Genomic DNA, 71,046 nt, shown 5'->3' with positions numbered 1-71,046 from the left:
TCGGACTAGGAGCTGTGATTTCTTTTGTTGTCCAATTGCTGCAGTTTCCCATTCTGTAGTTGTCGCTTTATATCGAGAAGCTTCCGATTCCGTATCTGATATGTTCTGATATGTTGTTTATCATCCGATATAGCTAGATAGCCACCTCTTTCTCCACATATAGCTCCACTGGAGATAATAATTTTACAGATAAACAGATGGAAAATGATATTTTTAACGTATTAGGGAAAATATCCTGGAAGGACTGCTTTTAGTTTTTCAAATAATACCTGAACTGTTGTCTCACTTTAATTCAGGCCTGCATTAAGTGAAAGTGGATGAACTAAATGACTTCTTCCTTCCTAGTTAGGCAGTTTCAGGAAACCTTCTGTCTGATTAGTCTATTTATTTTTTCCATTTCTTGGATTTATGACATTAGGTAACCAAAGTAAAACTAACAGGATAATGTCCATTATTCAAAAATTAATATCTGTAGATGTTTAATTCATATTCTGGACTGGAAGTCTATGGGGAGATTCGTCTTCTCGGGTGGTTTTTTCTGGTTCATGAATTTAAGAATGGCAAGTTGAGCATCAAGATCGTCCCCTAATAGTTTTCTTGTGTACCTAGAGCATCAAGAATTGGTAAAACATAATTGTACTACTCTGGATTATACTTAAATTGAAAAGAACGAATCAGTTATCACATCTCATCGAGACTTTAGAATGTTGATCATTTTTTGAAATGCGCATTCTAGCTTGACCTTCATATCTTTCCCTTCTCTTTTCTTTATAAGTTGGTCGTCACATCACTTTAGTTGATATAATTTGCACACTATTGAGCTGATATATATATTTCTTATGTTCATGGACTGTTTTTCTTAATTGGCATTTCACACTATTTGAGGCGTTCTACTTTTATCGATAAAGACCTGATAGACTATGATCAACTTTTCTCAGATCAGTTTACTACTTTACCTCTGCAGGTAGTCCATCTCAATCAAATGGATTGGATAAGTTCAAATCTATTTTCCAAATGTCGAGAAACACATTCGACTATATATGTTCCCTGGTAAAAGATCACATGATGGCCAAAACACATTTTTCTTTTTCAAATGGAAAGCCATTGTCATTATGTGACCAGGTAGCTTTAGCTTTGAGAAGGCTATCTTCAGGAAATTCACTAATTTCAATTGGTGACTCGTTTGGGGCACATCATTCAACCGTCTCTCAAGTGACATGGCGTTTTATCGAGGCCATTGAAGAAAATGGACTTCACCATCTCCGCTGGCCTTCTGCTGAACAAGAAATGACCAAGATTAAAACCAAGTTCGAAAAGATCCAAGGCCTTCCAAATTGTTGTGGGGCAATTGATACCACACACATAAAGATGATGTTAACGTCGTCTGATCAGGGAGCTGACATGTGGCTTGATCGCAAGGAGAATCACAGCATGATCCTGCAGGTGGTTGTGGACTCTGATTTCAGGTTCCGGGACATAGTCACAGGCTGGCCGGGAAAGATGAATGAGTACTCAGTTCTCCAGAGTTCGAATTTTTTCAAACTATGTGAGAAAGGAGAGAGGATGAACGGGGATAAACTAACTTTGTCAGAACAAACTGAAGTTGGGGAATATATAATTGGTGATACCGGATATCCGTTGCTGCCTTGGCTCATGACTCCTTACCAAGGTAAAGAACTTTCAGAATCCAAAGTCGAGTTCAATAAGAGACTTATCGCAACTCATATTGTTGCAAAGAGGGCATTGGCAAGGCTGAAGGAAAGATGGAAAATGATTCAAGGAGATATGTGGAGACCCGACAAGCACAAGTTACCAAGATTTATTTTCGCATGCTGCATTCTCCACAATATTGTTATAGACATGGAAGATGAGGATTCAGATGAGGGGCCCTCGTCTCACCACCACGATCCTGGATATAGGAACGAGGTTTGTGAATTTGTTGATGAGTCCGCTTCGAATTTGAGGGACAAGCTATCTATGCATTTATCTGGGAGTCTTAATTCTCATGTCAATCTTACATTTGATGGAGTTACTGCCTAGCTGCCACTCATCATACAGTTAAATAAGATAGGAGAATCCAAGGAGAAAAAGAAAGTGATTTTTAATTTTCATTCAGGAATTCACCTTTTTTTTAATTAATTAATAAATTTCAGAGGTTAGTACTTGATTTTTCAATTTCTAGACGTTGGAGATAGTTTTGTGTATTTCAATTTGTTATATTTCACGCGAGTATTGCTGTCAGCATATGATGCCACAGTAGATAAGTTGCCCGGTCTGCTCTCGACCCTGCTCCACTACCGCACCCTCACAACCTTCCCTTGCTCCTCCGGCCCCTGCCTGACTACCACATCCTGGTAACTCTCCATTATTGACCAATTCCGAAGCACGACCAGCCCATATTTTAGCTATTCTTGCCAGCCTTCTTGATGTGATCGAGACATGGTCTATTTTCCAATATGCTTGCTTTACTATAGGGAGTTATTTGCTTATGCTTCTCTTCCCAAAGAGGGTATTCACCATTTTATGTAGATATAAGATGTTAAAAGTTATTACATGGGGGTGGGGGGGGGGGGGGTTCTGTTGGGACCGATTGACTAATAATGCACGAATTGAGATTTGATGAATTCCACTTGTTGTAATTGAAGTATTGAATAAGATTACAAATAACCACGAACAAGATTAAAGTAAAGAAATAAAAGAATTGGCAGAGGAACGATGTTATTTTATTCAATCAATGAAATGAGAAAATTACAGCAATAAAGGCTTACAAATACTAAAAGAGGAGCCTTGTATTTATAATATAAAATCTAGCCTTAAAAGAGTCCAAAAAAAGGTAAGAAATCTAATGCAATTTAGACTCCTATTTGAGTCACACTTCTAACAATCTCCACCTTGACTCAAATTTCGGTGCAACCAACAAAATTCCAAAATTTCTCCACCTTAAGAAATAATCCGTCTGCATTAGAATGAACTGACCAATCTTCTCAAAGCAATAACCAAACTCTCCACGATAACACATTCCCCCGCCCAGCGTCCACAAGCAACACCCGAATCCAAACTCGGGTTTCCAAAATTCCTCTTGAAATTAATAATCATTGGACAGGGTCGAAGCACACCCTGTAGCAGAAACCACACCAAATGCACAATCAGAAGGTCCCTTGCTAATATTGTCACCTTCAATGATTTCTAAAGCATTACAGACATCTCCAAAACTGTATCTACGCTCCATGAATCCATTGGCATTACAAGAACGTAGTGTACTTGCTAAAATTGGTGGCAAAGCAGACTCACCAACACTTCCTTGAGCAAAGTTCTTAATTGACCCAGAGCCAAACCCGAGAAGTACTGTACCAAATTGAATGTCCACCACGGTACTGAACTTGTCCAAATGTCTCTGAATTGGTTCTGCGCTCCCCTGCAAGATGTACAACTGAGATTTCCTCCATCATTTCAGTACAACCCGGACACCCCTTCGAACCTCCAAGACTCCACCTCCACCAGAAAATTTGTACCCTTTTTCATCCAAGGTACTCAGTGATATGAGATTCTTTGTCAAGTCTAGAACATGATGAACCTGATCAAGTGTCCTCACTATTCCATCCAATAGCCTCAATCTGACCCGACCGATTTCTGCAACCTGGCAAGATTGGTTGTTTCCTATGACAACTCCATGTTATTTCACCGTCTCATATGTTTGAAACAAAGCCCTATTGGGACACATATAATACGAACAAGCAAAATCCAAAATCCACTCCTCAGGTTTGGATTCCCCTTCAGATACAGCCAACATCACATCTCCATCATCACAAAAATTTTCAGCAATATTAGTCTCGTTCGAATTACGTGATTGCCCGGCATGATTTGCATGTAAATCACCTTTACCTTGCAACTTGTCGCAATCTTTCTTGATGTGTCCTTTCCTTTTGCAGTAATAACAATACACATTGCTGTACTTCACCTTCGATCTACCCCTTCGTTGATCACCATGAGTAACAAGAGCATCCCCACTCCTAGATGCAGGATCTCCAACCAATAATTCCATCTTCTCTTTTGAGAACAGGGCGTCGTATACCTCCTCAATGGATAACGTGTCACGATTATACAGAATAGTATCACGAAATGACGAAAAAGAATTGGGTAGCGAACACAACAGGACCAAGGTTAGATCCTCTTCATCATATTTTACCTTAGACGTCTCCAAATCTGCAACGATCTCCTTGAACACAGTAAGGTGGTCCTGCAGTGACCCTCCTTCCGCCATGCGATGAGAATACAACCTCTGCTTTAAAGTCAGTTTGCTCGTCAAACTCTTTGTCATGCACAACTGCTCTAACTTGAGCCACAAAGCAGCCGCTGTCTTTTCTTTCAAAACATCTTGCAGCAAATTGTTGGATAAATGAAGTTGGATTTGCGCTAAAGCCTTCCAATCCTTCCTTTGTTTCTCCTCCATAGACAAGTTTGCTGGCATCTTATCAAAACCCAGCAAAACATCATCAAGATCTATCTGTGTCAACGCAGCTCTCACCTTTACTTGCCACAGTGAAAATCTTGTATTGCGATCTAATAGCGAAATTTCATACTTCAACGAATTCATCTCTGAAAAATCTCAATCAAGTCACGAAGAATTTGCAACACCCAAAATTGAAAATTACCGAACGTGCAAGAGGCAAAATAGTCCAGAACCTTAATTTTCCCAAAACTGAAATTGGACACCACCACAAGATCCGTTTCGTAGTCCGGAGAAAACTACCTGAAGACACCGTCGCCGGAAATAGCCGCACGCGCCGCCACTCTCCTCGCCGAAGTTTCACCGTCGGCGACTGGCCGGACCCTTTCTGGACCATCTCTGCCTGCTGAGTCCACTGGTGGTGTTCGTTTCTCCAAACTCTTTTTGGTTTGACTAGAAAACGCAAAAAAAGATCCGGCAGAAAATCGAAAAATTGGACAGATTCGTTTTTTGATTGTCTGATAATTTTCAGACGATTTTCCGATCAGTTTCAGGCCAAAAATCCACCAATAACCCAGCTCTGATACCACTTGTTGGGACCGATTGACCAATAATGCAGGAATTGAGATTTAATGAATTTCATTTGTTGTAATTGAAGTATTGAATAAGATCACAAATAACCACGAACAAGATTAAAGTAAAGAAATAAAAGAACTGGCAGAGAAATGATGTTATTTTATTCAATCAATGAAAGGAGAGAATTACAACAATAAATGCTTACAAATACTAAAAGAGGAGCCTTGTATTTATAACATAAAATTTAGCACTAAAAGAGTCCAAAAAAATGGTAAAAAATCTAATGCAATTTAGACTCCTATTTAAGTTACACTTCTAACAAGTTCCTTGATTTAAACGATCAATATGGTTACGATACAACTGATATTATAACTGTCATTACAAAGTCAATCCCTCAGTACATTGGAGAGTTGCTATTATACAAGGTTAGGGAGGGCCAGTTTCTACTGTACAAAAGACGAGGTAGTACGTAGTAAATACCGCAGCAGCGAAGCCATTCAAGTGTTCTTCCAGTGTACTGCAAAATGAAGATAACAAAGAGAAACTAAGTATTACGTTGGAGTTTAGAAGACAAATAGAGCCTTCACAGGACAAAAATGCTTGTAATTGACTGATTTGAATCTATAAGGCAGTATCATATTGATCTTCACTGTGATCATCATACACATGATGCTATATTTCCATTTTTAATACAGTTTATGAAAGAAAACTATGTAAAGCCCGGGAGATATAGGTCGATATAAAGTCAATGAGAGAAGTGTACGAGAGAGACGTAAATTCATCGTGCATCAACATAAATATACCGTAATACATAAATATATGTTTGAAAAGGAGAAAGGAAGAAATCATGATGGAGGACTATAGGCGTATTAATTTATACCTTTTCTTGAAGCAATTTCAGCATTTTCTTTCTGAAGCTGCAACATTTTTGGATGACATCCAAAAGCAATATATTTAATCATACAAAAGTATTTTACACCAAAAGTATTCTTAATTCCCTTCCCTGATTTTCTTAAGAAATAATCCATCTTTTGTGTAAATAATCACCTTCGTTCATGTAAAAGTCCAGTGATAACAGCTAAATAAATGCAACTACTCAAGCCAAAAAAATGTTGAAAAACAACATTGTAACAAGTGAAGAAAATATCGTGCTTAAACGACAAGGAAAATAGAGGATGTTTTATGAAAAGGATTAAGCAATAGGAATAATGCCTATCTCATGCTAGAAAAACTTGACATGACACGATGTGACTCTTCAATCCACTTCCTGTACTCTAACCACATATTTGTAAAATGATTCCTAGTATGCCCTATGGAATATCATTTCTTTGTTGTTCTTTTAGTTGTTTGTAACTCTATGGAGTGTTAATCTTATCTATATCATCACTTTGTAAACAAATTTGTACACAATTATTTACAAATAGCATTACTCCTTGAGATAAGTAGCCTAAAAACACTTATCTCGGCTGAATTCTTTTGCCACTCCCACCCCCAGAGGAAAAAAATAAAAAAATCTGGAGCCATTTACCTTATTTTCCCAAATACTTAAGTGTTCTACAGGAAGCAAAGTAAATGCCATCATTTAAACTAGCATTTAGCAATTAGCAGGTGTAGGATATATCAAGTGAATGTGAAAAGCAATACAACCTTCAATCTCATCTCACAATAACAGAACGTTCGAAAACTTCAGACTTGAACATGTATTTACCCTCTATGCACATATTGGACATGGATATTTCAACCATCCAACAACTGTAGATAGCACAACAATGCAAAGCTTGAAGGTATAATTATAAATATACAGGTAATTTCTAAATTAAGGGCGCATTTGTTTCTTATTTTTGCAAAAATGAGCATGAAAAATATAGTTGTTATAAGCCCCACACAAGAGATAGAAATTCAAATTCGATGATTTGATGTGATGGATAACAGTTATATTTTTCATTTTAATGAAAAAATAATGAGAAATAAACAAGGGTTAAATAATTTTGTTGGTTGGTCAAACTTATAAATAAGTTACTTGTTTTGACAGTATTATAAAATTCACATTCTATATTGGTAAATTCTAAACATGCTAACAGTCAAGCAAGTGAAAGCGGTCTACCAGATCACTGGGGGAATACCTGGCCATCAGTTTCTTCAAGGCTTTGCTTGCTGCAATCTCCTCGGCATAGTGTACAAATACATTTCCTTCTGATTTGCCACTAACATGGTCACATACAATGTTTACAGCAAAATACATCGCGTCACTTTCCTGCTAAATAATGTCACATTCAGAAACTAACACAAAAAGTTCATTATCTACCTTAAATTACTTCGCCATACTTCTCGAAAGCATTCTAGAGAAGAGGTTCATTGGTATCATAAGAAAGTCCTGAAATTCATAATTTTTTATAGAAATGAAATACCTTTGTTAACATTTTCAGAATTGAAAACAACCGAATAATGGCATGATCTATGCGTTTTTTTAGGATTTCTCCTAGCGCTTTAAGGATTCCAAACACTAGTGCTTGCACATACCCATACAACCGTGCGTGTGATTCCATGGAGAGAGAGAAGAGACCTCCAACGAACAATTTTGCAGAACACCGGCCTGGCCAAGGAATAACGAGATCTTTTCCTGTGCTTACTATCCCACTCAGGTGACAGAATAAGCTGACGAGAAGCAACAAGCAGTCGCAGTCAAAGCTTGGCTACAGCTAAGCACTTACCAAGCACGAAAGAAAGGGCTTTCGCCACTTGACCCGTACACGAGGAAACTCACAAGTCAGTTCTCTTTTTTGGGTTGGGAGGGGGTTGGGGTGTTGGAGGGAGGGCTAGTAGGAGCCATCCCATCAAAAAAAAAAGAAAAAAGAAAAACACTTTCAACGGAAAAACTAATTGAGTCAATATAATTGTAGCATCTACATCATCAAATCAACCAAAAGAAACATGAAAAAAATGAAATGGAAAGAAAAAATCAAGAACTGAAACAAGGGTTTTCACTTTTCATTCATGGATTCAAAGAGAAAGGGGTCTAACAACATAACTACACATTACAATCTTCATCCTCTCCTACCCAATTATTCTAAAAACTCATTCTAAGCTAAACTAAGCTGCAGCCTTCTTGGGGGATTTGGTAGCCTTTGAGGGTGATTTTGGTTCTTTAGTGGCCTTATCTCCACCAGCCTTCTTTGGCAACAATACTGGATTAATGTTCGGAAGCACTCCACCATAAGCAATGGTTACTCCTTGCAGCAATTTTCCAAGCTCCTCATCGTTCCTGATAGCCAATAACACATGCCTCGGGATAATTCTGTTCTTCTTGTTGTCCCGAGCTGCATTTCCAGCCAACTCCAAAACCTGGAACAATTAATCAAATTGGGATTGATCAATTTATTGGCCAAAACGAGATCGCATTCAAATCATTATGAATAAGAAACAAAGTGCTTGAAAATTGGACGTCAGTTAAAGATCCAATTTTTGTGTATAAAATGTACATATAATTGGTTATATATTTTCAACATTAATCCAAGGGAATGCAAAAATATTAAAAATCAAAACAAAAACCCAGATTACAATAACATTAGTTCAAATGATTTTTGAACACAAAAATACAGATCTGAACAGAGAAATGTTACCTCAGCAGCAAGATACTCAAGAACAGCTGCCATGTAAACCGGGGCTCCAGTGCCGACCCGCTGGGCGTAGCGACCCTTTTTCAAGTAACGGCCAATTCTACCGACCGGGAATTGCAGACCGGCTTTGACTGAACGGGACACCGGCTTCTTCTTCGGGCCGCCGCCCTTCCTTCCTCCAGCACCCTTCTTCACCTTTGTTGCAGCAGCCTCCATGAAATTAGGGTTAAAATTCAGCAATTAAGAATGTTCAAATGTGAATTTAGGGCAAAATGGGCAATCAGCGAAGGGATCAGGCGATTGAATCAGGGATAGAGAGTGGATAAATGGAGTTCGATTATATATATAGTGGTGCCGCTAAATTTGGATTGCAAGGATGGAGTGATGAGTACCGTCGGATTTTAATGTATTCGATTGTGTACGATTATTTAGTCTGGATCCGCGCATTCTGAATTGGACCAATGGAAAGATAGTTAAGAATTTGAATATTTTGTGCCCTAAATTTCATTTTGGACTTTTAGAAATCTTTCCTAGGAATGACAATGGGACGGTTATGGGATGAGTAGGCCATTTCCACCCCCGTTCAGTCTGGTGTTTTTGTTGTCTTATCTCATATTCACACTCAATTAAAGCAGAACGAAGCAGGTTCGGTGTGGGATCGGGGCGGGGCGTTGCCCCCCTGACCCCATTTATCGCCCAATTTATTTTTTCTTTTTCTTTATTGTTTATTATTTTTATTTTTTGCTTTTATTTTTTATGTCCTTAATTAGTAAATGTTATTTCTTTTTTACTAATTAGTTAAAAACAACTTATATTATCTTTAAAAATGATGATAAATTTATTATTTTTATTTGATAAAAATTTAAATTCGAAATCAACTTTAAATGTGACGAGTAGCGGGGCGGGGACTATATTTCCCGTACCCATCCCATACCCACTTCGGGACAATAACCCTCGCCCCATACCCCTCCCATTTACCCAGTTAGGTGGGTAATCCACGCCCATTCGTTTACTTATGAGTTTTATTAGTTATTAATTTAATTAAACATATATTTGAATTACAAATTTGTTGTCACTATTGCGAATTTACAATTATTTGGATTATGACGTAGTAGATGCAATAAATGGAACGGCCTCAATTGTGGTTTAATTAAATATCATTGCTAGGAAGAGGACAAAAAAATTCGTTAAACTCAATACCTATGGGACCTTGATCCAAAATGAGACGAAGATTCTCCGCCTAATAGGGTGGAGGTAAGGGCAAAAAACATGGTGCTTATTCGTTTAAAATTTATTTTAAGATATGAGTTTTCAATCTTACAAAAAGAATAGAATTATTATCCTCTCCAAAAGGAACATAAGTTGTTCTACATATTAAAAAGATAAAAAATAGTGATTCACAACAACTAAAAACCTAAAAAAAATAAGAGCAAGAAAAAGATGGTAAATCAAACAGGGACCTGTCCAATTCCCAATCCCACCCTAATAGAGCATGCGGCATGATAGGAGAAAAAAATACTTGACAGGGACAGGAAACGGGTATACCTATCTCGACTAGTCTCCTTGTCATCCCTAGGGACAATTAAGATTTTTTGTTGTAAATAATCATTTCTGTGGTTCATCATTGCTTTGTTGTTGTACGCATGATATAGAAGAAAGTTGGGAGATTTTCAATTCTTTTAAACTAGGTTAGCATTTTACAGAACGCAACATTAACATTATTACCAACAAGATCTAATATTAGTTGAATGTCGGATATTAAAACTGTCATATTGTATTGAGAACACTTCTTATTTTGCTTACGTGACAAATTTTTTTAGTGAGCTCTGGATGGTGTATTGTATGATAGTCCACGTTAAGAGCAATATTATATTAAAGGCTTGACAAATATACACTACTCATAAATGAACAATAATGAGACGATTTCAAGACTTATGCCTAATCTGATATGAAGTTGAACATGAATCACCTGATAAATATGCACAAGCAGGTGAATTTCGATACATAAATTTGATTTATTAGTAAACAAAGACGATTATATTCACAAAGAATCTCGAAAAATTCAAACAATGGATATCCCAAAAGAAACATGAAACAAATTTTCCTCATTTAACCTCAAGTTGAAAGAAAAAAAAAGAACGCAACTAGTAGAGCCTAAAAAGTGTCGATAAACAACAGTGAAAATCTTCGACGAACGAAAATACTGTACTTAAAAGACAAGGAAAATGGAGCATGCTTCAAATGCCCATTTCATGCTAGAAGAACCTGACAGTGCACAATGTGACTCTTCAACCCACTTCGTCCGGCTATACTCGACCATAAATTTGTGAAAAGATTCCGAGCATGCCCTTTAGCGAAAATATTTTCCCAAATATCCGGATTACTCTCCGTTCGTTTATCAGGTTTTGTGACGTTAACCATACTGATGCTTAAATTGTTACGCATGATGCAAAGCTTACCATTAAGAGGAACAAGAGCAGCAGCCTCCAAAGCACGCGAGTTGCCAAGGTGGAGCTTGCTATCTATAAATCTATTCCAAGACTTTGTTGCTTCGTCATATACTCGAAGCTTACACCCGTCCCGGCAGTCAAGAGCATAAAGCTTCCCATTCAAAGAGATACTCGGGTTGCGCCACCCAGCAATCATCCCATCATTGATCGGAGTCCATATATTGGCTTCTGGAATATAGGCTTCGCTCAATACCTCCCGGTGAGCTCCGAGTCCTTTTAAATACCATTTTCCGTCGTACACAACGCCAATAAATGGCACCATTCCTGTACTCATGTCAGCTACAAAACTCCAGCGATTTCTATTGGGATCGTAAACTTCAGCTGAACGAAGAGTTCTATGGATCCCATCACATTCTCCCCCGGCTACATAAAGACAGTTATTAATGACACAAGAACCAGAGAAATGCCGTTTACGAAGCATGTCCGGTGCCCTGTGCCATTTATTTGTTCGAGCGCTGTAAAATATTACCCGTCTCATAGATCCCTTTAATGGATCTTTTCCTCCAAATAAGTAGAGGAGGCAACCGCTAAGGACAGCACAACCAAATCCAATGGCTGAACTGTATTCCGCGGGAACAGGTGGGAGTGGCTGCCACAGTTGGTATATTGGGTCAAAGGCATGCCATGAAATCCGTCCATCGCGATCTCTTTTTACAACATACACCCACTCTTCGGCCATACTGAGACTCTTTCGGAGAGAATAAAAAAAGTTCCCAGAAAGCAAGTTGTACCATCTCTTGCAAACTAGACGAAGCTTATTATGTTCGACACGAGGGACACGGATTAGACAAGCAATTGCAAGATCGTCAGGAAGTCCAGGCAGGAGAGGTGGCTGCACTCTCCTCTCCCTACAGGAACTTCTTGTTTTATGTGCTCGAGGATTAATATCTGGTTGGATACAAAGCTTTGCTCCTGGGACAAATTTTCTTGCTCCAGCAACTGTTTTCAGACCTGATTCAACCTTGCAATAGCATGATACAGAATCAACCTGTAAAATATCCCAGGTTATGATATAAAGTTATACATACCCAGACTTTATGGAAGATTAATGACACGAAATACAGAGGCTACAAGCAACTAGACGATTCATCCATCGTTTTACTTCCTCTTACTCTATATAATTCCAGATCTTCGTATACCATGCTGTACACAGTTTTGGCCCGTAATTTATATCAAAAAGTTTAGGCAAAGCAGGAATCGTTTTATTATTAGTTGTTCATCATAATCAGTTAATGTCCTTGAGTAATTGAGTTGAAGATGGGATGTCAATCACATGCTGCCTACACGTCTGCTGCTAATAAAAATTTTCACCCAGCAATAAGCACAATAACCAATTTGGAGTTCATTCAAGAATTGTGCAATAATTAGTTCAAGAATTGCCAACACCTATTATTTGCTGTATGTTTCTCATTAACTTCAAACTCCACAACATAATTCTAGCAGGAAAATCAGGGTAATTCTAATGAATTCAATCAAACGGCACTAGGGAATTTCTTTTTGTAATCCAAGATCTGTTCTTTTGTCATGCATTTGGAACTTAGATCATAGAGTTTGCCTAATTAACACTTGTGGTCTCACCTAGTTTGTGTGCAAAACCTATATTCCTACTGAGTAACTGTGACATATAAGTTCATTCTTTTCTCTGTTTTCTTTCTTATTTTTAAGTTTTTAGTTCTATTTAGCTTAGTGCCTTTTTTCCTCCAAAAATATTAGCTATTAATCTTGTAACAACACCTATATTAGAACCCATGGCCTAACCGTGAGTAAAATGGCACTTCCTGTGCAAGAAAGTAGGCAGGGAGCCAGAACTTCACTATGTTATGGACTAAATCCTAATCCCTATTCTCGAGAGAAATAATAATTATTAAGCAATCACTTAACGAGCAAGCACACACAAGTTTATAATGTTTCACTCTTAAAATGAGAGCCAATTCCATTTGCTGCTACAGGTTTTCACTATATTGGAGAAGAAGTAAACGAATTTTCTTCACCCCTCTGTCAGTCAAAAATAGCCCCTCTTATTAGTCCTTTGTGCAGTAGGAATACTAAAGTGATCTAACGCGTATAGGAATGCCAATAGACTATATTAATAGAAATCACCTCGCATGTTACCATCCCCGTCCACCTTACTGCACGAAGGTTAGTCTTGGATCTAGGAAGTGTACATAGTATGATTAAGCTCCTCACAATCTGTCATGATGGGCATGAGGTAATTCAAATTTTGCAAAGAATAATTCAAGATGTGAAGTTCTCAAGAAACAGCCACACTTTGTTTAACACGATGTGTTGAAAAGAGAAGAATAAAGGAGCACATTTGGAGGGGCTGAAGTAGAAGCAAATAGAAAGAAACCAGAACTTATCGAAAGATTTAGAAAGAGAGTAAAAACTAAAACATGCCCATTAAAATAAACTGAGGTATCTACCGATGACTAATTTTTGTACAAAAAGGATGTGTTGACTAAATCTTAACACTTTAACAAGCAGAAACCAGGCCCATAGAAAATATCCAGTTAAACCAGACACACAACTGCGATTAGCGTCTTGCGCTTAAGCCTTACTAACAACGACAACTACTATACCTTATTTCAATAAATTTGGGGTCGAGTACATGATTCCCCATCTACTACTTCGTTCAATCCATAACTATATCTACTAGAAAATTCAATAGACTCTTTTTTCCATTGGTATCTTATCATTCATGTAAATGGTAGTTTTTTAAAGCTTACGCAAGATATGCTCCATTGAATGAGGCAAGTATAACCAATCAATAAAACTCAAATAAGGGACTGTCAAATTTTTAATTGGCTCTAAAAAGCCTACTGCATTCAATTTGAGTCGAAATAGTTTTGAAACACCGATGATGACCTCCCACCATCCCCATTCTCACTCCGCCACGACCTCACTTTGCTAATGTTAAGTGGCAGCCTACGCTACATATACAAGTTAACAATCGAAATAATTGCACTCATAACATTGTCCACAAAATCAAACCTACATCAAAGGAGGAATAGTAAATCCTTACGTCCCATTATAGACATATAGTATATGTTTGGCATTGGAAAAAACTGGACAATTTAATGAATAAGATTGTAGTGTCCTCTCTTCTTTAACACTGTCTAGTGGAATCTAATAATTCTTACCAAGTATGCTAATAATATCTTCCTATGGTAAATATACTGTATTTTATTCATCCAAAACAGATAAGAAAGAGACCATGTATGAAGACTCATCTCAACTAATAAAATTGCTTTGACAAGAGTAATGATATTGAGAGTTCAAACTTCAAAGTCAAAAAACAAAACAAAAACAAAATGATTACCATTAAAGATTGTACCTTCAACAGAACATTTACCCAGTATCTTCAAAAACTATGAAAATAGAAACCATAATTCAGAATTCAAGAAAAAATATGCAAAATAAATGCTCCTAAAACACCAAGAAATATTGCACAAAAACTGCACATTTATCAAAAAAAAAAATCATTTGGGCATCTCCAAAAGCTCATGAATTGAAGAAATTAACCGCTGAAAAAGGTCAAAGATCAGGCAAAACTCACTAGTGGAGCTTGAACTCTGAAACCCCTGTTTGCATATGAAGACCTCTCAATATTTTGCTCCATAAATATCAAGAATGTCTTATCATATACATATAAATCAAATTTGCACCTTTTCTTGAAACTCAGATCAAGAAACTCAAGCTAAAAATCTTGAAATCTAAAGGAAAAGAATAATTGGTTTAAATAAAAATATTTGAGTTCAAATATAGGGCAAAGTAAATTTTCAAGCCCCCATATGGAAACAAGAAACAGGTAGCAAAATTTTTTGTTACTGACATGTATATATACACACAGATACCAACAGTAGATTTGTTTGATTGTTTCTCTAATATAAATTTAAGGCTAAATGGCTATCACAAATTAGGGGTGTTTGATAGTCATTTTTATGTAAAAATATATTTTATAATAGTAAATTTATGTAAAATATGTGATTGAAAAATAAGGAAAATTTTTTGATTTACGTGTAATATTATTTTAATAAAAAATGTGTAGTTAAAAAAAAGAAAAAGAAAAATATATTTTGAAAAAAATGGCTACCAAACGGTATCTAGATAATTAATGCATTAAATTGTTTAATATAATTATGTAATCTGCGAAAAAGACAATTTCGAGTCTAGTTGCAGACAAGAAACCTCAATTTTTTCAATGTTTGCATTGATTAACTGGGCCCAGATGCGTGTGAAAGAGATAGAAGGGTATTCTTTTTTCATTTTATTTTTTTTGGGTCTAAAATTAATTAAATCTTTTTTAATATTGTGATTGTTATGAAATATGTTACAGTTAAATGTTTCTAGAATAACAATTATATTTATTGTAGAAGTTATAAATATTTTGTAAATCCATTTCTAAGTATTATGCATGTAAGTCGTAAATTATTCCTATTTCTTGTGTTTGTTGCTTCTAGGCCGTTAGTGTTTTAATGTTTGTTGTAACGGTATTATCGAACTTTCTACTAAATTATCATTAGCTTATTTTTTAATTATTTAAAAAATATTACTCAGCCCTGTTTGTCATCGATTTTCTCTCATTCTTTTCCATTATTTTTTCCATAATATTCATTTTTAACCACATATTCTTCATTAAAATAATTTTACACGTAAACAAAAAAAATTTCCTTTTTTTTTAACCGCATATTTTAACATTAATCACTATTTCATAATACATTCTTTCCAAATAATGGGTGACAAAAACTCCCTCGTATTGCAATATTTGTAATAAGATATTAGGTTGATATGTCAAATCAAACGGGGTAAAAGAATAGTATTTAGATTTATAATGGGGGATAGTGTTTTTTGGAAAAATGAATGGTTATAAAAGAATGAAAAGTTTTTGATTTACGTGAAATATTATTTTATTATAGATTGTGTAATTGAAAATATGAAAAATAAAATTTTAAATTAAATTGATGGATTTTAAAGGAGGCCAAACGGGGGTTGTCCATTGGAAAACCTTTTTGTTTGCACAACAGTATTGTAGGGACCAATTTACATATCTTAATAAATAATTATGCCGGCAAATAATCTTTGTTTTGTTATTTAATTACTTTATTATGAAAATCATTACACTTAATTTAAATATAAATTTATTATATTTTAGTTGCTTACATAAAAAAAAAAAAAAAATGCTACATTACATCATTGTAATTATTGATATCAATTACACATTTTTGGTCAATCTCGTCCATCCGCATAAGGGATAATTGTTTACAAATAGATCATAATTTATGTACCAAAACTAGAGTACAATACACATAGTCATACATTTTTTTTGTCGATAGCCTTGACCAATTAATTGAATATTGATAATACGTATTTGATAAACACTTTTCAATAACATCACAACGTATTAACAGTACCAACGAGACCCGGGAAGGAAATTGGATTATGAATTAGAAAAATTTGCAGCCTCTTGAATTGACTATCATCTTCTCGATATATCAAATTTTGTGATAAGATGAGTCTACTTCAAAATAAAGGTGAATAAAGTACATGCAACTAATGAAAGTTGCAGATTATAAAGAGAAAAAAAATAGAATGCATATTGAGAGTAAACATATTTTGTACTTTTCATATAGTGATATTACAAATACCATTTTTGTTTAATGGAAACTATTCATTAGTGAAAAAAAAGGTTAAACCCTAACCTTAAGGGTCCCCCATCACCCTTACCCTGGAGAATCGTGAGGGAGGTAAATCGCAGGTTATGCCTCCAAGGGTACAGGGTGGAAGGCTGCTTGTACACTTGCATTTAGCCAAGAGCCAAATCCATATTTCAGGATTCGAACCCTTGACGCAGCAGCCTCAAGCAAAATTGAATTTCTCCACCCTCCCCTTTTACCACTTGGAGATGTGCCCTGGGGGCAAACTATTCATTAGTGATTAATATAGTAGAAGGTCAAAGAAATCCTTTGCTTTCATAGTATTATGTGGTGTGTTAAGAAAATATTGTACCCATGGTCCCTAATTTAATCTTAAATTTGTATTTAGGTCAATTTAGTTTTTTTCGACAAACAATCTTTTAACTTTAAGCTTTTGTACCAAGTAGATCACCATAGATAACTCCATCCAATATTGCCATGACAAGTTCCATCAAAGACAATATGCAAATAACTAAATATCTCGTTTCTATATCAATTCACACTTTTAGGCAAAATGATTTAATATGATACTGGAGCTCCTAAAAAGACGAGTTCAAGTATGTTACTACACATTTATATAAAAAACTATGGTGTTAGCCCGTAAACGAATTTAGTTTGTTTGTCAAGGGGACATATTAAAAACATATACATAAAGTAATAAAAATGACATAATTATAACATATTCAAGATAAAAATAAAAATAAAAATAGAAATAACTAGAACATTGCTCCGCTGTACTCTTCTTTTCAAGTCAAATATGCATGCAATATAAAATATTTCGTATCAACAAAACACATAAAATATAAATCAATAATGTTAAAATCACGTGCAATACACGCATTTCGAACTAGTTTATTAAAAGTACAATCAATTATAGTTAACTGAAGTAGATTAGCAGCTGATTTAAGACATGACATCAAGTTTTAGGACTCTTATAATTATATGATGTGAGTTCTTGTACCCACGACATAAATTATTGCATCTTAACAATTTTCTTCCCTTATCTTCTTTTGGAGTCAATTATTATTTTATTTAAAAAACTAAATTATATAGTATACACCACACAAAATGACCCCCCTTTTTGGGGAAATCAAAATGATTTTAATTATAAATCCTAGAAGATGCATATAATTTCAAAGACACTATACAATCCCGTAAAAGTATTGACTATCGACTAATAGATCAAAATGAAGAAAATAGATTTAAGTAGTTAAACCAATGCTCATTTGCTAGGCTTTTACTTACTATACAAGAATTGTACGAAAAAAGCTCTTTTAATCCAGCAAAGCACTTATAAAAAATTATCCAAGCAAGTTCAAAAACTTCTTAACATCAAAAACAACTTTTGACTTTTCAAAAACTTTGCCAAAACAGACCCTTCAATCTCATTAAAAATAAAACTTAATCTGATGTTGATACCTACACCTCAAATTCATGGGTCAAAAAGATAACAATATAATTGCAAGATTTTCCACAACTGAACATTCATACTCAGCAAACTTAAACAGATTCTCTGTAACTAATCCACTGGAAAATTGTTAATTGTATACTGAAATGACCTATTGCAAAATAACAATTAAGTTAAGATAGAAAATAGGCAATTACACATGTACAAGTCAAGATGATATATTATAAATATTGTACGATTTGGATCCATTCAACTGGGGATAAACTAAGCTCTTGACTTTTCATCCATCTCCAAAATATAAGAAAAAAAAAATTAAGGAGAAAATGAATACCATGAAGAATCTTTACCCTAATTCTAGAATATCACAATTTACAACAGCACCACAAGATAACAATCTGCAAAAGAAATTACATCCAAAAACCAGTGAGATGTACAACTAGAATGCCCTTCAATACATTCCACAAAGACAAAGGTTATTTCGCCTACGCTCGTCAGCATTTTCACATCTCAAATCATATAACCACTGCAATATCTAACCCCCACCAAACCCACCTCAGATTGAATGACTTTTTCAAGTACAGCCGAACAACTTCAATACGAATAAAGGAATTGGAAAGGTTTGATTACCTCGAGCTAAAAAACGACAAGTTTGCTAACATGACCAATATTTGCAGTAGTCAGGTATGAAAATGTAAGGTTGTTAGTCCCATGCACTAGTCATGACAGGGCCATAAGCTTCACCATATGCATTGGAAACATCATTAAAAGTTACACAATTCAACCCAAACTACACCTGAAGGGGGGGGGGGGGGGTTGAATAGGTGTTTGCACGGAATTTAAGCAAATTCAATAAACAATTGCAACAAGTTACAATTATTAATTAGTCCAATCCAATTCACATGCAATCTACCCTATGTTTATTACCATAGTATAATAAGTTGTTGGAAGTAAAGAACACAGAAAATTTTATGACAGAGAAACCCCAACTGGGTAAAATCTCTGATCATAAGCCAGTATGCATCCACTATAAACGGACACAACTTATACAGTATAGCCAAGCTCGAACAACACAAGTACTTTCCGACCTCATGTACTACAATTCCCAAAGTCCTCTTGGATTGCGTGCACCTGCACCAACTATAGACTTTTGATCTCGTCTATCTCCTATGGATTCTTCGAGAACTCTTTGGTCTCCAACAACCAGAACTCCGTTCCCCTTCTTTGATCTTTCACCTCTGCCAGATTCTCTAAAAGTTTTTGGTTTTGGTGTTTGAATTTCCAGTATTAATGTTTTTCTATCACCAAAATCAATGGAGGATGGATTGTATGTTTTTGAAGAGTGCAAGTGTGTTTTTACAATGAGTAATCCCAGTTTTTTTGTGAAACGACGCAGGTATTTTATGTGAGGGACGTTTTGGGTAGTTTGGACTTGTTAAAACTCTTGAAAATCGCAAAGTAGGTTTTACGAGAAACACTAGCACTCGAGCGACCGTCCAACGAATAGCTAGCAATGGCCTTTCGCTCGAGCGAGGCCTTGGCAAAAAGCTAGAGACATCCATTCTGTTTTTGCTGCTCGAGTAGTGTATTGGCGAGAAGCAGGCAAAAATGTTGCGATTCTTCTTTCCTTGTTTCGAAGTTTAACCCTAACCTACCAACCACTTTTACAGAATTGCACCAAACTCCTCAACTTTTACACTTTTTCACTTTGACCCTTTTTGTTCACGGAATTGCTAATTACAATTAAACCTAACAGTCATAACTATAGTTGACATTGCGGTTACCATAGTAGTTTCATACCGCCTTTATTCAAAGATTCATCTCTTCGAAAATCACGACCGCCATATCGTCTTCCCCTATGACGAATTTTCCGATAGGAAGATTGATTTGAGCTACAAATTGAGATAGCCAAGCAAGTCCTGATTTGCTTCTTGCATCGAATCGGCTAATGCCCTAGCTAACGAGGCATTACTCTCTTTAAAGAAGGCAGTTGCCAATAGGGGTGGCGTGGGGGACGGTTCAGTTCGGTTATCTTTAGAACCGAACCGAACCAAAATTTTCGGGTATTTAGTAAATGGAACCGTCGGGTCCAAATATAATTATAGAACCGTTCGGGTTCGGTTCTATACTATAATTAAATTTTTTAACATTTATAACAACATTATATAAATACAACTAATGATACATTCAATGATTTTGGAATGTCATAGACTAATAGACTACCTTATTCAAATGATCGCTACGGTCAAAGTTTCGGTCGGCAGAGGTCGCAGCTTCAATCGGAGGTCACAGCATTAGCCGACGATTGTATAGGTTTTGGAATGTCAGCGAGACTAGGAGAGTGAGTGCGAGAGTCGAGACAACGTTATGCACTTTAGTGTAGGTGTTTAGAGTTATTTAGTGGATTGGATCTTGTTGAGTTAAGAAATGAAACAATAAAATGGGTAATGTGGCCAAAAATTAAAAAATTAGAAATGAAACAAATTATTGGGCCAAAAATTTAGATTTAGAAATTGTTAATTTATTAATTTGTTTAGAAAAAATTAAAATTAAAATATTTTGATTTTTCAATATAAAAAAAATTAGAAAGATTCGATTCTTATTCGATTTTTCGGTTATTGGTCTAGAACCGAGAACCGAACCGTACCCGTCAATTCTCAATTCAGATACTCGTTCGGGTATTTAATTTGACAAGAATCCTCGGGTTCGGGTTCGGGTTCGGGTTCGGTCGGTTCGGATCGGAAGATTTGCCCAGCCCTAATTGCCAACCTTGTTTTACCAGCACGACCAGTGCGTTTTATACAATGGATGTAATTGTCAATGTCATTAGGAAGATCAAACTTCACAACGGGTGCAACATGGGGATATCAAGACCGTGAGCTGCCACATCTGTTGCGACCAAAATTGGAGTTTTCCACTTCCGAATGATCTCAAAACATGTTCTCGCTCCTACATCCATTCCATGTAAACCAAAAGACTTGTATTAAAAATTGTAGTGTGAAATCACTTATAAAACAGGAAAAAATAATTTGAATATACTCGATGTACTAGGGAACCAAAAAAATGGAGGCGAAAGAACTAGGAAAAGGAAGCAAGAGAAAGGAGGAGGAAGTAACCTTAAAAGCTCACAGCATAAAACCCCAAGGAAAAACTGTTAAATAAGCTTTGCTATGGGAGACATGCGACAATTTGGCCAAAAATTATTTAATAATTTAAAATAATACCTATCAAACATCTAAAATAAATTTATAGGAATTTTATACATTTTTTCAAACTTTCAAATAAAAGGATAAGTTTCAAATGTAAATACTAAATGAAAAAATAGATAGAAATTTTTGAAAGTTTTCCTTTGCTCAAAGCTTCAGGCGGTCGTTTTGAATCTAAGACATATGAAGGAAGGAATCAGCCTTTAAGCTTTAACTTGAAAGAATTGTTAAAAAAAATAATAATAATAAAATAAAAATAATGATAATAAAATTAAAGATAATAATGTGGCGTTTCTGTGGCGATGCCTTGGCGCCGCCTACACTTTTTAGAACATTGCTCCCATATGCAAATTTATTTTTAGACTTTAATTTAAAATCCTATTTTAAAATTGAGAAAAAAATTCAATTAAAAGATATTAATTACAATAGTTCAAGTTTGAAAAGTGTATATAAATGAATTTTAAATTATAATTAGATAAAAAATAAGTGTTCAATAAGTGAATAATACTTGTAAGATCTCTCAAAATGTATGAATAAAAAGTAACATGAATGTTTAAAAATTGAAGCCAAACGTCTTAATATCATAAGATATTTCTCAACAAATCTATTTAGGTATGGAGTAATTCACATCACTTTAATATGGGAGAGACTGACTTTCCAGCATCCAATGTGCCCATTTAGTACAATTAATGTTTTCGTAAAATCACAATAGTATTACATTTAGCACTCAACATCACGTTGTAATAAGCAAGAAAAATTATAAATTCTGTGTCTATTCTTTGATCCTTGTAAAAAAGTGTAGACGGTTCAATGATCGTGGTAGGCTTCATACTGAATGAATAGCATTGCATCATCTAAATTTTTCTTGCACCTGTAGAGAAAATCAAGGCATGAGTCAATCGCTGTCATTCTTTTATCAAGTTCAGCTTCCTTAAAACTCTATCAGACGCCCAAAAAAAGTAGCAGCACTGTATATCAAACTGAATCCTGTGCTCCAGCATTTAGAGCAACAAAATGGTATGTGAAGCATGGAAGCCGGAAAACATAAAGTACTTTTTTGAAACACATTGTTGAACACGACTAGAGATCATAGTAAACAACATCTTTTAACTTATATCTAATATTTTAGGCCAGTTTGGCAAGGCTTTTGAAAAGTCAAAAGCTACTTTTGAGACGAAAAAATTGCTTTTTAATCTATTTAAATAATTTTCTGGAAACGCTTTATCTGGTTACAAAAATTTTTAGAGTAAGCTTTTCTACAAGAAGCAGAAACCCTGCCAAACGGGTTCTTAATATAGTTCAATACTATCCATTCTACCCGAGAAAAGAAACTAGACATGTAAATTCGACACAAATGAATGGATCCATGGAGGAGACGATGCTCTCTCTAGTTCAATATTAGGAGCTTTTATGTCTTGTACAGGTTTTGTGATGCCTGAACTTAGAGCATATACTAGGAAAAAGACTACATCCTGGTTTCTTTAGTCTAGAAGCTTCTACGAATGATATCACTACTTACTGCCATGTCTCAAATGCATACCTCAAATATTCTTCCAATTCTTTACGCAAAAAAATAAAAATAAAAATTTGATCAGACAATTATGTCAAACCTGAATGCAGAAGAAACACAAGATAGTAATCAGAATTAAAGTCAAATCAATTTTAAGATTCTGACAGACTATCTATAAAATGAACTTCCTGGGATACCCTTCTTGATACAAACAACATAGGTTTCTCATTATACGATGCCCAACTTGAGATGTGTTGGCTGTGGAAGGGCTCACATCTGATCAGAGACCTTACAATTTCTTTCCTCCCCGAACCCCCATCGAGGAAAGGAAAAATAGAAGTGCAGCTTTATTTGTATTCAACATGTCATCTAAAAGCTCGAGTTATTAAATAGGGAACACATAATTGTATCTAAATTTAGTTTTCATCATACTCGTTCACATTCAGATCTGATTAATCTTTAATTAAAAGTCCAGCATATGCACACTTTTCATTAATGGGTGACCGCTTACCGCAAGACTTGAATTCAAGTATACTCTAGCACTTTGTTTAACCACATCATATACACTGTTAGAGAGGGGACACACTTATTTTAATTTAATCTTCAACTTAATCATATACATTCACATTTCATCTTCTTTCCTATAACTAAACTTGTGTTTTCCAACTATGGGTAAGGTGGATTAAATATTATAAATAACTAGAACAAGCTCCTCCCGATGGGTTTCTTTTGAAAGAGTCAATTTCTTCTTTTCCATGTTGACATAGCATAAGAGTAAAATAAAGTGTTTAGATTATTGAACACCTGAAACAATAAAATGAGAGAAGTTTTTAACTCAAAATATCTACAACAAACAAGACCATAGGATTTATAAAAAGTAAATAGCCTATATTCAAACTACAAACTAGTCGAAAGACAACCTATCTTATTCTTCTCCCGTTTGTTACTCCTATGACAAGGAATTTCATTACCTTAGGACAGCTAAAGTTATTGCCACTGCTTACCAGGTTTCCATTCAAAGCAGCTAACACTTCTCCTTTTGACCTTCTAGCACAGGGTAGGTGTCAGTAACTCTAACTGTTGTAAGGTAGCGAAATTCCTTGTTGCACCGTAAAGGACAGCATCCCATGTCCAATAGCATTATCCACCAGAACATCGATCGCCAAAAGAGGAAAATCATCTTTTGGACTTTCCTTGTTTAGACTTGGACTCACGGAATGCACATGATTTTGTAGGAGTTGTGCTGTGAGTATTATAGATATTTACCATGTCAAGCAACCTTCAGTCATATGATTTCACCATTGACATAATAATACATCTGGAGAAGAAGACCCGAAACGATAATATTAATTTCTAAACTGCCCTCAATTTTTGGATTCAAAATTACAGCTACATTTCCATTACTTTCAAGATATGCACCGGTTTCGATACATTTTTGAGAATTTAAGACCTCATTAAATCCATGGAGTCGATACGCAATACACTTAATAATAGTATCAATGTTTGAAAATCAAGATCTTGTTGAATAAGTCTGCTAATGAATGGTGGAAGTAGTACCTTCACTAATCCTCTACTAACTCAATAACTCGAAACTCCTAACCCCACTTGGCTTTTTAAAAAAATTATAGAAAATGTAAAATCATGTATCCAAGTCAGTTCATGACAATTGCCAACTCATGATCTATAACAAAATCATCCCAACAAAATTGATCAAATAATTAACAAATTAAGCAGGAATATGATCATCTTAGCCAGTTGATTGTTCGAGTGTGTGGAATTTAATCATACATTACTCTTATCCCCTCTTCTGTGAATCCACCTGAGCAATAAGGTCAAAGAGGTTGGTAGGCCCCAATTCTTTAGGGTTTTGTAGTCATAGCTCTCGAGACTAATCTTTTATTCAGAAGTATATTGGACATCCAAAATTGTATTAGAACCGCGCACTTTATAATTGTTTGCCTCAATCACTCACTATGTAATCTCACCCCTCTCAGTCTGTGTTTGCAAAACGACACATTAAAAGATTAGGACAACTTAGTAAAAGTATAAACACATGAATCCAAAATACAAAAATAACTCGTGAACACAATCCATAATCCAAAACCATGAAAAATTAACCAGAAATATCAGCAGACAATTAAATTATTCAACCTGATAACATTATCAATCCAAGAACTTTTTCAAATCCAATCATCAAACAAAAAAGCATTTGTTTATGTACGCAATCACACATTGTAAGCCCTAAAGACTCAATTCTTAAGCCAATTCAAGAATAAAGACTGCAACTTTTACCTCAACTCAAATCGATGCTTCCAGATAAGAGAAAGAATCTTGAATCCCTTTAACCTTGCAAGTTGGGATAGTCTCAAATTCGTCCGCCGGCAGTTTCTGCGAAAGAGCACCCACATAAAATTCAATCATCCCATTCTCTTCGTCAACATCAATCCCAGTAACAGAAACCCATAAGAAGAATTTCTTAGCCTGAATCCCAGAAACTTCAGAAACTTTCCCAAATCCCAGTTTCCCTTTAATGATTCTATCATAGTACACAGATTGACCATTGAAATTAACATAACATGGGTGTGAACTGAGCTCAATGGTGAAGGAACTGTCAACGGTGGAGAGAGTATAGGACTTGATGTTTTGTGGGAGAAGACCCTTTGGGAGATTGTATAATGGGAGGAGGTCATGGACATCTGTGGCTGAAAAAGAGATGACGGTTAGAGAGAGAACGCAGAGACAGAAAATTGCTAGCTTTTCCATTGATAATACACTGGAAGATGTATGTATGTATATCTGTTTATATAGTAGGAACTAGGAAGAGAGGTAGAGTCAATGATTGGTGAGCTAATAGACGTAGAGAATACTAATGGTTATTGGTTAGTAGTTGGTATGGTGGTATGGTGTCTTCTTTTGGTTCAGACATGATTGCACTACGGGTCCCCAATTTATTGCTCGTTATTAAGTAAGTCATTAACATTTAAAGAGGAGTACAAGTTTGTTCAGAAAAGACGAGAGACTTTATTCATTTTGCAGTATTTGCGACATATTTACATTTTTATTGAAAATTTAAAGATTTACTTGCTTCATTTTTGAAGATGGGGACCAACTTACAAATGAATGAGGCAATACATTGGAGTCCAACAATGAAATTTTTCTTTGATTTGTGATACAGTTATCTCCGTTTGGGGAGTATTAGTAGAGATGAAATAGAACACAAAGTAGTATATTTAGGGGGTATTTCATAGGATTTCAAGTCTAATAAAAATAATTTATTATATTCATACCATATTTTAATTACAACAAAAATTCTCCATTTTTTTTGTCTCATTTTTACACTTGTAACTCCATTTTTTTTTCATCATGCATATTCTTACTTTAAACCTTCAATTAATTTAACTTTATTCTATCAATACGCAGACTCAGCCCCGTTTGGCACTCATTTCATTGCATTTCATTTTTTTCTCTCCTATTTTCAAACATATAATCTTTCATAAAATAATTTACACGTAAGTCGAAATTCTTTCATTCTTTTTCAACCACTTATTTAAAATAAAAATAAAAAACACTATTCCATCTATTTTCATTTCCAAAAAAATAGAGGCCAAACGGGGACTGACTAGCATGATAGCACTCCTGTACCATTCGACTCATTGGGTTCTCAGGTTAGATCCGGACTTCCCTCTGTTCCTCGTACATATTTACCATGCACTACTCGGTAATAAGCATCGGGATATCATCCATAGGAGACTGGAGCTGTTTGCAAAAAGAAAATTATCATAATTACAGGGAGAACTAACAAAGAATTAACTGCATGACAAAATCAGCAAATTCAGATAGCAAGGAGAGCCGGACCAATGTTATAATTATGGGAAGGCAGGTTATTTTTGTTAAAATTACAAAATACAGTGGCTGACATGGATAAAAGACCCAGTCGAGTTACTCAGCTCAGTCTTGGTTAGAAGTGAATCGCCTTTATAATATCAACAATATAATGAATCTCGAGCACAACTAACGTTCAAAAGAAGCAGGCATCTAATGATCCACTCAAGTCTTTCAATTTTATGGTCACATATCAGATCATGTGGCACTTAAGTACACTGTTTGTCTCTTTGGACTATGTCGCCCTAAATTCCTCCACTGTATAAAGGAGTGTCAGGGGATTTTTTTTTTTTTTTTGGTGCAGAGTGAAAGACAAAAATATTCGGAAGAGTAAGATCTGCATGTATACTTCTCAAATTTAACCCCTTGTTTGGCCCCCACTAAATTAAATTTCATTTTTCTTCCTCTTATTTTCAATCACACAATCTTCCATAAAATAATATTACACGTAAGCCGAAAACTTTTTCTTTCTTTTCAACCATTCATTCTCCAAAAAATACTATTACACCCATTTTAATTTGAAAAAATGGAGGCCAAACAGGGGCTTAGTGAAAATCAGCAACAGTGAGTTTAAGTCCCTGTTTTAGCCACCATTTCTTAAAATTCATCTTCAAACTTATTTTCAACCACACATTTCATGACACTCACAACTTTTATCAAAATATACTAAAAATCTAATTTTTATAAAAATTGAACAGAGGCTAAGTATCTCTCACATTGACAACGACCATTATATATCTACGTGTGTCTGTTTTTACTTCCTCCAATATAGCAACATCATTGAGATTAGAAATTATTCCAAATTAATACTCAGCACCCAGAAGATACCAAGTTTGGGGACTACACCGAGAATAGTCTACAAGTCCAAAATGCATGCGTTTGTTTTTTACCCTCTTTTGAATCTCTAACAAGTAACAATTATATGGTTAGGAACAGCAGCATTCGAACATCTTCAAAGAAGTCTAGCCCTTCATTTTATTTTATTTTATTTATTTATTTTTTCTTTTTGGGGGTGGGGGTTGAATTATTTGCTTTTATGACCTTTTCCTTTTCTGGCCTTGTGATCCTATATTATCAACTCTGATCAACATATTTACATGAATGATAGAAGAAAAAACAAGATGACAAATTAGACATTTTAGTGGTCTCACAAAACATAACCCTCCGATAGTGTCATCTAGTCGTCATACGAAACACAACCATCAAATATTATAGTGCAAAAATGCAGAAACTAGTGTTATTGCAAAGTAACAACCCAGCCATGTAGCAGTTCAATGATATTATTCATACGACAAAATCACCATTTGGTATGGTTTGGACTCCTAAAAGGAAATCACCATAAAGTCGTACAGTTAAAAAACCTATTAGATTCCATTTGATGATTAAGTTCTCTTTTGCATACCGAATTAGCTCTATACTATTTTTTGTCAATAGAATTGTAACAGAAGTTGAAACTCATTACATACGGTCAAGTCGGGAATATTAAATATATTGCCAATCATGGATATTGCAGAAATTTATTTTCTATAAACATGTATTCTCCCTATTTGTGAAGTCTGTATCATTATGCATAGAGAAAAAGGATTAATTCAAGCCTACAATTTAAAAGTTTTCCATTATGTTTCTGGAACACGGACCAGATTCTACTCATTTTTGTTCTTCAAGGGAAAAAGTTCAAATCATTTGCTTAGAGTTCAAAACCAGGAGGCTCTATAGACATATAGAAGCATGCACATGATAGTAATCTTCTTTGGCCAAAAGATGAGTTTTCAGTGGAGCAAGTCACTCAACTTTGAAGCCATGCAAAGTAATAACATCAAACGCACACCAACAAAAACAATATTTCTAAAAATCTGTTGGTGTCCACAGAGAGAAGGCTAAACCATTTAGGCATTTGACCAACATCTTAGGCGAACCTAAGAATGACACTATTGCCCCCCAACAATCTTTCCCTCAACATGAAGCTCTTGTGGCTCAATCCAATGACCATGACTCTGATATCACTGATAAGATCGGACTTCATCTTACATAAAACCAATTAGGTTCGACTACACCACTTAAGTGACCCAACCTATTGACTTAAGTGAGACATTGATCCTCTCCAACAAAATCAATGAGAATTCGGTTCTAATAATGATAAATCATATGCATTACACAAAAATGATGAATTTCCATCGAAACGGGCATTTTCCTATTTATTTATGCATCACATTTTATTTATGTTTGAGGCATGAATTTCATTATGTGTTGCGCATACGCCTTCAATTCATGCCCGTGATTTCATGTGTTGTGTGTTAATGATCATCTTATATTATTTGATGTGATACACATTTTTTATGAATAAGGATGGGATATAAATGGTTCATTTCCATTGTTGGGTGGTTGTTGTTGTTGTTGACTCAGTTTATGATTGGTTTTCATTAAAATACATGTGCCCGCTGCCTGGACACGATAGTGTAGAAATTTACAAAATTTGGAGTCTTGAGAAAATATAGAAGCATAATGATAATGATGATTTAGAGGATTTTCATTTTGATTAATGAGATGTAGTCGTGCCTCTTTGTTAAGATTTGACTTTTTGCATATTGATGGAAAATTATTATAGTAGCTGATAATGGAATAAATAAATAAATAAAATAAAAATAAAAATTTCAGCGCCATCTAAACTTTTGAAATGTGCAAGTACATTATAGCCCAAGTCTTGTACATGTTTATGGGATGGAAAAAGGAAGGGGGTTGTTGGTCATTTAAGATTGATTAATTAATTGGGAAGGATACTTCTGACCATTTAGCTCCCACATACTAACTTATCATATCTAAAACATATCGCAAATCATCTCAAACCTACATTCAGCCCGTAATCACCCCCAAACCCAGAGCCAACACACACATGCACAACCTCAACCAAATCCTTATTTTCCTTCTGTTTATCTTTCACATCTCTACTTACCTGCATCCTAATTCCAACATCATCGCAAGACAAAGGAGGTTCGACTCTAGCATTTGGAAGTTGTTAAAATTTTTTTTTTTCCAGCAACCTTGGTAGAGATAAATCTTTTATTTGACCAAGGTTCTTTTGTTAATAAATTCTAATGGCGTACGAACTAAATAGTACACAAATTGAAGGATTTTAACCAACAAATCTGGGTTATAACAAAAGTTTGATTTTTTTTTTTTCCTTTTTCATTTTTCCCCCAAAATAGAAAGGGGGGAATTCGTATGAAATGGAAGAAAAGTTCATTAGTTGGATGTTTTGGGCTTTATCCTTATTGCTTGGATGTTTAAGTGGCCTGATGATTTGACTAAATATATAAATAATGGTTGAGGGTTTCTTTGATGATTGAGAAGATTTCTAAAATAGAGAGAGACTTTTTTCCAGAGTGAAAAGGAAAAATCACAAATTGAAAAGTAAAAATATTTTTCATTTCTTCAGGAACGATCACAAACACTTTTTTAATTATATATAGATCTACTACCAAAAGTTCAATGCGTAATTTTAGCATTAAATATGTATTCCGGAATAATCCCCTTTTTCAATTATTCAACGATTTCATTTTACCAAGTTCACTGTTAGCCATATTAGTCAACATTTATATGTTTTGATGCAACAGTAAGATGTTATTTATAAAAGAAGTTTTGTTTGTTAGTTAATTGGTTAGTGATACTATTTCAAAAATTATATTCTGATTGACTTGTAAAAATTCAAAGTCATGCATAGCCAAACATAATAACCTATGCACAAAAGGGGAAACTTGACTTAATTACTTAAAAGTGACTCATTTCGAAAATCTTGGCCCTTGGATATCTGGGCATACATTAATTTTGTTGATTCAGGGTTTTACTTAGAGGGTGTTGGCGGGGATTAAAATTAGATTTTTTAGAAGATTGTGATAGAAGGTTTTGAAATGCGTGGTTGAAAAGTTGTGGAACCCGTGCAATATGTGGTTAATATTGATTATTTGATTTTGACTTAAATTAAAATCAGATTTTAATCTGCACCAAACGGACTCTTAATTAGGGCATCAAGAACCATTGCACTTGTAGCATTTCATTATGTTACCAGTTTAGAGGTAAGTAAAGATTCGTTGCCATACAAAGCAAGACATTGTACAATATGAGAGATATTGAGCTATTGTGTATGCTTTCCATAGCATGTAGACATGTTTAATCATTAATATATTTTTTTATTTGGATTGTTTGTATTATGCATTATAATGTATGACTAGCATCCATCAATTTAGCTTATGTAATGCCATAAAAATGATGTGGCATATTAACCCCCATTTTGGGTGGAAATTTGTATTTTGGAATAGTATTTTTTGAGAATATGGGTTTAAAAAATAAGAAAAAGTTTCTGATTTACGTGTAAAATCATTTTATTAGAAAATGTGTGGTTGAAAATGAGTTTTGAAAAAAATGAGTTTTAGTAAAAATGAAGAATCAAACAAGGCTAAAAAAGAAACACCATGTGTCCTGCTGAAGATAAGGCCGAGGCAAATGCTGTAAATCTAGATTTAATAGATTCAAATACCAAATTTTGAATTCCAAATCAACTTATACAAAACCCAAATTCAATTGGATGCAAATTTCAATACTAAACAAGTAAATGACACAAATAGTACAAGCGGACCTTTTTCTTTTAACAAATTAAGAAAAGAGCCAAGGCAGCCCACAACGCCAACCAAACCACCCAAAGGACAACACCATATTCAGCACAGAAACGATAATAAGCCCAGAAAGTCACCAATTGGGGAGATCCCAACAATCAAAAAGAGCAGAACAAGAGAAATAAGAGAAAATGACCACCAGCTTAATGGTAAAGCAAATTCTCCAAACACAAAGCACCCAACAGGCGACTAATTGGTGGCCAAGCAACTTAACCCCAAGATAAAACACACATCGTGGGCAGCTAGAAATGAGGCAGGAAGTGGCATCAGTAACTGAATAGTAAACCTACTTCAACCTTGTTGCCACCACCATCTTCGACCGCCTAACCAAATAAAATGCAACAATTCCACAAGATCATAATCAAAGCCCAAAAGAAGTCATTGCAAAATAAAGCGCCATCACAGATAGAAAAAAACAGCAGCCAAAACCAAGAAAAGAAAGACTAAACAAAGCGCACCAAATAAATTGAAGAATCCAACTCCAGCCTCCTCCTAACAGTAATGCTTAAAAGCCTAGAGGATTTCACAATCAACATAACCCACCAATTCCACCTAAAAACCCTTTCATCATGGATTTCCAAACAAAGCAATTCCCAATCAATATTTCCACCAATATTATCAAACATTAGCAGCGACCTTGGCATCAAATTCCCAAATTAGCTGAACAGTGAATAACTATAGACATAAATTTTGATCCTCTAAGGCTATCTCCAGTGTTGCATCAAAATTTGCACCAAATATTATACCAAACCAAAATTCTTCTCAAACCATTACATCAAAACTTACGCCAAATGAACAGTGTTTTATTATTTTATTCATTCGTTCAATTTTTGACAATGTATTTATTTAAAAAAATTATTTATTTTATAACTATATAAATTACTAAATTATAACTTCATTAAATTAACAAATATATTGATTACTAAATTATTCACGTGTTTTTATATATTATGTTAAATTGACAAAAATAATTGATTATATTATTAATTTATGATAAACAATTACGTTAAATTTACAAAGATAATAAATTTTAATAATATAAACTTTACGTTAAATTAAACTTTAAACGTAAACTTTACGAATTAAACTTTACGTTAAATTAAAAATTATGTTAATTATTATTGATTATATTATTAAAAATAATAAACTTTAATAATATAATTAATAGTGTAATTAATTATTATTATTATTATTATAGAACGAAAATGACACAAGTATCCTTAACCATTATCTTTGAAAAATTAAAAATAAGGGCAAAACGGACATTACACCATTAGGTGCAAAAAATGGTGTAATGAATAGAAACTGTTCATGTTGCACCATTTTGCACCAAAATTTGGTGCAATGGTTGGAGGAAGTTTGCACCAAATTTTGGTGCAATAGGGCATATCATTGCACCATTTTTTGGTGTAAAGTTGCTTCAATGCAACACCAAATTTTGCACCATTTTGGTGCAAAATAATGTAAAGTGAATAGTGTTGCACCATATTTGGTGCAACACTATTCATTAAACCCTTTTTTGCACCAAAATGTGCAATGTCCGTTTTGCCCTTATTTTTCATTTTTTAAAGATAATAGTTAAGGGTATTTGTGTCATTTTCGTTCTATAATGATAATGATTATGATGATGATGATGATAACAAAAATAATAATTAATTATACTATTAATTATATTATTAAAGTTTATTATTTTTAATAATATAATCAATAATAATTAACGTAATTGTTAATTTAACGTGAAGTTTATATTATTAAAGTTTATTATTTTTGTAAATTTAATGAAATTGTTTATCAACAATTAATAATATAATCAATTATTTTTGTCAATTTAACATAATATATAAAATACGTGAATAATTTAGTAATTTATATAGTTATAAAATAAACAAATAATTTTTTTAAATAAATACATTGACAAAAATCGAAAGAATGAATAAAATAATAAATCACTATTCATTTGGTGTAATGGTTGGAGAAGAATTTTGATTTGGTGCAAAATTTGATGTAAAATGGTGCAAATTTTGGTACAGCGCTGGAGATGGCGTTATCCAAGAATGTTTATGCTGCAAACCCCTCATTTGCAGACCAATCTTTAGGAAATTTACCTTCTATGTTTAGAGACAAATGCTTCTCAAAATTATTTTAGAAACGAAACTGAAATCCTACGTACAAACTACACGAATTTTGAACTTCCACATGAAATATCTTACTAAATGAACAGACCTCAGACATTCAACCGGGACAGATGAATATGAAAATAATGCTCAAGACAAAATTCAGACAAATAAACTTATGCCCCTTCTGACCGCTTAAAGCTTAAACGTTTAAGTAAGCTGATTGGTCATCCTACTAGAATATAGGACTGATTGTGCTACTAGACTATAAGTCCTGGTTCAAGTCTCATCTCTATCCACTTACATGAAAATTAAATCATTAAAACGAGGTTGTTTCACAAATGGCTAGTCGTCAAAAAGGATTAATTTTTAGGACCATTATTCTATCATACAAAAGGCATAAAAGATCAGAATTTTCTTTTAAAAAATTCATATAACAATTAATACCAGCAATATACTAATAACCTGTCTCATAAGGGCATCTGCTTTGCAAGAACGAACAGTTCGGAACTGATCCACATTGAGCTTCTTGTTTATGATCCCAACACTGAAGTAAATACTATCGGTCCGCGGCAAGTCAACACTTATCTCGTCAACATTAAACCAGAACAAGAATCTCTTAACCTGAATGCCCTTCAAATTGGTAATCGACCCCATTTTCAGCTTCCCAGTGATCTTTTTCTTGTAATAAACCAAGTAATCGAACTTGATATAACATGGTTTCTTGAGATTGAGCTCAAATTCGCCATTTTTCGAGAGGGTGTAGGAGGTGACTGAGTCGGGTAAGAGTCCACTCGGAAGGCCGAATTTGGGGAGGATTTCGTACACTGTTGGTTCGGGAGTTGGCGGATCGGCGGAGAGAATTGGGGATGAAGATTTGACGGCAATATGACTATGGAGGAGGAGGAATAGGAGACATTGCTGGGTTTTCGAATTCAAAGCCATTGATTTCTTCCAAGTCAGTGGTTTGATTTTGATTCAAGGAAAAATGATTATGAGAGAGAGAGAGACGGTCCTGAGTTTATTGTTGGAATATCATATTCGACTCTGAAGAAAGTTACCACCTTTGATCCTAGCGACGAAAATTATCAAAATTTTCATGGTTCTTATTTGAGAATTTCTATACAATGGTTCAAATTACGAGGAAAAAAAAATAGTTTCATAAAATTGAATATACGATAAACCCAAAAAAAATAAAAAAAAAATTAAACATTTTCTAATAGTAGTCCTAATTTTATAATATTAAAGACTAATTTGCTATTCGAACAATATAAAAGTGTATCACCGTAATTTTATTGTTGAATTTTTGTATAATAAAATCGAAATCTAAATACAAGTATATGAAATTTGGGTATGTATAGGTATGACCTAATGAATATTGATACTCATTTTATGTTAAGTACTGATAATATGTCATATATATCTACTGGTAGATTACGTGTCACATACATTCATTGTCGGATTTTAAATTTAATTCAAATATTGAGATTCATCATAAATTTATCCATAGACAGATATATATGACACGTTATCAATACTTAATATAAAATGAGTACAAATGCTTAGTAGATCATTATTGTGCAATCAATATTATTTTTTACCTACCTTATTTTTAGCAGTCTATTGTTTGTATTGAAGTTTAATATAATAGTTTGGGCAACATTTCAAAATTAATCAAATGGAGTTAAAGTAAACTAAAAGAGAGAGTAAAAAATACATAGAAAACATAGATATATGAATTCAATTACACAAACATGGCAGCTTACAAAAGCACTCTCTATGAAATTTTTTTATAATAAATGTGACATTTTCTCTATTTTCAAATTAATGGCATAATAAATAATTTTTGAAAACCAGAATAAACATAAAGTCTTATTAAATTATTAAAGATTGGGCAAAATATAAAGCACAATTGTAAGCAAGAGCCCTAAACTTCTCCTTTTTCCCCCATTGCTCTTTTCATCAGCGCTTGCTCCCTTGCTAGTGGAATTCCCTGTAACTATCTCAGGGAACAAAAATGAAAAAGAAATTTTACATCAGCTAATCTTGGAGAGAAGAATTACATGTTAAAAATTTTAAATACAAAAACAAGAAGAAATCCTGATTTCTTTTTTGCTTTTCTTCTTTCTACAACTGTCATTCGAATATTTCTTTAACTAAACTTCATTTGGAGCTTTAAACTACAAATAGGTAATTGTCATAGAAACTCTTATAATAAGATCCATTTGGAGCTATAGTTCGTAAAACATGCTAGAAAATGAGAATTGAAATCATTAGAGAAGTGGATACGAGAGGAAGTAGGTATTGAGAATCGATGTGAAACAACTAGTTAGATTTGACTCGATTTTGATTCAATTCCACATACTTTGTTCACTTTTATTTTTATACCCTCCAATATTAACATCCAGATGTTATCTTCATACTCCCAAACCTCACCGCCACCTCATCCTGATCGAAAAGGGTAAAATTGACATTATGAAATTTTGCGCTCAAGATTTGTGAAGATTAAATTGAAGGGTACATTGAAAAACCCTCGTTATCACTATATATGTTCTTTTTCTTACCTTGGGCAATTGTAGTACTATTGCTTTTCTTGGCACTTCTTGCAAAATCCTCAAATACCTTCGCATCCGGTGAATTTGGTGCCAAGTGCAAGAGAGCTGAATCAATTCACACATACTTAAATTAATTATTCCATTCTATAGTGACATATACAACACTCACATGTGTACTTACCGGGACAATCGGATATATTAGCAGGCGCATGACATCGAGTCGGAAGGCCTAATGCAAGTGTTGCATTAATTTTGAGGCCGAGGCTCGGATCATTTCTATCCTTAACCAAGATGCATATGCATTCGGGGCTCGTATGAAGAACTTGTTTGAGGCCGGTGCAACAGTCGAGTGTTGGAGCTTTAGCTTCACCTCCAACGTAGGGAAGACATGTAGCTAGACCTACTAATTGATTTGCACATTGGTCTCTATCTTTGGCTATATCTGATCTTACAAAACCAAACAAAATGAAGAACGAAATGCATACATATTTTGCCTCCATTTTGCAATGTAGACAGAGAGAGGATAGAATGAGAGAGATGCATGCCCCCATGTCTTTATATGCATTTTTATGACATTTTTAACTATAATAAAAAGAATTAATAATTTTAGGTGGTATGGGGTAGCTGGAATAAATTATATTAATTTATTATTAGCCTATCTAGATCGAGAGTTCACATGATAAGAGGTTAAAATCCTCTTCTAACACTTTTTTTTTTTTTTTTTTTTTGGCGTAAAATTACATTATAAAGACTTGACATTTTAAGTATATCAAGTTCTTTCGTTTCTTAAAATTATATATGATTTTTCAAGATTCACTATTTTTCTCGAGTAAAATTTATTCTTTTATAAAATATATTCATCGAAATCATCTTCTTGGAAGGCGATTTAGATTTTTTTTTCTATCAAAAGTCAACCACTTGAAAAGCCTTCATAATCGAGTAACTTAATTAGGGGGCTGTTTGGGCCCGATTTTTTCACCCAAAAAATTGATTTTTTGACCGTTATTTTACTATTACAGCCGTCATATTTGACTTCTTCTCTTACAGGTGGACCTCACTTTTTCCCTAACAGTCAAAAAATCAATTCTCAAAATCACTCCCGAACAGGCTCTAGATGTAAGCACAAATTATTTTGACCATCGTAATATTATATTGCACTATCTCATCTGATTAACTCATCTTTTATTTGTTTTCTAGGATGAGACTGCATGTCTTCGAAAAAGAATATAATTGCAATCCCGTGACAATAAGACTTCATGGCAACTACAATCATAAATATTTGTTTTACGCCCGTGACTATTTTTTGACTTATCTGTGATTTTACAGAAATTTATTAATGTGAGAAGACGTTAATGGTCACACAAAGTCTGGAGTAGGTTTAAATACTCATAAATCACAGCTTCACCTGTTGGTCTGTGACTAATTAAAATAATAAAATTCCATTATATTAAAAGATCAGAAAAAACATAATTTTCGATGATATGCCTTCTAATTTGTTGGGTTTTGATTGGATATGAATACGGTAACATGTTTCATGTCTTTAATGTCACATGTTTTATTACATTTTGTTTCACGAGATTTGAAAATCACAATCGGCACTTAATTTGGTGATGCATCTTGTCCCTCGCCAGCATTATACTACCCTCATATTTATAGTAGTTTCGACTTCAGTCATAATCTTAAGGTCTTGTGAATAATTTCTCACGGGCTCTCTCAAAATTCTCTTCCTTGTAATGGGTTGTGCTCCATCACTTACATCGCTAAGCAATGTTTTAAAAACTAGGCCGGCTCGACTGTTTCAACTTGAAAATTGGGAATTGGGATCAAAATCGATCTGATTAAACTTATAAAACCTCTAATTAAAAACCTGTCTCAAAACCTGTTAAATCGGCTCTTTTTGGAAAACCTGTGATTCGTTCCTAATTTAATCAGTTCAACCTATGTAAATATATACATATATTTTAAAATTATAAATGTACTTTTTTTAATTTTTAATTTTTTTTTTTGTAAATGTATATTTTTTAATTTTTTAAAAATCAGCGGTTCAACCTCGATTCAACATTTTGACCATTGACTATTTCTGTTTTTCGAGTCGATGATCGGATCGATTTTTAAAACATTTCCGCCGAGTGACCACCGTGCACAACAATGCCTTCTTCTTCAATCAAAAATTCTGACTTAATACAATTTTGGCGAGACTTTTTTATAAACTATAAATTCAATCAAACCCGTTTTCTATACACTCTAGAGTAACCGAGCAAATAATTCCGTCAATGGTAAATATTAAAGAGGCCAAAATTAGGGCAAATACGACTCAAATCCACCTATTTGTCATGTTCAATTGCTAAGCATATACCTATCCCTACTATATAAAAAGAAGAATGTGAAATTACTGTAAATATCAACAGTGGATTCTTTCATTGTCACATTATAGCCTCTCTTTTTTTAATTGTGAGAGCAAAAACGATGTCATTTGTCTTCAATCATTTCTCTATTTTTACACACCACTCCACTGCAATATTTCTTAATTTTCACACATTACTTCACCTTAGGGATGACAATCGAGCTCGCCAGCTCAGACCGCCGGTGAGTCTGTTCGGGGCTTGGTAGGCTCGGGCCGAGCCCCATTTTGGGGACACTAGGGCTGGCAACGGTTCGATTATGGGTCGGTTCGGTCAAAATCATAACCACACCATAACCACGTAAATCGGTTCGGTTCGTATCTCGGTTCGGTTCGGCTAATAACCACGAAAATAAATTATTTTTTATAGGTTCATCTGTTAAATTGATAAAAACAATTTATGAAAAAAGTCAATGAAAACAAAAACACAATATTCCAAACGAAAATAGAAACATTATCAAACAATATTCCAAACGAAAATGTAAACATTATCCCAATTTTCAATTGCGAAATACAAATTTAACAAACAATATTATAAATATAACAACACTAAACTTTTCCTTCATTTTTAATTGTTGTGTATCGAAGTTACTTGATTCATTCTTCCCTATAAGTCTTACTAGCATAGATCAGCATTCAAATTTGATTCCTATATAGTAAATAAAAAATGTAAGTAGAGAATACAACGATACTACTTATTCCAGAATGGTCTTAACTAATATTTAAATAAAAAAAAATGTACTTCTTCATCATCTTCCTTCTCACTAAACATTGCATAAATTCTAGAGTATGATGAAGGAGTAGAATTTTCTACACACAATAGAAAAAAATTAACAATAAAAGGAAGTGTATAAATAACAAATATAAAACAATAAATCCTACCATAAATATGAGTCCAAAACCAATCACAAGCACACATGAAAGCTTCTAAAGTCTTTGGATGAAGCTTATTTCTATATGGACTCACAAATTTACCACTTGTACTAAATGCTGACTCGGATGTCACGGTAGATATTGGAATGGCTAATAAATCTCTTACAGCCTTATGTAAAGTCAAATATTTTATTGAATTTTCTTTCCACCATGTCAGTAAATCAAAACCATCCATCCTTGGCAATACTGGCACGTCTAGAAAAATATCGAACTCTCTTTTTATATGATCAGCAGTAATAGAATGGCTAACAAATATAACAAATTTTCGAAGGCGACGACGACTTGAACCGTGGAGGCAGTGGAGCCATGCGTGAGTTTGTGGTTTGTGGAGAGTAGGGTTTGCATTTATATACTTTCATACTAATGCTATTATTATGAGCTAATGGTAAGTGGGTTGGTCGGTTGAATCAGGTAGATGTAATGAGAGGGATTTTGTTTTGATCTAGATAAAAAAGTAGTGTAAAACCCAATAATCAATTCAATTGTGTTTTATTTTTTTAGCGGGTAATCGGTTCGATTTCGGTTCGACGGCGTAAATATCATACCTTCACCACCACGAACCGGTTCATTAAAATCAAAACCATATTTACTCCATTGCATCATCAGTTTGATTTTTTTTGCCCCATTCGGTTCGGTTAACCGCGATTTTCAATTTTGACGGTTCAAATTGCCATCCCTAGGGGACACGGACTTTGCCCGAGCCGGCCTATGAGCTCTCGAGCTTTTTTTAAAAAATAAAAAATAAATAAATAAATACATTTGAGGCTGCCTTGGCAGCAAAACTGCCACCTTTTAAAGGCAGCAGCTTGCTGCCTTTTAAAAGGTAGCCAAGCTGTTACCTTTTAAGGTTTAAAAGACAGCAGTTTAGAAGAAAAAAAAAAGGAGGAGAAAACAAGCCTACCTGGCTAGGCCTGGAAAAAGCCCGAGAAAAAGCTTGGGCTCAGCCTATTTTTTTTGGCTGACCAAAACCGGCTCGAGCTCGCAAAAAAGCTCGGTCATTTTAAACGGGGTGAGCTCGAGCCGAAACTTTAGGTTCTCGAGCCGGCTCGTTTACATCCCTACTTCACCTCATCCAATCTAACTGATAAAGAAAAGAAATTGAATGATTTAACAAATTAAACAACAACAAAATTACACGTAAAAATAAAAACAAACAAAAAAAATTTCTTAAATTAAATTGAAAGAATTAAAATTAAAAATAAACATTAGTTAATTAAAATTAAAAAAATTACGTTTTATCGTAAAACAAAAAGAATTAAAAAGAATTTTAAATCTAACAAAAAAATTTTAAAATATTAAAAAAAGAAATTTTAAATTTTTTTTAAAAAATATAATAAAAACAAAATAAAAGAATGTTACAAAAATTAAATAAAGAGTATATTATTATTATTTAATTAAAATTAAAAAAAACTAAATTTTATCATAAAAAGAAAAGAATTAAAAAGAAATTTTTAAATATCGAAAAAAATTATTTACAATATGAACCAAACAAAATGAAAAAAATAAAAGCACGGAGAGAATTTTTTTTCCTTATTTTTTTCATTTTTTTATTTATTTTGTTTACATTATAAATAATTTTTTTAATTTAAAATTCTTTTTTATTCTTTTCTCTTCATGATAAAATTTATTATTCAATTTTAACTAAATAATATTTATATATTCTTTATTTTATTTTTGCAACTTTTTTATTTTTTATTATATATTTTTGAAAATTGTTTTAAATTTTTTTTCTTCATATTATAAATAATTATTTTTTGACTTAAAAGTCTTTTCGTTTTACGATAAAATGTCATTATTTTATTTTCAATAAATAATATTTATTTTAATTTAATTATTTCACTTTAATTAAAAAAATTATAATAACTTTTTTTTTCGCCTGCAATTTTTTTGTTCTTTAATTTGCTAAATCATTTAATTTTTTTTATTTGTGATATAAAATGATAGTTACAAACTAACTGATTTAACAAATTAAAAAAAATAATTGCAGAAAAAATAGAAAAAAATTACAGGCAAAAAAAAAAGTTATTACAAAGTTTTTAAATTAAATTGAAATAATTAAAATTAAAATTAAAATTAAACATTATTTAATTAAAATTAAAAAAATACTTTTTATCGTAAAACAAAAAGAATTAAAAAGAATTTTAAATCGAAAAAATTATTTATATTATGAAGAAAAAAGAAAATTTAAAACAATTTTCTAAAAAAATAAAAATAAAAAAAATAAAAAAAGTTAAGAAAATTAAATAAAGGGTACATAAATATTATTTAATTAAACTTAAAAAAAAAGTTTTATCATAAAAAAGAATTAAAAAGAATTTTTTTAAATCGAAAAACATTATTTAAATTATGAACAAAACAAATTTGAATAAAAAAAGAAAAAAAACTGAATAATTTAACAAATTAAACTACATAAAAATTACAAGCACAAAAGAAAAGATATTATAAAGTGTTTAAATTAAATTTAAATAATTAAAATTAAAATAAATATTATTTAATTAAAATTAAAAAAATCGGCTTTTATGGTAAAATAAAAAGAATTAGAAATAATTTTAAATCGAACAAAAAATTATTTATAATATGAAGAAAAAAGAAGTTTTAAAACAATTTAAAAAAATATAATAAAAACAAAATAAAATAAACTTACGAAAAATAAATAAAGAATATATAAATATTATTTAATAAGAATTAAAAAATTAATTTTTATCTTGAAAAAAAATATTTATTTTTAAGTTTTAATTATTTGAATTTAATTAAAAAACTTTATAATAAATTTTTTTAATTTTATTTTTAATTTTCTTTTTATCCTTTTTTACTTGCATTTACAGTACGAAACGATATATTTTCCCTATGTTAAACAGCAAAACGACCCATTTATTCCATTAATATGATAAATGATTGAATATATCTTATATATAATTATAAAAAGTATTAATTATTTAATTAATAATAATTAAATTTTGATCAATGTATGTTATATCCACTCTTCTCTTAATGTTTGAGATGAATTTTTTTTTCCAAAAATGAAAAAAATCAAAATAATGGGTAAAATCGAGAATTATCCTTCCCCACTCCACATATGAAATGTATTCCATCCTACAAAAATTCAAACATTAGATTTGAACAAGAAATAATTAAATAAAGCATAATCTCAAAAAATTAAGTGAACTTAATTGTAACTATTATTTTAAACCAACACGAATAAAAAAACTAAATGGTTTAACAAATTGAAGAACAAAAAAAATTTATAGGCGAAAAAAAAAAAGTTATCATAAAGTCTTTTAATTGCAATGAACCAAACGATTGGATTTCACCAAACATTTCGAATCTTTAACAAATTTTGAAAAATCTATAATTTTGACACTAATAAAAATATAATAAATACAAAATTCTACGGAAGTCCATTCTAGAGCTGTCAATGAATGTTTCTGGCTCAAGAATAAGTTGGCACTTATATAGAATTTATTAGGGGTTTCCTTTCATGGTGCTCTCACTTGATTATTTTTTCATATTAATTTGTTTTTTCCATTAACAAAATCGCGAAAAATAAAAAATCCGAATTAATGATAAGACAGAAATTGCTTAAAAATATAGTACCTACCATTCATGGTTATAATGTAGTGTCACCTTCCAACTGTACATATGCATTTAAGATTTAACAAACCGATTTTATTTTCGATGTGTATTTATTGCTAAAATAATTAATTAAGATGGGAAATGACCAAACGAGGTAGTTATCAATCCACGTTGGTTCTTTCGGTCTTCAATTAAACAGTGAACTGGCCGATTTAATCCTAATTCTCGAAATTGTGACTTTTAACATATAATAGAACTCAAATTTACATATTTTTTTGGGTGTCAAATTGACTGGTCGAGTTTATTTTTAAAATATTTATTTATTTTTAATTAAACAACCATTTAATCAAGTCATTGTGCATTCAATGAAGATAGTTTCAAGGATGCATTTAAATTAAGCTTATTAAGTATAACTACGTATAACAAGTGAACAAGGTCATCTTGTCATTCTCAACAGCCTTGATGCAATTGAGGAGGAATACAAGAATTACGAGTACAATTCTTGTCGGGGTTCACGAGAGTATTCTCATAGATATTTAATTGGTGAAAATTAAGATTACTAATCACAGTCTTTTTGTCAATGAAATTTGGTTCGTTATTGAATTGCATTCTTGAGGAATGAGTGAATAATGCAAGAGTATGCTTGAAAAAAGGATGGGGATAGGCTACAAGTGAGTTGACTTGTGGTGAATTCCTAAACTTGATTTTGGTGATGTAGGGAGAAAAAAAAAAGGACTTTGACGAGTGAAACGATAAATTATTCACCAAAGGAGTTTAAGTAGTCGAGAAAATCATCAATGATAATGTTTAACTATGTCTTGCGAAATAAAGTTAATTCATCGAGGGCAAATATTGATCCTAAGAGAGAAATGCATACATTAACCTCAATAGTAAATATGAGTGAAATGCACTCCTGTTTTAGTCCCCTTTTTGAGAAAATTGAGTTTTATAATAGTGATTTTTGGAGAATGTATGATTAAAAAGTACATGTAAAACTATTTTATAAGAGAGCGTGTTGAAAACGAGTTTTGAGAAAAATAGAACTCGAAACAGGAGCTTAAGTTCATGAAGAATAATGTTAATCAAAATACATGAACGTGAACAGTGCAATGCAATAGTTGCTTGATAAATGTTAGTCAATTTAGAATTAAAATCAATTGATTAAGTTGTGTGATCAATATATATTGTGGTGCCAAGTGAACGATCATGGCTTGAATGCTATGGACGATCCGGATCTTGAATGTCTCTCTAGATCAATGTTCGGTGCAAGAAATGAGCCTCGCTTTGTGGTTTTTTGTCTTGTGCTTTTCCATCAAGAAGGCATGATGTAGGACGTGTTGGGGAAAATGTTCTAGTAGAGGGAAAACATTCTAATTCCAAATTGGATCCATAATGCCATTTCAAAAAAATGATGACGAAACGAACAATCTCACCGCTATGTCGTGACGTACGATAAATTTTGGCTAATCAAGTTCGTTTAGGACTTGAAAATTAATTTTTTAAATTTTGGCACTATTTTTGTCATTTTTGTTTATTTTTGGTTTCTTTCCATTTTAGTTTGTTTAAACTTTGTTTTCATTAATTTTAATTGTTTTAAACTATATTTCCATGTAAACCCTTATAAATAAGGGGGATATTTCGTTTTTTAATCATTCATTAATAAATTTTGTAAGTTTATTTTTCTTCATAATTTGGTGGATTTCAAATTTCTTATTCTTAAGAAGTTGTCTGGCACAACTTTTCATGGAAAAGTTATTGTTGACAGTGAAAATACTACCATTGGCAGCCGCAATGTTTGACCTACTCTCTCAAAAGTGGGTCCCGTCTAACCAAATAACGGTCAAATTTTTGCTGAAAATCTGGAAAAGAAGCTGCACCAGACATGTTCTAAAGTTTTCACTTGAATTCCTTGTTTTGTGCTGCGTAAGTGTAAACTGGATGCTAGATTTAAGATTATAGTGCAATATTTATACATTTTTAAGCAGTAACAGATGTATATTGTAGAGAAAACTATGCTTCGTCTAACTCATTCTTCGATATAAAACACTCGTGATAATTTGAACTCTTCTTTACATTGAAACTCTCGACAAAGTGGAAAGAAAAAAGAAAAAGAGTAAAATGCAATATACCATCTTCATCGTGAATTTTGGGAGGATTCTTGGACAATCGAATCAAACTCAAGGCTCGCTGTTGGGAAGCCTGCTCAGAATAGAGTGCTCGGGTTTATGTTCACATTCGAAATCAAGATGAACGAATGCTCGTTCAACTTCAGGAAGTTTCTCAATCTTTATCTGAAGTGTCTCTCCAATCGTATGAGCTTCGTTTAAGGGCAAATCTCTGGGGAGTTCAATATCAACCTAATTTGGAAGTGGAAACCATAAACTATATTAAAAAACCGCACCATTTGCGTTTGTAGAAATAGTGTTACTAGCTATGAAGGCAATTGATATAACTAACCTCAACAAAATATAGAACACCAAACGTGTATGCGCGAACAGTGTCAACGCGCTTGATCTTAGGGTGTCTCATCACAAGATATGTCAATTTCTGCAATACTTCAGGAGGTGCGGATTGTCCCACTAGTGACACTGAATCAAAGAAGGAATTTTTTTTATGTAAGCACTACCCGAAGGCTACAAATTCCACTCAAGAATACTGGAACTCAAAGATCTTAAGAACTCTACACGTAAAAGCAAAACAAAAATGCTAGGTTTGGCGCACCGAATTAGGCTGTCCAAAAAGTTATACATAAAATTAGACGAGATATTATTAGGTGGATTAATGTGGATGGTATCTGAATGTTTTTCATTCAAAAAATTACTATTTGCAATATCTTTCTTATCGGGTCTAAACCCACCTCCTCACTCAAGTCTTATATAATCCGGATAGCTTAAGAACAATAGTGCGAATAACATTATAGAGAATACAAAATTAAAAACACGCTCCACATAATTCCATCAAAATACTACCTGTATAGTATATCTACTATAATTTTATATATGCTTCCTTGTACTAGTACCAAAAACAACCAAAGAGTACAAGATCGAAAGGCAATTATTAGAGTAGCAGAAATATAGAAAGAAAATCATTCACGTGAGTATGAATTGGTTTGACTAAAAATGAGGGCACATTAGAACATCATTCTATCTATCATGCTTGATTATTAGAACATGGGTCCATCTTCTCAATATTATTTATAAAGACTTCAAGTTCAAAGGAACCAAGATAAAGGTAGAATTAGGTACCTGCATTTTCTAGAACAGTTCCCGACCAGTTTGAAATCGTATAAACTGCAAGGATAAGGGCTCCAGCAGGGTCAAGCCACCAGAAGAACTTGTCACCTAGAACTGCCGCAACTAATCCTACTACATTAGTTACCACATCGAAATAATGATCCTGAAAATTAGTGCTAAGTAAAGTTAGGCAAACAGGTTATCTAAATAAGAGTTTTTATGACACGGATAGCGAGATACCTTTGCGTAGGCTCGAACAATCTTATTTCCTGAGCTTCTGCAGTAAATCCACAGAACAAGTTTTACGACTGTGGCAGTTATCATGATTGCATACAACCATATAAGCTGTTCAGAGGTCATCTTTGCTGGAGATTTATTTTCAACTAGTTGTTCTATAGCCTGAACCAGTACCTGAAAGCCTAAATATCGCAGCTTGTTAGATTTGACCTTTTAGATCAGACAGAAGACATGAGGATTCTTTAAGTGCACAATATGCCTATCGATACTGTTTGAAGCCTTATTTTACTCTGCAAATTTTCACCTTGACTGAGAAAAAGATGAAGTACAGGGACATACCGAGTGTAGCCATAATAGCAGCAAAAATGACAATGCCCACTGGCTGCACTCGCAATTTCCCAATTGGATATTTATAAATGTCAATATTTTTCATCGAGAGGTGGGTGAACCAAAGTATTCCTCCAGCCATGAGATCAAGTAAGGAATCCAGGGTCGATGCAGCAATGGCAAGTGATCCACTCTTTATGGTAGCGAAGATCTGTAGATTGCAAAACATATGTTGTCATCAGCAGGAAAGCGTAATCAACAAGAATCTTCATCAAGCCGATATTTCAGAATCGAAAGTGTTGAGATCTTTTATCCCGTCAACAAGAAGGCTCAGTGTCTATACATTATTTCAAATATAGCAATGCTATTTTTGGCAACAGGAAATTACAGGAAGACGACTGTTTTTCTGTACGATTTCTGTTAAAAAAAATCTGTGCTTGCTGATTAATTCTTTCAAATAACACTGAAAAGTCGTATAATACAAGAAATAACACATCACCTTAAAAGCCAGCAGTAAAATATTTGCATAATTAGAAATTTTCATTGCTCTCTCGTGTTGTGCTTGCTCCTCTAGATCTTCCTCATATACAGAGTCAGATGCCACCAAGGAATCGACTTCCTCGAATGATTTCAAGGTTGCAAACTGATTGTCATAATATTCCTTTTCACCTATACGATAAATTCTCAAGTAAGGAGAAGGACATGAAAGAAGAAACAGAAGGATCACAAGCAAAATATTTGCGGTGAGATTACTTTTCGACCTATAGCATCAACAAACAGTTCGTTTCATACGAAACTTCAAATCTATCGAAGAGAAATCATAAAGAAAATCACAAAAATGAATAAAATTATCATTACAAATCCAAACTGCAACCAAAATTATTACCTACACACTATAGATTAATTCATGCATATTGGTCTTACATATATTCAATTAACTACAATTTGTGTTTAAGGCCATGCAAATATCCTTCACAAAATGCTAATAATATTTCCATTAAAACCGGCACCATTTGTTACAATTACGTTAAATGAGATGTATTTTCCAAATTCTAATCTTTCTATTAATCTAAATTTACTTCAAATAAAGCCTTAAATCCCCTTCCAAAGCTCGATGTAATCTGTTTTTAATTAACAAGAAGGGATTTGTGCAAAAGTCCCACCTCAAAAATTACTTATTCGAATGTTAATTACTTAAAAACAAAGTTAAATACGAACCTTTGGTTAAACCCATAGTTCTAGATAGATCAAAGAGAGAGGAGGACTCAGGGTCAACTCCTGACCGGACCTTATCAGGCAGCCTGGAGATAAATTCATTGCGAAGCGAGTTGACTGAGTTCCGGCGACTGAGTCTGCGGCTGAGCCGCCCGCTCCCTCTTAACTTCCACCCATCCAGCAGCGGCGCTTTAGGATCATCGATCTCGTTATTTACACCATTTTGACTCTCTCTCTCCATGATTCACCTGAAAAGTCTCTGTTGAATCGTGTACTGCCATGTATTTATAGAATGGATTCATATACTGAGAACCGCCCGAGGAAAATTTAAATGGTTGTGGTTTGTACCCGTGGATTACTTCCAACTCAAGAAGAGGAGCATAAAAAAATCGCGCTTAGACGTGAAAAATTTTAAATAATAAAGCAAAAAAATAAAAAATAATAAAAAAGTACGACGCCAAACGTTTTGCGCCTATTTCGCACCTAGGCTCTTTTTAGAATACTTATTATAGTAAATTTGAGTATTTCGTATATGGAATCATTGGATTCACATAATTATTGAAATAGAACTTGGGTATTTTTGAAATCGGAATGAAATCCCATGTTCTGATTTAGTGCTTGTTTGATAGGAATTTTGATAATTGATTTTTTGATCGTTAAAGATGAAGTGAGTTTTACCTGTGAGAGAGGAATTCAAAAATAATGGCTGAAATAATAAAATAACGGTCGAAATAGTGATTTTAATTCGCTTAATAGCTGTATCAAACAAGCTCTCAATATTCACTCCTAGTCTCTTATTCATTGGATAGAGACGACTATCAAGATTTCATGACTTGAACTCATTCCAATCTCAAGAGTTCAGATGTTAATGGTCAAATTAGGTCTAAAAAAATTAAAGTAAATCAATAAAACAAAAATTAGGGTGTATTGGTCACTTTTAACGGTTTTGTTATTTTGATTTCTACTTACAGTCCAACCAATTCACAATTTTTTCTGGTTGAACTAGCTGCTTCAATTTGTTTTTAAAAACATTCCCTATTGCGAAGGAATATACTATTTGTACATAATGCGGTATTTATAACGGCGCCCACCCTCCATTTTCTCTTATTTTCTGAAATTCTAAATTTCGATATCACACGGAATTGGCATCGAGCCGTTAGGTCCATCGCATGCACATCAATGACTCGCTCCTTGTGATGATTTAGTGGTCGAATCAGTATAGGTATGATAACTTTTTCTAATACAGTCGATACTCATGATTTTTTCAATATGACAATGTTTACATGTACGGTTCTATTTGAATAATGGATACATCACTCCAATATTAAATGCCTTATCTTGAAGAGCAAATTGTGATACTAAATTCCATTAAGCTGAACTCCCGTTAACAAATTCTATATTATTTTGATAGATCAAAATAATCTCTTTATATAAAATTTTTTTGTTTGTTGAAATTCATGCCCCATTTATTCTTGAGCTATAGTTTAATGAATTGTCTATTTTGAATTCTCAAATGTACATCTTAGTCAATATTGTTTATTAACGTTAGATGACTTTTTAATATAGTTTTAGGTTACCTAATATTTTGTTTATTATTTTAAAAGTTCAAAAGTCAAATTGCCAGATAACATGCCTTTTGGGATCAATAAAAAAACCCAATCAACAACCCTCCAGGCTTCTTTAGAGCCTGTATATAATGTACTGTATATATTATTAAAGCAAAAGAAAAAAATTAAGCAAAATTTGAGAAACGGAGATAGCATGGCCTTGCTCTCAAAGACATTTGCCGAAGAGTTGACTCAACAACACTGGGCAAGAACAAGTAGATAAAATCTTATTTATTATATTGTCTATTCGAATCACGTTGAGTCCAATAAAGCACAATACTTCATATCCAATGTTGACATTGTGGGTAGGCGGCAAAATCACAGCTTCAACGAAGCAAAAACTCATAAATTGTCCAAATTCTGCTGAAAACTTGTCAAGTCAATAAGTTTATAGAGTTCAAAGAGTTGAGAGTAGCCCACAGGCTATACCTTTTATACAGTTGATGTATAGACAAATTAAAAAAAGGGTTTCGCTTGGTGTACATAATTTTTTTTGTATATCAAGGTATCCTCACACTCACATGGGGTGGGGTCCATCTAATATTTTATTCAAATGGACCACACCCCATGTGAGTGTATGAATACCTTAATATACAAAAAATTATGTACAAATATGTTTATCCTTAAAAAAGATCCTTCTTGATCATACGAAATTTGCCAGACATATGTAAATAGAGTTTATGTAAAGAAAGGCAAAAAGGGGGGTCCATGCTTTTTATTTTTTATTGGGCATGAGCTCTTTCCTTATGTGAGTGGCGTGTATACCGGCGTGTCAACGTAGGTTTACAAATAGCAAAATTAAAAAATAAACTACCCCGCGATTGTGATTCACGAAAGTAAGTGTGGCTTATGAATGTAATTTCCATATACGCCTAGTCAAGTTTGGCTTGAGCTCTTGGCTATCACCTCCACAGAAAAGGAGCTCCATGTTTCTTTGAATTATTAGTCCAGCCAAACTCTCTCGAACCGTTTTACGACTATCATGAATGCTCCTCGGAATGCCTTGCCATGTCACCTTTCTTCCATTTCCGCCAACTTTTAAGCTATAATTGAACTTTTCACATCACACTGCTCACCCAAGAAATTAATGAATGCCATATAAACCCGAACCCTTCCTAGATCGAATGCCTCAAAGTGCAAGCAGAAACGGTAATAAAAATTGTTGAATAGTTGCACTTTATGAAAATCATCGAGTATGTTTTAGCATAAAAATTTTCACTTATGTAACACCCCATAAATCTTAGAGTGTTACTGGAAGTTTTCTTTTCTTTTTATTAAAGGCGGAATGATCAAAATAAATTTCTTCAAGAATAAAATAATTGAAATATCATAAATCTAAACTAAACATGGAAATTGTATCTTTAAAAAAATTAACATGTTCAACTAACCAATTAAATAACATGACTTTGAACTTTAAACCAACTAATAAATTTAATGACGGAAAAAACTTAATATATATTTTTTTTCTTTTCTTTGATTTATTTGGTAGCCCGCATCACCATTTCACCATAGTTCCAATCGACCCACACAAGTCCACCATTCCTAATGGCCCAAATAACTCAATCCTCTAATAATCCGGTTTAGGTTCGAACAGCATAAACTTCATCCCCAATTCCCATCCAAGACTCTATAGAACTCATTCCAAATCTACCGATCACTGTGAGTCTGCCAGTCTCTTCAAGTCGTCGACGCCACTAGAAGCCTTCAAGTTCGACAGTGCCACTGGAATCGGCTCCCTTACGTCCCTGACTCTCTGCTCGCGCAATGATCCGTTGTTCTAACTTTCTAAGGTAAAAACCTAACCTTTTATTTTCGGCTATATGTTGTGATAACGGGTGTGGCGGCTATATGTTGCGACTAGTTGTAGTCTAGATATATGTTGCGATAAAGGGTGTGAAGCTGCACGAATTGTTGCTTGTTCATCACCACCTCCTTGGATTTAGCTCTATTAGTTTCTTGAATGTCAATCAATTTGTTGGATTCAAGAAGATTTTCTATGGGGTTCAAGGATTCAACAACCATGATGGCTTTTTTTTTTTTGGAGGCTTTGAAAATCAAAACTAGAGCTAGAGGCTTGTTCTCTAGCTTTCTCAAATGTTGCTTTTTCGCCCTCTTTTTTCTAGCTTCTATGGTTTGACTCTTGTCCAATAGTACTATTTCTTAATCTTTAGAATTGGAATCAGAGATAGGATCATCTTTCTATTCTTGTGTCTTCTCGAATGCTGCTTCTGAGCATTTTTATTGGTCAGCTTGATTGTGCACTTGCTGTGTAGATATTTTTTCCAATGCTATAGAAGGTGGCGCTTTAGTAATTGCATCATCTTCGTCCATTGTATTAGTTTTTTGGACAATGTATTGACTATTTTGTGGCATGTCTTGATATATTGACTATTTACTCATTGTTTGACGACTCTCACCATTCAGTTGTTACCTTTTGGTTTGAGTATGGCTGCATCTGGAATTTTTATTTTTTTTTGACTTCTTCAGGTACTACAAGTAATGCTAGAGCTATCTTAGTCTTGGGTAGAGATCTAATGGTGGTTCCAAAACTAATTCATCCATTGTCACCGGCAATTTCATCTCCTCAGACCTCACCTAAACACCAAATAGACGACACATGGATGCAAGTACAAATGACATCTTTACTCTTGGTTTCCAATATGATCATGTTCTTAATCACGTGGGATTGCACCTTTGGCCCACAATATTTCATTATAGATGCTTAATTAGTCCCCAGTAATAGAAACCGTCCAAATCTATGTACAATTTGGATGACCCCCCACATGCCCAACTTAATGAAGCTAAATTTTTCTTCCCAACTTGGGCTGATGCCCAAGAATTTGAAGTGTTTCCATCAGGGCCACTTAACGATTTAAAAGATTTGGAAGCCTTTATCATTTTTATATTTTATCGGGACCAAAAATATTGCTCAACTATAATGCAAGGATGGGGACCAACTTAATGCTGGGACATTACTTAGGCCAATGATGAAATTTCCTTTCAATCAACTATGTGTCCTCTCGTGCTGATGTTGATCTTTGTTTGTATTGTGAAATTAGGATCTCAATGTTAACAGACCACCTACACCAACTAGGGGTCTTCCTCAAGTGACTAATGATAGAGATTCTCTTGCTTGGATTTAGATTTTGTCTCCTAAATTGCTTTATCGTACTCCGGGTTGATGCTTTCACTCCAAAATTTTCATGATCTGTACGTAGCGTTGACCTCGAGAATTGGACCCTCCACGTGGCCAACGGGTAGCTACTCCATGTAATCCTCTCTGCGCACAACAACGCATGGTCAGAAGCATACGGTCGAAACTAGGGGTGGTGGTGACGACCACATACACTCGGACGGTCAAGTCAGCATTGGGTGATCGGAACAGTGCTCCAGTTATACAAGAGAGTGGGGATGATAATATATATTTCTTAGTATAGAGAGTTAAGTTATAAGAGTTTCATTATCTTTGTCTCTTGCTAGACCTTGGTATTTATAAAGGTAGAACACCGCTGGATGTGGGACACATGTATGCATCTGACGGTGTGAGGCATCTGCTCATAGGCATCAATCAGCCACGTCTAGAGTGGGCGGACAATTAGTTCTTCTGAGTTTGGTTAACATAAGGTTGATAAGTCACATCAACTAGACTTATGGAGACGTCACATCAATTGATCTTTGGAGGCAGAGGGGATCTTGACAGATATCTTTTTGACAGTGGCGGCGAAGGGATCTGTTAAGGGAGTGTCTCGAAGTGCTCAATGCTTCGGAGTTGAGGGATACTTCAGTTGCTTCAGTGGATATACTCTTCACCCTGCAATGCGCCATGTTGAGGTCGTTAGGAGTGGGCATCACTTCGGAACCACTTCGGGTGAACATGTGGAACTTCGGGGAGTGGTGTCTGTTGTTCTGAAGTGGTTTAGTTAGGGGTGTAACACATAGCTTGATTCCATGTCGAGGATTCTGCAGAGATAAGTTATTCACTCTTAGAAATATAAAGGCTCTTTGCTTTCACTGGAGTGCGTTCAGAAGATAAAGAGGAAGAGTTTGAACATGTTGCAGGCGGCTAGTTGTAGTCTACATTTATTGTGCTGAAAGCAATTCAAGATTTCCCAAAAGCTCTACATGATCCATAACAGGTGGAAGTTACTGTGTCATTTCTTCCTTTGTGTGGGCAGGCTTCGTTTTTTCCATCTTTGTATATTTTTCATCCATTGGGTAGGTGCGTTATTGTTATTTTGCTGTCACTTGTGAGAGGACTTGAAGTTCGTATAGAGGTTGGTGAGATATAATCCCAAATTAAACCCAAATTATGGTAAAACTAAACAATATATCATAATCATTTGAAGATTACCCTTTTTAACAGATAATTACGCAGAAAATGCCATCAATTGGTTTCAAACATAAAAGGGAGCAGTTTCTCCAAAATTTTCAAGAGGAAGAAAGAAATAAAATAAAGTGAACTGAACATTATTTAAGCCAGTCTAATTATGGTAAAAGTCTGGTCCATTATAGGCAACGTTGAACTTGTTTATAATAATTGTCGACTGACCATTTGAATCAATAAGGCTTTAGCTATTGTTGGATTTGAGCCTCTTAGGAAAGCATCAGTTTCCATTTATTGCTTATTTCATGATGTCGTAGTGTAATTTTATTGTTTATAAACCTTTTATGTGGAGACCACATCTCTTAATTGATTACGTGAGCTTGATTTTTTTTTTTTTTTTGTGTGATTTTAATTTTGAGTGATCGTTGATAACCAAAAGGGGAAAAAAAGGAAGAAATAAATTGAAAATTCAGAGCAAAAATCTGGTGGATTTGATTTTCTGTAAATCTTGAAAGTTTATAATGAGTTGTGCGTAGATGACTATACAAGGGTTACCTCAGATAATGCACTCTATGAGGATCCGAATTTGATTGATTGTGGACTTACTAATTGAGAATTTTTTGACTCTTCAATTGAACTAGACTATAGATCTTTAGTCAGTTTCTACGGTTCTCGACCTTGCAATATGATAAAGTGTTACAAGAAACGCCATTGGAAGAGATGCTGGCCAACGTGGATGAACTTATGTTCTTGAATAATTTATGACGTTTGGCCAAAGAGCAGTATTAGACTTATTCGATGAAGGTATGTTTTGTAGACTATATATATATATATGAATTTATTTCCATTTTCTAAATCAATACTAGTTCTATTTACACATGAGCTTTGAATCAAATTTTGCTATCATTTCATAGAGTTCTCAATAGCATGCAATTATTGGTAGTTTTTTAGGATGTACTCTTCTGCTTGATACTACTTTCTCTATCAAACGGATTTCAATGTTTGGCTCTATTAATCAGGTTGATATACTTGGGGAAACAAGACATGATTATATCTCATTTTCCTCGTAAGTAAAACCAAGCAGAGCTCCTACATTTGTACAGGGCAGAGCGAAGATAAAAATAGTCGAAATAATTAAAAAATAGAGAAAAAAAGTTGTAAATTAATTAGGGAAAAACAACACTAAAAAAAGTTGCAAATAAGGTAAAGGTCGTTTAAAAAATGTTGCAAATAGGTTAGGGCAACGTTTTATAAACGTTGCAAATAATTTTTAGCAACATTTTATGACTGTTGCTAAAAACCTATTTAGCAACATTGTTAAAAACCTATTTGCAATGTTTGATAAGCGTAGCAAATACGTTGCAAAAATAGTATTAGCAACACTTGAAAAACGTCGCAAATTGGTTTTTAGCAATAATTAAAAATCGTTGCTAAAAGTTATTTCAACAAAAGTAGTCCTAGTAACACTCGAAAAACATTGCTGTATCCTTCCACTCTATGAAGTTTACAACATACGTCCAAACGTTACAAAAGATTTTTGGCAACGTTTTTTGAACGTTGCAAAAAGCAAATGTTGCAAAAAGCTTTTTTTGTTGTAGTGATAGGGACCATATAATAAATTACTTTCCATTCATATTATCATATGGGAATCAAGAGGGTGAGGATAAAATGATGCTAAATAATTTTCATATTTCTAAGAACTATGATGCTAGGTGAAAGCCAACTTACATCAAATTTGTGAAAGAAGTGACTTGTTCAAACAAAAATAAAACTTTTGTTACCTTAAAAAATGGAGGTTTAAATTACTCAATCCACTTTGTCAATTAAACTAACTCCTGAGGCAAAATATTTAATACTAGTATACGTTTTATATAGAATCTATATCCACTATAATATACTGAAGACTATTTGTTCTACCTCTTCAGGCATTTATTTGATAACATATTGATGATGCTAGTGGAACTAGAAATTCATATGGCAGTTAAGACTAAAAGGAAACTTATCAAAATATGAAGACAGATTCTTGGAGAAGTAAAAGTTACCTAGATGGACAACCAAGAGGATTTTTCAAGAATTGCAGAGAAATGTGTTGGAAATTTAACTTGATTCATGAATGTTGGAAATTAAATTTGATACATGAATTAGTTTATTTAATATTCATGTATCCACATGGTTCTTTATAGCCTACTATTCATAGTATGTGGGAGAAGTTATTAATTAGTTTCTTAAGTTTATACAATGTATTCGGGACCCTTTGTACCTATAAAAGGCCTCGTGCTTGAGACATTTCATAGAGAAAAGTCATAGAATACAAATATCTTTTGAGAAATTTCCGTAATTTTCTTTCTGGCCTTTCTTCCCATAATTATTTATTTCCAACAAAATGAAGGGTAAGTTATACAATGATCTTGTAGCTAAGACTGGGAAATTTATTTACAAGATATCTTGTGAAAAGGAAATTAGATAAACACGATATAAATCAAGTCATGTGTATAGGGATCAAAATCATGGACTTCTACTTCATAACTAAGAAAGATGAGGAATTATTTAATGTGGGGGAGTATANTTTGATATTAAATAATTTGTTCACAATCAATGTATAAGGGTTGACACCTTGTACTGGACGATTGTAGTGTTGATTGATAGATTGTGATTTGTCTTTATCACAGAAATAGTTAAAGGTGACACTAGTACACTTGGAGTGTATTGAACGGATCGCGTGTCAAATTTAATTCTATAGCACGATCGTGCAGAGAATTAAATTCTACTACGCCGCTGTGAATTTCATCTAAATCCATTCACATGATTATATATATCTTTTCATGATTTTAATGGTTCTTTTATTCATAAATGGGTGAAATAATTTGATTGGTCAAATATCTCAATAAGTTGGGAACTCAAGAATGAGCGGAATGGAGAACATGAATTCGTGTCGGGAATCGTCACCCTAAAAAATGGGTAGAGTAACTACTTAGTATGTTCTATTGAACAGTTAAAATCTGAGTTCAGTGTTGGACAACGGTTAAACTTCGACAACTGTGATTAGTTCACAAAATCGTTGAAGAAAATGAAACTTAATTTAGTGAAAATAATTAGGAGGGCAAAATAGTCATTTATGCTCGCACCTAATTATCAAATATGAGAAAGGGATAAAATACATATATGGCAAGTCAAAAGAAATTATTACAGATTTATTGACTTCTGTGATATTATATGTTCCAATAGTTTAGTTTTTTGCCTTTAGTGGAAAACGTAAAGACTAATAATTAGATTGAGTGATCTAAAGTCGACTAGACATGATTTTATTATTGGAACTTGGATAATATATGTCTAATCAGGTCCTTATGGTAGCTCCATAAAGTATTGAAATTTAATTACGGTAATTATAATAGTTTTGGCTTAATTGAATTATAATAAAGTTTTGTACTTAGTTGTAATTACTACGAAAGTTGTAAACTTAATTATAATTGTAATTGAAGTTCCATGACCACATATATAATTATATATAAACTAATTGGATTTAGAGTTTAATTAAAACTCCTACTTGGATTTTAATTAGAACTGCTATTTGAATGTGGAATTATTATTATATAAGAATTGGAGCTCTTCTATTTCTATAAATGGAGATTAGATGGAATTTAGACATCCTAAGAAATTGTACAATAATAATAATACGTAATTCCATGGTGTTAAAATCTGGATAGAAAGAAAATTATTTTTCTTGATTTTTTCAATTGTTCAGTTTAAGAATTAGTTTTTTTATTTAATTAAAAGAATGTGCTCATCCATCGGTGTAGTTTTGACTTTGAAGAATACCATAGAATATTTAGAGGTTTGAATCATCAAATTCTTGAAATTAAAAGCTAGAAGTTTGTGATTCATAATTCATTCAAGAATTGACCATTGAATTTAGGTAAAAATTTGAATCCTTTGTTTTTTAATATAACACACATGTGAACATCTAAATGATTTTATTTATTTAATTAAAGATTTTTTATTTTTATTTTTATTTTTTTTAAAACTTTTGGACAGTTCCACTTCCGCATTCCAACAAAAAGTACCCAAGAAACAAAAAAATTTCACTTACAAGAGATCCTATTAGGTGAATTGGAGGATACGTTTTGTTCATACAAACGGGGCACTCAAGCAGTTCACCTACAACAATTTTTGACAGCTTTCCATGCTTCACACCCATACAAGTCGAACTGTCAGGTGCAATAATGCCCTCATTGGTGCTATCTCTAAGAGCCATTGTTTTTCCAAAATGGCAATTCATTAAATTCCTGTAAACGTTAGCATGCAAAGTTAATTAATTGTGAATACTTGTGAGAATTAGTATTAAGAAGTGAATTAATAGACAACGTTGATGCTACAATAAAAACACTGGCAGAATTAGAATGCTTAGATAGCAAATAATGTCGAAAAAGTTCAATTACCCATGCGTTATACAAAACATGATTGAAATCAAATATTGGAAACTCATTATTCAAAAACTTAAATTGGAAAGTAACAAGTGAGCTGGAAAAGAAAAATCAATAAACTAGCAAAGTTTGTATATCGCTGTTAAAGGGAAAATATAATCAGCCTAATATTCATAAAGTATTCTTCAACATGTAATGCTCTCCTGAGTATTTTGTAATAAAAAGCAAAAATAAGAAAACAAGATGTCATTTAAGAAAATCTATGTTTTGATCAAGTAAAAAAAGAGGAACTATTTTTGGCTCCTGAGCTCACCAATTATTGGAAATCCAAGGCTGAATACTCCTTAAGCCTGAAATATATACGAGCCAAAGGACTAAATCAACAAATTTATTGTAACATTACAAAATTTTCTAGTAAAGATTTTTAATATTTTAGGGAGATTGTTTTTAATTTTAGAGACTTAATTTAATGATAAAATAAATGTTATAAGGGATTGTAATTAAAAATAATATTATGGGGATTGAAAATACAATTTTATAATTGCATATTTGCCCAATGGTTAAAGGTGTAATTTTATAAACAAAGAAATAATAGAACATATGGTCCAAGGTCTAAATATGTAATTTTAAAATCCAATTAAATGATTGCACATTATCATAGGGGTTATATATGCAATTTCATAAATTGCACACTTAATCCCTACCATCAATTATAAATAGAGGATAGTTGTGAAATGTGACATACCATTTTTCCCATCATTTTCACTCCTTAAGGTATGTCTTTTCTTTAGTTAATTATTTTAAATTTTTCTTTAGTTAATTATTTATTTAGATAATTATTTTAAGTACTTATTTGGTTTATAAATAGGAATTAAAAATTGTTCCTTTAGGGTTTTTTAGTAATTGATAAAAGATAATATTATAATTAAGTTTAATTAATAAAATCAAGGAAGATAAACTATAATTTTTCCATTTCAAAATCTTAACTTTGGAAATTTTAAAATTTATAAACTAGTTGAAGATATATTGAGTTTTAGTTTACTTAGCTTACATTATTAAGGATTGTATAAAGTAGTTTTGGGGAAAATATAGAGAGCAAGGAAGAAGTGAGTAGGGATAGAAAATAACTTGGTATAATAATTGTTAATATCATCATGATAATGAGTATGAAAATTGGGCCACTACTATAATTATATAAGTGGTAAATTCAAATTGGAAGAAAGATAACAATTAGCACTTGAGGCTTAAACTTAAATTACTTTGAGCTAGTTATGTGATAAGATGTGGAGAAAATTTGTTATAATGCATAGTATCAATGGTAAGATATGATGGAAATGTGGTAAAGAAGAATATGGATTGAATAAGAAATTTACTAATGGGTATGGATGCATATATATACTTGTGTTAATTGAAATGAAAAGTGGATCAAGCATGAAATGGGAAAGTAATATGGTAGTGTATTGACCAACTTAAATTGTACATGTAATAATTTTATGGAATTTAGTTAATGACGATAACGTTAATTTCATTTATATTATTAATGTTATTATTATTACTACTAGTTGACAATAAGCTAGTATCATTATTTTTATTAGAGATATGCTATTAAATAACCTATATTATCTTATAAGTTTAGTCTAGATGTGATAATCGGAAAATAATAAGATAAGATATGATTAATGTAGAGATTATTGTGTTAATGCAGATATTGATCAAGGAAATCGCAAAAAAGGTATATATTGATGTTTTTCCAACCACAGTACAAAATACATTAATATGTGTAAATATGTGTTTATATGTGGTTGTTTCTTTTGCTGTGTGACATGGTAGTATGTTACATGTGCATTGAGTTTATTTGGAAAACGTAGGAATAATTACGTTTTTAAGATCATGCATACTTGTGTTGTTGTGCTGATTGAGTTGCAGTTGAAAATTTTGAATGTAAATCCCATTATAGATGTACCGTACTATTGTGTCCAAATAATTATACCACTTTGAGGCTCCTGACGGTCATTAAGGGTAGCCAATGATAGGGTATTGGGAGTTCGACACCTATATACAGACAGTGTCAGGAGGTCCTTTGGTGGTCTTGGAACTGCGAATAGGCACCTTGAGTGCTGTATATATGTAGGCCAAGCCTTAAATTTGTATGTATGATATACTGATGTGGCATCCTGAGTTTCAGTGGGCAACAATGGATGCGTTGATATTGGTTTGCACGCAGGAAAAATGCTATATTATTCCGACTCATACGGTATACTATAATAAGGATTTGGGCCCATGTGTGTTTGACATGCATCATTGCAGAATCATATATTTATTGAACTTTATGGTTCACGTTTTTTTATCTTGTACTGTAGATGTCATTGCGAGAGACTGAAATTGTTCGAACCACTAGACATGCTGAAATTACTGAGGACCTCAGTGCTATACATGTTATATATAGACGTACCCACTATACACGTTTTTACACGGTGATCAACGAGGAAGAAGAGATCGAAACTTTTGAAGATGGGGAGGATTTTGTAATGGTAATGATTGATGTTTACGACTTGATCACTTGTCGTTATGTAAATACTATAATGTATGTGGGGGTAAATAACATGTGGCATTGTGTAAAATAAAAAAATGATGCCGAGTAAGAGAGCGTAGTAAAAATGAAAGAATTTAACAAACTTTGATATACCGTCATATCAGCTTGCTGTAGAATAGATCTATAGAAAACTTTTGAAAAACCTATAGGCATTTCTTTTGATAAAAATTTTTTGATAGTCATATGACTAAGGTGTAATGAGGTGTATTTTGTAAAACAAAATTCTCTTTTGGTATAATATAAACTTGCTGGTTCTATTAACTCTTTATATTCTGAAATTTGATTTCTTTGATATGTTTTGATTTTACTGTAAAATATTTAATATGATTTTAATCTAAGGATAAAAATAAATAAATTAGAGAAATTAAGAGAAGTGCGTCACATTTACAGTTATCCCCACCATCGAAATACATTGTAAAATTCTTGTGGGCCATTGAAGGGCACTAGGATATCTTACAGTTGCAGCAAACAATCGTGAGGATGCATATCTAGCAAAACCCAAGTAAGCACATACATAGGGCCGGCCCTGAAAATATGGAGGCCCTAAGCGACAAATTATGTTGAGGCCCTATACTTTGAGTCCTATGAGTAATCATTCCTGTCAATGTTTAACCCTATTTCTAGTAATTAGTCAGGTATGAAAAATGTTATACACAAGAACAAACAAGAAATTTGAGTCCCAGCTTCAACTTAGATTTCAATATATTCCTCATCATAAATCCTTCTAGTCAAAGACTTCACTGATTCAATCAACATAGAAAAAACTTCCTAAGTCATCAAATTGAAAGCAGAATGTGAATTTTGTTTGGGAATCCATTATGCCTTAATTGGGTCTAGTAAAAGGAATTCAATAGGAATTTTTTCTAAAATAACCAAAATCAGCGTATCCAATAATCATGTAGTTGGCCTATATACCAAGGAAACCTTCTAAACAAATAGTCAAGTAGTGAAGGAGGCAAGAAGCCATCTTCACCAAATCCAAATGGGCAACTCCCAAATTTTCTTAATACCTTTCTATCCAATTTAACAAAGATAAGAACAACAATTCAAGTCAAATGTCAATTATGGCAAAAGCTACTGTGACGTCGAATAGGGTATCAATTATTCGATGTGCAATGTGCCCATTCTGATAAGTCTAGCCGCATTCCAACTGCAATTCCAGTTGGTTTTTTAATCTATTTCTTTCTTTTGAAGTCATTGAAAATTAGCCACAATTTGTTACCAATTTCTTAATGAGCAAGTCTTTCCCATGCAAAAGACAAATTGAAGGCAGCCACCCATTTTGACTCTTCAACAATGAACTATGTGGCAGGTTTTTTCGTCAGAATTTTATGACGGTTTGTAGCAAAAAATTTCTATAAATATATGCTACCATAAAGAGAATTTTTATGTCCCATGAGAGAAAGAAAGCAGTGTGTAAAAGAGAGGAAAAAAATAGAGAGATTGGAGAGAGTTCTTGAGAGGTTTTTTTTTTTAAAGAGTGTAATACTCTATTGTAAATTCTATTCAGGATAGAAATATAATTATTTTTCCTCTTTTATCTTCTCCTTTCGTGATCAGAGAATCACAAAAAGTGGTATCAGAGCGAGGTTTATTGATTGGTCCTTGTAGTTTTTTGATACAACTTCGTTTTTGATAAAGCGTCTACAAGTCAAGATGTCAATGGAGAAATTTTCATCAGGAGCTATGATCAAGCTCACTGCCACCAATTACACACTATGGAGGCCTCGGATGGAAGACCTCCTTAGTTGTAAGGATTTGTATGACCCCTTGGAAGCCAAAGGTATAAACCCTGATCCTACAAAGGAGATGGAGTGGAAGAAGCTAAATAGAAAAACTATCGGTCAAATTCAACAATGAATTGACCATAATATTTTTCACCATGTGGCACAGGAGACAAATGCATATGCCCTCTGGAAGATTCTGGAGGACATGTACCAAGCTAAGATCGCTCGAAACAAAGCCCTGTTGATGAGGCGTTTGGTGAATCTGAAATTAAAGAGTGGAACTTCAGTTGCTGAGCACACTAGTGAATTTCAGAGTTTGGTAAACCAATTGTCATCAGTGGAGATGTCTCTTGGGGATGAAATACAAGCATTACTACTTTTAAGTTCTCTTTCTGATAGTTGGGAGACATTAGTAGTATCTTTTAGCAACTCAGCCCCCGATGGAAAACTTACCATGTCTATGGTCAAGGATGCCCTATTTAATGAAGAGGTTAGGAGAAAAGACGTAGACACGGATCAATCACATGCCCTTGTCACAGTGAACTGAGGAATACAGCAAGGATGCGTTTGAGGCAGGGGGAGAGGTAGAAGCAAAAGTAGGGGTAGATCCATAGATAGAAGGAAGCCTACTTACAAGTTCTGTTATTGTGGTATGGAGGGCCACTTGAAGAAAAATTGCAGAAAATCGCTATGAGATCATGGCCAGAACAATTTGCAGTCGAAAAATAAAGAAGGAGAGACACTAGTCACTATTTCTGGGGAGGTGGCTATCTGCTCTATCCATGAGGAGACATGTTTTCATGTCTCAAACCAAGATATTGAGTGGGTAATAGACTGTAGTATCTTACCAAGCCACTCCATGCAGAGATTTCTTCACAACATACAAAGTTAGCGACTTTGGTGAAGTGGAGATGGGAAATACCAGTTCTTTTAAGATCGTGAAAATTGGTGATGTTCAGATACAAATGACCCTCGGGTGTAAAATAACCCTGAAGGATGTTTGACATGTACCTGATCTTCGGCTAAATCTACTTTCAGGGATAGCCCTTGACAAATAGGGCTATGTCAATCAATTTAATAATGACACATGGAAAATGATGAAAGCCTCCATGGTTGTTGCTCGAGGACATATATGTGGCACTTTATACAAGGCTCATGTGAAAATGAATGTGGATAACCTCAACATAGTAGAATGTGAAGCTTCTCAAAATTTATGGCATTAGAGACTTGGCTACATGAGTGAGAAGGGATTGTCTACTTTGACCAAGAAGGAGCTAATCACGGTTGCCAAGGAAGCTGTGCTAGATCCTTGTAATCATTGTCTATTTGGTAAGTAACTTAGAGTTTCCTTCAATTTCTATTTGACGAGACGATTAGAGTTGCTCAATTTGGTACACTCTGATATTTGTGGTCCCTTGAAGGTTGAATCACTAGGCGGTAACAAGTATTTTTTGACATTCATTGATGATGCTTCTCGAAAGGTGTGGGTATATTTCTTAAAGACGAAGGACCAAGTATTGGATTACTTCAAATCGTTTCATGCTATGGTAGAGCGTGAAATAGGAAAAAAACTGAAGTGTCTCTACACTTCCAAAGAGTTCGATGCCTATTGCAGAAGATATGACATTCGACATGAGAAGACGGTCCTACGCACCCCACATCATAATGGAGTCGCTGAGAGGATGAATCGGACGATCATGGAAAAGGTCAGAAGCATGATAAGTATGGCTAAGCTGCGAAAGCCATTTTGGGAAGAAGCTGTTTGAACCGCCTACTGCCTGATCAATAGATCACCATCAGTACCATTGAATTTTGAGATTCCAAAAAAAGTATGGTCCGGTAAATATCCCTCCTACTCTCCCCTAAGAGTATTTGGCTGTTTAGCATTTGCACATGTATCCAAGGAGTTAAGATAAAAGCTAGATACAAGGACCACTCCATGCATCTTTACAGGCTATGGAGATGAAGAATTTGGATATAGATTATGGGATCTAAAGACAGAAGGTCATCAGAAGTAGGGACGTAGTGTTCCATGAAAATCAAACATTAGAAGACATTGAAAATCCCACAATATGTCCTAATTCAAATTTTGGTGCCCAAAATATTGCTCCAGATCCAGCACCAGCACAATTCACCATAGATAATGACGATGTGCATGAGGAAATGCCGGAAGCAGAACAAGAGGATGAACAATGGGATATTGATCACGAGGAGTCATAATCTTCTTCACCAAAAGTTGTTGGACCATCACATCAGTCAGATGATGATGCACCTCTTGAAAAGAACAACCAACAGGTAAGAAGATTTGAATGAGGACGGATTCCATCAACAAGATATCCAAAATCAGAATACATTCTACTAACTGATGAAGGAGAGCTTACAGGAAGTACAAACTCACATGGACAAAAACAATGCAGGATGAGATGGAGTCATTGCAGAAAAATAGATGTACGAGTTGGTTAAGCTTCCGAAGGGAAATAATGCATTAAGGAATAAATGGGTTTTCAAGCTCAAGAAAGATGGCAGTGGAAATGTGGTAAAACATAAAGCCCGTTTGGTAGTTAAAGGATTTCTTCAGAAGAAAGGAATTGACTTTGACGAGATTTTTTCACCTATTGTAAAGATGGCCTCAATTCGAGTTATCCTTGGATTAGTAGCCAGTTTGAATCTAGAACTTGAATAGATGGATGTCAAGACAACATTTCTTCATGGTGATTTATATGAAGAAATTTTCATGAAGCAGCCAGAAGGTTTTGAAGTTTCAGGCAAAGAGAACTTCGTTTGCAAATTGAAAAAAAGCTTGTATGACCTTAAACAAGCACCAAGACAGTGGTACAAAAAGTTTAACTCATTCATGGTGAACCAAGGCTACAAAAGAACCGCTGTAGATCAATGTGTTTACATTAATAGGTTTCTAGATGGCAATTTCGTTGCTCTTATATTGTATGTAGATGACATGTTGATCGTTGGACAAGATGCACCAAAAATCAGCCAGCTAAAAAAGGAACTCTCTAAGTCCTTTGACATGAAGGACTTAGGCCCCGCTCAAGAAATTTTGGGAATGCACATAACTCGAGATAGGAAGAATAAAAAGTTGTGGCTATCTCAAAAAAAGTATGTTGAACGAGTGATCAAAAGATTCAACATGCATAATGCCAAACCTGTCAGCATTCCATTGGCCAACCACTTCAAGTTGAGCAAAAATTCAAGCCTCTCGTCCAAGAAAGAGATATATGAGAAGCCATTGATACCTTATTCTTCAACAGTTGGAGGCCTGATGTATGCCATGGTATGTACAGGGCCAGATATTGCCCATGCAGTAGGCATGTTGAGTTGTTTTCTCTCTAATCCTAGAAAGGAACATTGGGAAACAGTTAAGTGGATACTCAGGTACCTTAAAGGTACATCAAAGATATGTCTGTGCTATGGGGATCTGATCCAATCTTGAAAGGTTATACTGATTTAGATATGGCGGGGATCTTGATAATAGAAAATCTAATTTAGGATTTATTTACACTTTTGCAGGGGAAGCTATTTCATGGCAGTCAAGACTACAAAAGTGTGTTGCTTTATCTACAACAGAAGCAGAATATATTGCAACGACGGAAGCAGGTAAAGAAATGTTGTGGTTAAAGCGATTTCTCCAAGAATTAGGGATCGAGCAAAAGGATTATAAAATACACTGTAACAGTCAAAGTGCTCTTGATTTAAGTAAGAATTTAATGTACCATTCTCGGACAAAGCACATCGACATCCGCTATCATAGGATAAGAGAAGTGATGGATCAACAACTGTTGAAACTAGTGAAGATTCACACAAATGAGAATCCAGCAAATATGTTAACAAAGGTGGTTCTAAGAGAAAAGTTAAAGCCATGCAGAGACATAGCTGTGATGGTTGTCAAATAACAATTGATTTAAATGCGACTGGAGGGGGAGAATTGATAAGTCCAGCCACATTCCAGCTGGTTTTTTAATCAATTTCTTCCTTTTGAAGTCATTGAAAATTAGCCACAATTTGTTACCAATTTCTTAATGAGCAAGTCTTTCCCATGCAAAAGACAAATTGAAGGCAGCCACCCATTTTAACTCTTCAACAATGAACTATGTGGTAGGTTTTTTTGGCCAGAATTTTATGACGATTTGTAGCAAAAAAATTTCGATAAATATATGCTACCATAAAGAGAATTTTTATGTCCCACGAGAGGAAGAAAGTAGTGTGTAAAAGAGAAAAAAAATAGAGAGGTTGGAGAGAGTTCTTGAGAGGTTTTTTTTAGAGAGTGTAATACTCTATTGTAAATTCTATTCAAGATAGAAATAGAATTATTTTTCCTCTTTTATCTTCTCCTTTCGTGATCGGAGAATCCCAACACATTCAAAATTTCAATTTCCAAATTACCATGTTAGATCAGCAAACTAGAAACCTCACAAAAACAGCATTATAGAAAAATGAAAACATTGCTTACCAAAAAATAGTGGTTAAGGCCTGTACGACGGAATTTCGTGTATTAAAATACAGAAATCGTTACAAATTGTATTTAGATAAATACAAGTGATGTTGACCTTCTTGTAGTTGCAAAATTGCAAAATCCTCTGATTAATGATCTGAATATTTGAAGACGAGGGGCCACGTGGCTTAAATCCTGATCTTCAATAATTTGTTGAAATTTGATTTGTCGATATTTGACTTGTTTAGAACTTGAATCTTGAGGCTTGGACTTGGACTTGAATTTAATTTAATTTGAAGAACACTTTGATCTTCTTGAATTTGGTGTGAACCTGTTTGATTCGAAGAAGATTTTTATTTTCTTGGGGTTTACCGAGTTAAGGCTTGACAGAATTTCTTCTCTTCTTTCAGCCTTGAGATTTCTTCAGCACTTCGTGGTGTTCTTTGCTTTCTTTTCTTGCTTGCTTTCTCTATCCCTCGTCTTATGAATCATTGGTCTTATTTATAGGGGAGGATTCAGGCTAATTTTGGGTAATTACTCAATTATATTTAATTAAAAGAGATAATTGAGTAATTATGGTTTTATTTATTTTGTTTGTTTATTTTATTTGTTTCTTTATTTATTTAAAATTTGGTATGGGCCTTTGGGTTTTATGGACTTTAGTAGATTTTAATTTAATTGGGCTAATGATTTAAATCGATCCGATCCAATCCATTTCATTTTATTTTATTTTATGTCTACAAATGCCCCCTTAAGATTTATTTATTTATTATGAAATAAATAAATTAATAAATCTTGATTTCTTGTGAATTGTTTGATTTTGATTTTTTTTTTTATATTTGATCTCAAATTCATTAGTAAATTAAACAGATGAAATATTTGAGAATAAAATGTAAATTTGATAAAATTCTTATCCTTCAACTTCGAGAATAATATTTTTTTATTTTTTTTATTTGTTGAATTTTGATTATTTATTTATTTATTTTATACGACCCATAACAAATTTGATTTGAACAGGCTTTTTACATTTCATGGTAAATTGGGCTTAGGTAAAGTCCATTACCCGTATATTTATATGAATGAATTATGAGATTTTAGAACAAATCTGTTAAATCTTGCAAATAGAGGTAAACAAATTTTTTTATCTCTCTCGTTTTCTTCTCTCAATTTTTTATTTATTTATTCCTTTCTTGGTTTCCGCCCATATGCTGGAAACCAAAAAAAAATCAAGGAATTCGTTTTAATTGGTTCCGTGGCCGACAAATCCAACAGAAGCAAAATGAACTTGGTTTTAATTTCCTTTGGTTTTTTTTGAAAACCATGCTAAAACCAAAGCCAATTGTTGATTTTGGTTTCTGCCATTGGCAGAAACGATATTGGATTTTTTTTTATATAATATATATTTTTTTCTCTTTTGTTTCTGTCGCAACAGAAACGTGAAAACCAAGAAACATATACCAATTTTAATTGTTTCTACACATGGCAGAACATTCCAAAGTGTTTTTTTTTTCCAATAATTAATCTTCTTGATTCCCTGTTGGCACTGTCGGAATCAAAGACTTTGGGACTTTGGTTTCTGGCAGAAGCAAAAACTTTTAAATAAGTTTATCTTTTCTTTTATCTTTATTATTATTATTTTTTTTAAATTTCTTTTAATACATATTTTACTTTAGACGAGGCCAATTGGATCCAATTGGTCTCGGTTTCTGCGTTTCATCTTTGATTTTATTTTATATATATATATATATATGTTTGGCCAGGAGGTGGAAAACCAAAGAAAACTTTAGTTTCACGGGAACCAAAGTCAAGTCCGCCACGCTATTTATTTTTTTATTCGTTTCTTCTTCCTTTTTTTTTTTTTTTTTTTTTTTTTTTCGTTTCCCTTTTTTTTTTTTTTTTTTTTTTTTTTTCTTTTTTTTTTTTTTTTTTTTTTTTATCTTTAGTTCTTTCATTTTTTTTGCTTGTCTTTTTATTTCGATTCCCTTTTTTTTTGTTGATTATTGTTATTATTATTATTATTATTTTTTTTGTATTTTTTTTAACAAAGTTGAAACTGACATTTTTTTGTGTGTGTGTGTGTGCAGGGATTCAACCTTTTGGAGCGAATCAAGAATTTTGAGGTTCAAAATTTTCTTTGTGGAGATGTTTTTTAATTTTTTATTTTTTGGCAAATATTTTATGAGTTCAGAAATTACATACTTTTGAATAAACTCAAAATTGCAAACCTTCGTACACGTTGAGGATCAAGGACTATCACTTTTTACCATCCAATGCACTTTTTGTTAAGGACCAAGGACCTGCTCCTTCCATCGTCCAAGACACTTTGTGTTGAGGACCAATGACCTGTTCTTTCCATCGTCCAAGACACTTTGTGTTGGAGACCAAGGACTGGCTCCTTCAATCGTTCAAGACACTTTGTGTTAAGAACCAAGGACTGGTTCCTTCCATCGTCCAAGACACTTTGTGTTGAAGACCAAGGACTAGCTCTTTCAACCGTTCAAGACACTTTGTGTTGAGGACCAAGGAGTGACTCCTTCAACTGTCCAAGGCACTTCATGCTTGGGGATCAAGGACCTGTTCCTTTGACCATCCAAGGCATTTTTTGTAGAGACTACTTACATATTTTGGAAACTTGAGATTTTAGACAATAAACCAATTTGAAAGATTTACTGTTCCTTTTTCTTTTTAGGCTGAACTTTATTTATTTATTTATTTATTTATTTTTTTTTTTGCAGACATGGCTGGAACAAGTTCTAATGATAAAGTGTGTTCTGACATGCACGAAATTGTTGAGTTTAAAAATCAAGGCAAAAGTTATCTGCGTTTCAAAGATACTGATGTGAAGTTCCATGCCCAGACCGGCGTACGAGGTGAACTTAAAGTTAGTGTCCATAAGCCAACGACAGATTCTTTCCTCGACCTTCTGGAGCCATTGTCGGAGTTGCATATGTCCACCATTAGTGATTGTCACAAGAGTTTGGATACTAGCAAGTCCAATCGCTCTAGCAGTCATCTTCCATTTTTGTGTCTTCCACATCATCATTCCCAGAGCATGGAGTACATTTCAAGGGCTGTGATTTGTGAGAGAATTGATAATAGAGAGATACGATGGGGAAGTGCACTGGTCAATCGAGGAGAGATTTCTTTTCTTCCAAAATTTTGGGAGTGGTCTTTGTGGGTCCAGAAACTTCTACTCAAGAGGAATCTCCGAGAGTTAGCTTTTGCAGTCAGTTTTGCTGCAAAAGATTACCATCGTCCAAACTCCATTTACAGAGCTCTTTGTGAGGTTTGGTGTCCAAAAACCAACACCTTTGTGACTGTGGTGAAATTGGCATTTCTCTTTGGGACATCCGTGAGATAAGTGGACTTTCGATGATGGGTCATTATTATGAGGAAGTAGTCCCAAGCCTTTCAGAGTTGACGGATCATCTTCCTAAGTCTTGTTTGTATCTCTTTAATGTTTTCGCATTGATTGCCGATGCGAATGAATCTGACAGAGTTACTCACGAACAGTGGATTAATTTTTGGTTTCATGAGAATGGTTGTGTCCCGAACCCTCGACAACACAAAAATTATAAGAATGCTATGAATTTAAATCCATTCAAAAAGCGCCATCAAAGAACATCGAACGAAATACTGAGGCCAGTGGTGGCAGACAAGCCGAGAGACATTACTCGTAAGGATAGACGTCATTGGGGCAATTTTCCAGCATCTCTGTCTATGGAAGAAGAAGAGGAATTAGAGATAGCAGCCTAACTCTCCCTATGGCTTTGTCGCTTCGTTCTTCCGTCTGGGGATGAAAGTCTAAGAGTTGGGATTTTTAAAG

General features: G+C 33.6%; 8 protein-coding genes and 1 long non-coding RNA gene across 18 annotated transcripts in view; 2 read left to right on the top strand and 7 right to left on the bottom strand.

Annotated features, from left to right (window-relative positions):
* The window catches only part of LOC111393810 (protein ALP1-like), a 6,324-nt gene extending 4,083 nt beyond the window's left edge, over window positions 1-2,241 (top strand). For all 4 annotated transcript variants that reach the window (XM_023019526.1, XM_023019523.1, XM_023019524.1 and 1 more), the window contains exon 3: window positions 965-2,241. In XM_023019526.1, the coding sequence (XP_022875294.1) occupies window positions 965-2,040 (1,076 nt within the window). In that variant the 3' untranslated portion in view covers window positions 2,041-2,241. The remainder of the gene's footprint in view (window positions 1-964) is intronic.
* A 3,009-nt stretch (window positions 2,242-5,250) lies between these two features.
* On the bottom strand, window positions 5,251-7,904 carry LOC111393809. Of its 3 annotated transcripts, XM_023019520.1 has the most exons (4): window positions 7,432-7,904; window positions 7,147-7,277; window positions 6,671-6,775; window positions 5,251-5,540 (listed from the first exon to the last, which is right to left on the bottom strand). In XM_023019520.1, the coding sequence occupies exons 1-3, from the start codon at window positions 7,567-7,569 to the stop codon at window positions 6,679-6,681; spliced, it is 366 nt and encodes a 121-aa protein (XP_022875288.1). In that variant the 5' UTR covers window positions 7,570-7,904; the 3' UTR covers window positions 5,251-5,540; window positions 6,671-6,678. The 3 variants fall into 3 exon arrangements, with proteins under 3 accessions (XP_022875288.1, XP_022875289.1, XP_022875287.1); XM_023019521.1 differs by lacking the exon at window positions 6,671-6,775; XM_023019519.1 differs by lacking the exon at window positions 5,251-5,540 and having other exon boundaries at window positions 6,334-6,775.
* An 80-nt stretch (window positions 7,905-7,984) lies between these two features.
* Window positions 7,985-8,962, bottom strand: LOC111393808 (histone H2A-like). The gene is made up of 2 exons (XM_023019518.1): window positions 8,644-8,962; window positions 7,985-8,365 (listed from the first exon to the last, which is right to left on the bottom strand). Exons 1-2 carry the CDS (start codon window positions 8,854-8,856, stop codon window positions 8,114-8,116), a joined length of 465 nt encoding a protein of 154 aa, XP_022875286.1. The 5' UTR covers window positions 8,857-8,962; the 3' UTR covers window positions 7,985-8,113.
* Window positions 8,963-10,631: 1,669 nt separating this feature from the next.
* Window positions 10,632-15,002, bottom strand: LOC111393805 (F-box/kelch-repeat protein At1g55270-like). Of its 3 annotated transcripts, none has more exons than XM_023019515.1 (3): window positions 14,707-15,002; window positions 13,251-13,340; window positions 10,632-12,138 (listed from the first exon to the last, which is right to left on the bottom strand). In XM_023019515.1, exons 1-3 carry the CDS (start codon window positions 14,767-14,769, stop codon window positions 10,891-10,893), a joined length of 1,401 nt encoding a protein of 466 aa, XP_022875283.1. In that variant the 5' UTR covers window positions 14,770-15,002; the 3' UTR covers window positions 10,632-10,890. The 3 variants fall into 3 exon arrangements, with proteins under 3 accessions (XP_022875283.1, XP_022875285.1, XP_022875284.1); XM_023019517.1 differs by having other exon boundaries at window positions 13,251-14,518; window positions 14,707-14,794; XM_023019516.1 differs by lacking the exon at window positions 13,251-13,340 and having other exon boundaries at window positions 14,707-14,997.
* A 7,031-nt stretch (window positions 15,003-22,033) lies between these two features.
* LOC111393804 lies at window positions 22,034-25,814 on the bottom strand. The gene is made up of 2 exons (XM_023019514.1): window positions 25,257-25,814; window positions 22,034-22,325 (listed from the first exon to the last, which is right to left on the bottom strand). The coding sequence occupies exon 1, from the start codon at window positions 25,725-25,727 to the stop codon at window positions 25,263-25,265; it is 465 nt and encodes a 154-aa protein (XP_022875282.1). The 5' UTR covers window positions 25,728-25,814; the 3' UTR covers window positions 22,034-22,325; window positions 25,257-25,262.
* A 5,540-nt stretch (window positions 25,815-31,354) lies between these two features.
* LOC111393803 lies at window positions 31,355-34,767 on the bottom strand. The gene is made up of 2 exons (XM_023019513.1): window positions 34,093-34,767; window positions 31,355-31,836 (listed from the first exon to the last, which is right to left on the bottom strand). The coding sequence occupies exons 1-2, from the start codon at window positions 34,570-34,572 to the stop codon at window positions 31,780-31,782; spliced, it is 537 nt and encodes a 178-aa protein (XP_022875281.1). The 5' UTR covers window positions 34,573-34,767; the 3' UTR covers window positions 31,355-31,779.
* Window positions 34,768-35,371: 604 nt separating this feature from the next.
* LOC111393802 (protein YLS3-like) lies at window positions 35,372-36,738 on the bottom strand. Its single transcript, XM_023019512.1, has 3 exons — window positions 36,364-36,738; window positions 36,192-36,287; window positions 35,372-35,626 (listed from the first exon to the last, which is right to left on the bottom strand). Exons 1-3 carry the CDS (start codon window positions 36,731-36,733, stop codon window positions 35,511-35,513), a joined length of 582 nt encoding a protein of 193 aa, XP_022875280.1. The 5' UTR covers window positions 36,734-36,738; the 3' UTR covers window positions 35,372-35,510.
* Window positions 36,739-45,013: 8,275 nt separating this feature from the next.
* On the bottom strand, window positions 45,014-48,440 carry LOC111393801 (metal tolerance protein 4-like). Its single transcript, XM_023019511.1, has 7 exons — window positions 48,105-48,440; window positions 47,386-47,555; window positions 46,899-47,097; window positions 46,563-46,741; window positions 46,335-46,485; window positions 45,547-45,677; window positions 45,014-45,446 (listed from the first exon to the last, which is right to left on the bottom strand). Exons 1-7 carry the CDS (start codon window positions 48,340-48,342, stop codon window positions 45,267-45,269), a joined length of 1,248 nt encoding a protein of 415 aa, XP_022875279.1. The 5' UTR covers window positions 48,343-48,440; the 3' UTR covers window positions 45,014-45,266.
* Window positions 48,441-51,221: 2,781 nt separating this feature from the next.
* On the top strand, window positions 51,222-55,146 carry LOC111393800. Of its 3 annotated transcripts, none has more exons than XR_002702497.1 (5): window positions 51,222-51,498; window positions 52,196-52,335; window positions 52,768-53,844; window positions 54,681-54,836; window positions 55,052-55,146. It is a non-coding gene; the product is annotated as an uncharacterized LOC111393800 (long non-coding RNA). The 3 variants fall into 3 exon arrangements; XR_002702495.1 differs by having other exon boundaries at window positions 54,674-54,836; XR_002702498.1 differs by lacking the exon at window positions 52,768-53,844 and having other exon boundaries at window positions 51,227-51,498; window positions 54,674-54,836.
* Window positions 55,147-71,046: the final 15,900 nt, after the last annotated feature.

This window comes from Olea europaea, chromosome 4 (genome assembly GCF_002742605.1).
Source record: "Olea europaea var. sylvestris chromosome 4, O_europaea_v1, whole genome shotgun sequence".
In the NCBI taxonomy this organism is placed as follows: domain Eukaryota; kingdom Viridiplantae; phylum Streptophyta; class Magnoliopsida; order Lamiales; family Oleaceae; genus Olea; species Olea europaea.
This window is presented reverse-complemented; position numbering and strand designations above follow the sequence as displayed.

Coding starts and splice junctions, on each gene's coding strand:
- LOC111393809 (XM_023019520.1), bottom strand. CDS start 7,569: ATGGAATCACACGCACGGTTGTATGGGTATGTGCAAGCACTAGTGTTT. Junction 7,278..7,431: donor TTCTGAAAATGTTAACAAAG/GTATTTCATTTC, acceptor ATTATTTAGCAG/GAAAGTGACGCGATGTATTT. Junction 6,776..7,146: donor TTGAAGAAACTGATGGCCAG/GTATTCCCCCAG, acceptor TGCTATCTACAG/TTGTTGGATGGTTGAAATAT.
- LOC111393808 (XM_023019518.1), bottom strand. CDS start 8,856: ATGGAGGCTGCTGCAACAAAGGTGAAGAAGGGTGCTGGAGGAAGGAAG. Junction 8,366..8,643: donor TTGAGTATCTTGCTGCTGAG/GTAACATTTCTC, acceptor TAATTGTTCCAG/GTTTTGGAGTTGGCTGGAAA.
- LOC111393805 (XM_023019515.1), bottom strand. CDS start 14,769: ATGGAGCAAAATATTGAGAGGTCTTCATATGCAAACAGGGGTTTCAGA. Junction 13,341..14,706: donor TCAGAGTTCAAGCTCCACTA/GTGAGTTTTGCC, acceptor CCATCATGACAG/ATTGTGAGGAGCTTAATCAT. Junction 12,139..13,250: donor CGGGGATGGTAACATGCGAG/GTGATTTCTATT, acceptor GATATTTTACAG/GTTGATTCTGTATCATGCTA.
- LOC111393804 (XM_023019514.1), bottom strand. CDS start 25,727: ATGGAAAAGCTAGCAATTTTCTGTCTCTGCGTTCTCTCTCTAACCGTC.
- LOC111393803 (XM_023019513.1), bottom strand. CDS start 34,572: ATGGCTTTGAATTCGAAAACCCAGCAATGTCTCCTATTCCTCCTCCTC. Junction 31,837..34,092: donor CAGATGCCCTTATGAGACAG/GTTATTAGTATA, acceptor TTATTTGGTTAG/GCGGTCGAAGATGGTGGTGG.
- LOC111393802 (XM_023019512.1), bottom strand. CDS start 36,733: ATGGGGGCATGCATCTCTCTCATTCTATCCTCTCTCTGTCTACATTGC. Junction 36,288..36,363: donor TAATATATCCGATTGTCCCG/GTAAGTACACAT, acceptor GAATTGATTCAG/CTCTCTTGCACTTGGCACCA. Junction 35,627..36,191: donor TAGTACTACAATTGCCCAAG/GTAAGAAAAAGA, acceptor TCCCTGAGATAG/TTACAGGGAATTCCACTAGC.
- LOC111393801 (XM_023019511.1), bottom strand. CDS start 48,342: ATGGAGAGAGAGAGTCAAAATGGTGTAAATAACGAGATCGATGATCCT. Junction 47,556..48,104: donor AACTATGGGTTTAACCAAAG/GTTCGTATTTAA, acceptor TTTATCGTATAG/GTGAAAAGGAATATTATGAC. Junction 46,742..46,898: donor TGCTATTATGGCTACACTCG/GTATGTCCCTGT, acceptor TGCGATATTTAG/GCTTTCAGGTACTGGTTCAG.